Source organism: Takifugu rubripes, chromosome 3 (genome assembly GCF_901000725.2).
Source record: "Takifugu rubripes chromosome 3, fTakRub1.2, whole genome shotgun sequence".
NCBI classification, from domain to species: domain Eukaryota; kingdom Metazoa; phylum Chordata; class Actinopteri; order Tetraodontiformes; family Tetraodontidae; genus Takifugu; species Takifugu rubripes.
The window spans coordinates 1,306,361-1,377,713 of NC_042287.1; the positions used below are offsets into that span (position 1 = coordinate 1,306,361).

Genomic DNA, 71,353 nt, shown 5'->3' on the forward strand with positions numbered 1-71,353 from the left:
GAAAGAGCTGTGCCATGGAGAGAAAGAGGGGAGAGAGACAGGAGAGAGACAGAAGAGAGACAGAGGAGAGAGAGACAGAGGAGAGACATAAGAGATTGAGAGAGACAGAAGAGAGACAGAGGAGAGAGAGACAGGAGAGAGACAGAAGAGAGACAGAGGAGAGAGAGACAGAGGAGAGACATAAGAGATTGAGAGAGACAGAAGAGAGACAGAGGAGAGAGAGACAGGAGAGAGACAGAAGAGAGACAGAGGAGAGAGAGACAGAGGAGAGACATAAGAGATTGAGAGAGACAGAAGAGAGACAGAGGAGAGAGAGACAGGAGAGAGAGAGACAGAAGGGGGAGAGATGGGAGAAAAAGAGAGCAAGAGGGGGAGGAGAGACAGCGGAGAGAGAGGAGTGATGGTAGAGAGAGAGGTAGAGGTGGGGGGGCTCAGACTACTAGAAACACTTTCAGGAGCAGACGGAGGACAGGAGACCTGCTGGAGGGACGCTGGACGCTTCCTCTCATCTCATCCAGTCTGGTTCAGTTCAAGACTGAAACCTGTTCAGGATCCTCCTGACCTCAGAGGCACGTTCCTTCATCTCTTGTGTGTGTGTGTGTGGGTGTGTGTGTGTGGGTGTGGGAGTGTATGTGTAGGTCCTGCTTCTGTCTGTAGGTCCTGTGTGTGTGTGTGTGTGTCCGTAGGTCCTGCTTCTGTGTGTGTGTGTGTGTGTGTGTGTGTGTGTGGGAGTGTGTGTGTAGGTCCTGCTTCTGTCTGTAGGTCCTGTGTGTGTGTGTGTGTGTCCGTAGGTCCTGCTTCTGTGTGTGTGTGTGTGTGTGTGTGTGTGTGTGGGAGTGTGTGTGTAGGTCCTGCTTCTGTCTGTAGGTCCTGTGTGTGTGTGTGTGTGTCCGTAGGTCCTGCTTCTGTGTGTGTGTCCTCTGTGTGTCTATGTGTGTGAGTATGTGTGTGTGTGTGCATCCTTTGTGTGTGTGTGTCCATCCTGTGTCCATCTGTCTGTAGGTCCTGTGTGTGTGTGTGTAGAGGTCCTGCTTCTGTGTGTGTGTGTGTGTGTGTGTGTGTGTGTGTGTGTAGGTCCTGTGTGTGTGTGCGTGTGTGTGTAGGTCCTGCTTCTGTGTGTGTGTGTGTGTGTGTACATTCTGTGTGCGGGTGTGTGTGTGTGTGTAGGTCCTGTGTCTGCGTGTGTGTGTGTGTGTGTCCTCTGTGTGTCTATGTGTGTGAGTGTGTGTGTGTGTGCATCCTTTGTGTGTGTCCATCCCGTGTCTGTGTGTGTGTGTGTGTGTGTGTAGGTCCTGTGTGTGTGTGTGTGTGTGTGTCCTGTGTGTATGTGTGTGTGTGTGCATCCTGTGTGTGTGTGAGAGTTAATAACATTAATGAGGACCACCTCTCTGTCATCCAGGACGTCTCCTGAGACAGTCCAGGCAGGACAGACCACAGAGGGACCAGCAGCAGGAGGAGGATGGAGCCGGATCGGATCGGATGATTAGTGACTCGCTCACATCTGCAGGCGGGAGGAGAAGATCGGATCCCAGAAGCTTCATCTGTGGATCCGTCGATCACACATTCAGGAAGGATACTCTGACTTTCGAGTCCTGTCTTCATCCCAACCCGCGTCAACAGGAAGTCCATGTCTGCCATCAGCACGAAATCGTCTGATCTGATGACGTCCCAACCCGAACTCTTAGCCTAGACGTGTAACTTGAAGAAAGAGCAGCATGGAGAACGTGTCCACGGCCGGCGGCGCCGCCCCGCTGCTGGTCTGCAACGACTCCGTGGACTATTACGCCCTGACCTCGGGCAACGGCAGCGGTCTGAACTGCACGCCGCCCTCCGACTTTTACTTCTACGCGGACCTTTACGTCATCCTGCCGGTCATCTACTCAATCATCTGCGCCGTGGGGCTGACAGGCAACACGGCTGTCATCTACATGATCCTCAAGGCCCCCAAGATGAAGACAGTGACCAACATGTTCATCCTGAACTTGGCCATCGCCGACGACCTCTTCACGCTGGTGCTGCCCATCAACATCGCCGAACACTTGCTGCACTACTGGCCGTTCGGCGAGGTGCTCTGCAAGGTGATCCTCAGCATAGACCACTACAACATCTTCTCCAGCATCTACTTCCTCACCGTCATGAGCATCGACCGCTACCTGGTTGTTCTGGCCACGGTGCGGTCCAAACGCATGCCTTACCGCACCTACCGGGCAGCCAAAATCATCTCCTTGTGCGTCTGGGTCCTCGTCATCCTCATCGTCATGCCGTTTACGGTGTTCGCTAGCGTCTACATCAGCCCTAGCGACGGGAGGAAGAGCTGCTTGCTCAGTTTTCCAAACCCAGAGAGTTTGTGGTTCAAAGCCAGCCGGATCTACACCCTCATCCTGGGTTTCGCCATCCCGGTCTCCACCATTTGCATCCTGTACACCATGATGCTCTACCGGCTGAGGAACATGCGTCTCAACAGCAACGCCAAGGCGCTAGACAAGGCCAAGAAGAAGGTCACCATCATGGTGGTCATCGTCCTGGCTGTGTGCTTGTTCTGCTGGACACCTTTTCATCTCAGCACCATCGTTGCTCTGACCACAGACCTGAAGACCACGCCCTTGCTGATCGGGATCTCCTACTTCATCACCAGCCTGAGCTACGCCAACTCCTGCCTCAACCCCTTCCTCTACCCCTTCCTGGATGACAGCTTCAGGAAGGCCTTCAAAAAGATGTTGGAGTGTCGGTCGACCTGAGTGGACGCTCGGCGGAGGCGGAGTCTCAGTAGAGACTGATGTCAACGAGGGTTTGAACCTGAACTCTTTGATTAGATTTGATTGTTTAATTGTTTGTTTGTTTGTTAGAGCTGCACTTGAAACATTTGCACACAGTAGCTGAACATTGGCTGAACATTAGCTGCCTTTCTTTAGCTTTGCTAACACCTGCCTGTGTCCTGTGTTCTGTCTGTATATTGCAGCAACCCCGTTAAATGTGATGGAAATGATTAATAAATAAAACCACCTGTCGTTGTTGACAGTAAAGATGATGAAGAGCTCCTGTTGAACATCTGTGCACAGGTGAACTGATCACACAATTCCCAAAATGCAACACTCCCACAGATGTGTTTGCAGGTGGCTGCAGATGGCAGGATGATGTCGCGCCTCTTTAAATAGATTTTAATCTTTCAGCACCCCCTGTTGATCACACACACACACACGCAAATACACACAAACACACAATCACACATTAGCACACACTAACACTCACACACACTCACACACACACACACACTCACAATCACAGTCTCACACACACACACACTAACAATCACACACACACATGCCATAACACACCGTAACACACACACAAACAATAACACACACTAACACAACATCTGCGCACTTACAAAAATGTGCACACATAGACACACATACAGAGACACACACACACACACAATCATGCACCATAACACACACACACACACACACACACAATAACACACCGTAACGGACATACACACAAACTCACAGTAATACATATGCACACACAATAACACACTGTAACACACACGCACAAACTCACACAAACACACACACACTTACACGCAATAACACACCGTAACACACATACACACACAGACACACACTAGATCACACGTCTGCTGTTTTGTCATGGATGAACTAATAACAATAACAATAACAACAACAACAACAATCATCATCATCACTATTATTATTATTATTATTATTATTATTATTACTCTTGGGCAGACAGGGTTAGGACAAGTGGCGGCTGACGAGGACAAGTGGAGGCTTAGGTGTGTGTGTGGGGGGGGGAGGGGGGGCGGGACTGGCAATTGGTCCAGGGATGAGCCAGGAATGTGGCTGGGTTATTGGAGACAAAGTGAAGTGCGCCTCACTTCCCTTTGAAACTTCACCCGCCCCTGAAGCTGAACGTGATTTTCTGGCACACCATCGCTAACGTAGGTGTTTCCCTGACACTCTAGCCAGGAGGGTCTGGCCCTGGGGAGGACTGGGAGGGTTCTCAAACGGCCGGTCTGTCTGGACCAGAAACAGAAGCATAACGAAGCAGCTATGCTAACGAGGAGGAGCAGCATGGCCCCGGCTCAGCTTCTTGTTCTCAGCAGAATGGTTTCCCAGGGTTATAGAACAAAATAGTGCCTTCCATATGCACCAGGTTAGGGTTTTCACCACCAATCTGACCCTGATCACCGTGGATTGGGCTGAAAGGGGTTGGTGACCACAGCTGGTGTTACCTTCATGGCTAATAAATGTCTTCTGAACACACCTGCTGTCTCTTTTCATGCTGCGCAGGACTGAATCCTCCCACCCTCGTCTCTGAACACCTCCATTAACTTCCTGCTTAACTTGCTGGTGACGTCATCATTTTAAGGGAATTAGTCAAAAACTGACTAAATTGACGAGCTGGTGTATTTGACTGAGTTGACCAATCTTCAATCTATCGAGGTGATCAAACACACTTAGATCCAATTATTTAATAATCAATAATGATCTTTGATTATTATTCATTACTTCTGATGGACAAATTCAAATTTAATAGCCTCAGCAGGCAAAAAGCAAATTAAATCAACTTTATTTCCAGAGCGTCTGTCAAAATTGTCTCTCTGAGCTTCAGAGAATCCCAGAGTCCTGTCCTGTCCTGTCCTGTCCTGTCCTGTCCTGTCCTGTCCTCTCCTCTCCTCTCCTCTCCTCTCCTCTCCTCTCCTCTCCTCTCCTCTCCTCTCCTCTCCTCTCCTCTCCTCTCCTCTCCTCTCCTCCCCCTTCTCCTCTCTCTCTGCCCAGCCGGCCATCAGCAGGAGGGTCCCCCTACATGAGCCTGGTCCTGCTCAAGGTTTCTTCCTGTTAAAGGGGAGTTTTTCCTTGCCACTGTTGCTTGTCTGGGGTCAGGCCCTGGGATTCTGGAAAGCGCCTTGAAACAATTTTGATTGTATAAGACGCTATATAAATAAAGACTGATTTGATTTGATTTGATTTGATTTGATTTGATTTGATTTGATCTGGAGAGATGCTAACAGAGGTCATTTGACTAGTTCGTCTAATTTATGGCTCCAGTGATCAGGCTGGAGAAAGAGTGATCAAGAGAAAGAGTGACTCCTGAAAAACTCCTGCAAATTTCTCCGCGTGCTCTTATGTCTTAAACTCCTGACAACAGAGGACAATAAGAACAGCACTGGTGCTGCTAGCTGAGAGCAAGAGACGCTCAGGAGGTTTAGCCAGTCCTGGGTGGCCATAGCTTCATTAGCAAAGTTGCTAATAAAGCCACTCAGTGTGTCCCAGGCTGCTAATATCAGTGTCAATAGCACAGAAGCTAAAATCTGCTGCTGAGTCTCTTCCCCACAGAGCAGATGGTGGATCTGTTGATCTGTCCGTTGGCTGCCATGAACCATAAAAAAAAAACCTTCCTGTTAAAGGGGAGTTTGATTTAAACAGTGATTGATTGAGGGATTGATTGATTGATTGATTGATTGATTGATTGATTGATTGCTGTTGTTGGTGGATATTGGTGGTGATTTGCATTATTAAGGGGTCTGCTGATTTCTCCATAAGGTGAAATCAATCACTGTGTCAGTCAGAACATCTCTACGTGTTCTCCGTGGAACAGGGATGTGGCTGGAATGTGCCACTGTGTTGCCATGGAAACACAGACAATGTGTATAATGCCTGTAAACATCTGTGTTGGAAGAGTAACGGGCTTCCAGAGCTCAGTGATGTTTACATTTTCATCTTCATCATCATTATCATTATCATCACAGAAGCTAATGGAATCATTCCATTTAGCATTAGCTGACAGTTGAACTCCTGCCCTCCATGTCATTGGTGGCACACCTGCCATCTTTGTCCAACCAGAGCAGCTCAGAAGCTCTCAGAAGCTCCTCAGTCCTGACACATCTGCATGTCCAGGTTTCAGCTGTGAAATGTTTAATCAGTTCAGTCAGGAAGACTTTAGCACACATCTTGTATGCAACATCAAATTTAGCATTTTTTCTGAATTCATCTTTAAAAGTAGGGTATGTACATATATTACCTGTTATGTTAAAAAAACAAAACTCAGTCTTGCAGAGCTTTCCCTGCTGTGCTCAGGGTTCTCTGAACTACAGGTTAATGACAATGCTAGCTCGGGCTGCTCGCTCCATTTCGTAGCAACGACAGCGAGCAAAGATCAGATCTCTCCTACTTTAAATGTTGCTGGATCTCTGCCTTCTGTTCTGGGTGTTCGTTCTTTTCCATGTCTGAAGGAAAAATCACCCTGAAGGTGACACCGAGTTAATCCTCGAAAGGTCTCCGAGGTTCTCTCATCACAAGAATTTTACTCCGAAGGGATTTGATCTGTCACACTGTGGCAGGTCTTTAGCCATTAACCTTCCTGCTCCTCATGCGCCGCTCACATCCAGACGGATTTTCTCCAAACCCCACAGGTTAATCACATCCATATCAAACACAGAGGGCTGATGGAGGTCATTCAGGTGTTGCCGTCGCTGTGAGACAGCAGGATATTTGATCCAAGGTGGTGAAATGGAACAAACAAAATGTTTTTCACACTTTACTGCCTGTATCATAAAATAAACGGCACAGAATGGCAGTAAAATAATAATAACACCTGATGACATGACGTCTTTCCAGTCTGAAAGACACTTGTTTCGTGTGTGAATCCTCTTGACATCATCTGTGTCTGTATTAGTGTGATAATGGTAGCTTCTTCTGCCACCGTGGTGTGACACCTTTCTCTCATTTTACAAGATCATCCTTCCCTCCTTCCCATGCTGGTCACAGCTGACTGGGAAGGAGGTATAACCAGTATGTGCCCTGGCTGCATATACTTGGAGGACCCTTGTTCCAACACAAGGGTCCTCCAAGAACTTAGCCACAAGCCCAGTGGATCATAAAGGCTGATCACTGTGGATAGTAACCACGGTGAGGCACTGGCTGCTCTCATGGACACGTGTGCTACGACTGGATCAAAAACACAAGTGGGACCCAAAATGCAGACAGGAGACAGATAGCGACCTCAGGAGGCCTCGGTTACCACGAGCAAAGACGAAATGATCCAACGCTAGTAGCTGCTTAAAAGGGCTGCCAATCATCCCGACCATCTGCAGGTGTGGTGGTCCCCAGCGCAACTGTGGGTCAACCAGGCCCACTAGAGAAAGAGCAGAGCAAACACAAGATAGCGGTCCCGATAAAAATCCCTCTGCCACCCCTCAACCAGGATGTGGCGCCGAGGAATGTATGAACGTCCACACCAACTGGGTGGTTTCAGAGGTGATTCCGGGACTAATGTCCAACAGGACATCCCTAGAGTGAGGTGCACATTAGAGATAAACACATGAACCATGAACTCATCCAGGTCTTTGTGGTTACGTGAGGGGATGTGAACGTGTGTTTGAAATGGTGCCGAAAACACTGTCAACAACTAAGGCAGTGTTGGTGCTATTAGAAGATGTTGCTAACGGAGCAGAGAATGAGCAGGATTGGCTCATCAGCTGCTTTAGGGGCCCAAAGAACGTCCTCCTGGCACTGTGGAGCTGGGGCCACACTTGGAGTGTGACAGGGCCAGGAGCCAGGCCCTACCAGTGCCCGTACAGGACCACACTGGGCTTCCCAGACAGGGGCTGATTTCAGATCTGAGCCAGTCGAGACTGAGCCGATCCACGTTGTGCTATGAGGGGTGGAATTACCCAACGGTCAGCCAGGTATGTCAGAGTCCCTTATACTTAAGCAAGACTTAAGCAAGACGCGGTTTTCCTAATGTAATCAGACGCGTGGCTACAATGGCAAATGTTTATGTGAACAGGAAGCCAGTTGGTGTGCTGGTGGAAATTCAGAATCTGTCTCATAACCAGAGAATAAAAAGTAAACAACACAAAACAAGTATGTCCGATTCAGCTTGTGTAGGTTAAAATGAGAACTTCTGAGAAAGGCGACAACCCACCACCTCTAACCATGATTCCCTGAAACACGGGAATGCGGCGTCGCCATCTCTGCCGCCCTTTTTATTGAGTTAGATTGCTTTTATTCTTTTTAGACAAGCTCCTGGCTTGGTTTTAATATTTTAAAATTTGTTTTTAAGCAGGGCTCTGCCAGCCCAGGAATGGACAAAATGACTCTTAAGAACCAACCTCACAGTCCAGGAGGAATCAGTAACTTCCAGAACAACAAAAGGACAAATCAGGTCAACAGCCTCCGTCTGAGCCAGAAGGAAAACTGCTCCCTGGGAAGAGATCCACCACCAGCAGCCTAGAGATCAGAGCCAGATCTGATCAAACACCACTGTTACGCTCGAGAGGACTGGCGGTCAAGTGTGGCGGAACCCCAAAGAAGGCAGACAGACACGGGAATTAAAAGTAAACTCAGACGGTTTTAATGAAGCAAAAAGACAGGAGGGAAGAACTAAATGAGGAGAGAGGCCGAGACAAACTATAGGGGGCGTGATGCGGCAGACGAACCAAGTCCGAGATCCAGGGGCGAGAGTCCGTGGGGGAGTCCAAGTGTCCAGAGGCCAGGAGAAATCCGTCCGAGGAAGGGGAAGAGGAAGAGGTCAGAGGAAGAGGGGCTAGGAAGGTTGCAGAGGAGCCGGGGGAGACGCTGGAGAAGGCTGGGAGTCGCAGGGAGTCGCTGGAAGACACAGGAAGACACAGGGAGACACAGGGAGACACAGGGAGACACAGGGAGGCGCTGGGGGTCGCTGGGGGTCGCTGGGGAGCCTGGAGAGATGCTGGGTCGACGGGAAGTGTTGCCAAAACATCAGTTAGATCAAGCACTGGCCTGAGTGCAGAGGGGCCTTTTATGGGTGCAGAGTCGTTTGGGCGGATTGGGTGCAGCTGAAGGAGAGGGCCCAGGTGGTGGTGGTTGAGCTGATTGCCCAGGAGGAGGTGGGGCCAGAGTAGGAGTCACAACAACCACACTACAAAGTAGGTCACTACACCCACTACGCCCAATTACCCACCAGACAGCTACAAGACGGACCAGGAAGAATATTTCAAATGAATCCAAGCAATAAATCACAAAGAAATCATGGGTAGCGCATCTACAGGTACACATCCAACGGGTATGTCAAGTCCAATGCACAGAGTTAATACACCTTCTACACCAGGGCTGCTCGGGTGCTCAGGCAAAATGATCAAACTATTATATTTATTTAGAAAACTATTGAGGATTCTTCCAATGTAAGTTGATGTATGTTGAGTAACCACAGATGTTGCACAACACTTTAGGGACTTTAGTTCCTTCCCCTTTAAGGCAGGAATTCGGTGTCATATTTTCCATGAACAGTCCGAAAATGCGGCTCCGCATTCCCCTTCGTTGGCACCGTGATGGCAGACTGGCAGATGAGGCAAACGTGAAATAAAGTCCTCCCATTTCATATGAAAATGATACGTTTTATTCTTCTTACTTGGTCCAGCTCCCCCACTCATTTTTATATCATTTCTTAAGTTTGAGAGAATACAACAAAAGTGAAAAACTAGTGGTAACAAACTGAGTAGCTTAGCTTTGCTGCACTGAGAGACAGAATTAGACAGTTACCCCAAAGCCAACACCTACCATTTCCTTTTGGCTTTTTTGCTAATCCCAAATAAAAATTTGTGGTTTTTGGCATTGGGGATCAACAACAAAGACCAATACCCCAGAAAAACAACAATCAAACAATTAAAATCACTATGCTCACACACCTCACACAGACACAATGAGAAACAACCTGAAACTAATAAATTATATCATGCTAACACACAATGGAAATGTCTGAAATCACCCACGATACCTTCACTATCAAAAGGGATACTGTCCACTGGACCCCCACAACCTCAAGACCCATCTTTAACAATTGGTGTCAAGAACTGAATTTATGACACCTCCCAAGACAAATTTGGTACAAGCAAAGAATCTGGCCTTGGACTCCTCCAATATCTTGAACCTTTTGACCTTCTTCAGCCCATCTGCACCCCATAGAGAAAACGCTATGGTTCATCCCTCACCCCACTAATTTTGACCGGGAGGAACTTCAAAGGGACCTTAACAACTTCCTTAGAAAAATCAAACTCATAGACTACTTCCACCACCCCCTTCCCCAAAATACCCACACCAAATTCACTCCACCATTCCACTGGGAGCCTGAAGCAACCATGTTACATCATTTAGCCAAAAAAGTAATTCAAACCATTGAGCACGCCCTAAAATGCAGCAGATTTCCCTCAGACACCCAGGACCGGAGGGCCAATAGACCATAACCCTAACATTAGTATTGAATCTGCAGACAAAGGAACAAAAACAGCCATCGTGGACCTTCAAAAACACCTCACCAAAGCCAAAAGACAGCTATAAACAAAAAGAAACAAACAGAATCCAAGCACAAACAAAACAACAAACTCCGAACCATGAGCCAAACATCATAACAGCAAAACGAAAAGACTACCTGTTTGGTCCGGACAGCCCACGCTACTTCTATATTTTACCTAAAATCTATATACCACCAGACACCTGGACCATCCCCTTTGAGGTCCACCCCAGTTGGTCGTTCAGGGTTTCTGACAGGATGGGTTCTACTGTTTCCTGTTGGACAGGATGGATTCTATGTGCTAAATCAAATATGGCTGCCTGGTAGGGTTGGACCCCTGCTGCTGCTGATGACCTGGAACTGAACTGGACTGAGGAGGCTTACCCTTCATTTATAGATGGTTTGATGTGGTATCACAATGACAGCTCAGATGAACTTCACAGGACATGAATATGTCACAGCTCTAGAGGTAGAGAGCTTTAGGAAGATCCTCTGGACGTGACCATGGCTGGGCAGATGGCTGCAGTCCCCATCATGTCCACCACCACCTGCTGGGATGGAAGTTGGATCTGAGATTATTTATTTCCATTCTGGATGAATCTGCTGCATCGCCGCTGGTGCCAGAACCTCCATCCTGAGAGGTCCCGTCTGGACATCCGCTCCCAGGACAATGATGGACGGGATGTCATGATGTTCAGGGATGGGGGCAAAGGCATCCGGGCTGATATGTGGTTGTGCAGGCAGACAGGCAGTATTTTCCTCACTCTTCACTTTATTTAGTTGTGTTATTCTCTTTTCTGTTCTGATCATTTCACTGTGTGTGTGTGTGGGTGGGTGGGCTGGAGCTGACAGGAAGTGTGGAGAAGACACCTCCTGCACGCTCTGGCCTTTCATGCAACCTTTTCAAAATATATTGTCTTTTCTTCATTGAGACATGAGTCAGTGGGAGAGGTCACACACACACACACACACACACACACACACACACACACACTGGGGAAAGACAAGGAGGAAGTGAAGAAGCGTGTTCAGGCCGTTGTATCGAAGGAGGACTGACAGCAGCTCTGGTGTTTGGGTCAGTTCAGTGAGGAAGACTGCTGTGATTGGCTTCGTTAGCCCAGGAAAACCTCCGGCCTCATTAGCAACACTCGACACCTTTGTAATGGGACAGTGATTCTAGACCTAATGTGCTGAACCAGAGCAGATAGAGCTTCTCTCGGGTTGTGTTCTGCCCTCACAAAGTGCCAAAGTCTGGAGGATTTCTTCCACAATGTCCTAGTTGCTGATGAATGTGGCGTAAACTGAAAGATCCTTGAGCAAGAATTAGCGGATGCTTCACTTCCTCGGGCACTGGTGCTTTGCTCAGACTTCCTCCTGCTCTCAGGAGCCACGTGTTCCTCTTTTCATCAGTGAACTTGACGGCTCTTTCTGCTGAATCAATAACAGTAATCAGTGTTAGACTTTCTGAAAAGTGGGATTTTTCTACCGCTAACCCGGAACTTCGTAATGAGAACCACGCGAACGTAATCTCACAAATTCTGAACAAATCACTGAGGAAGGTCGGCATTCCAACTCTTTCAATTGACAAAGAATCACAATTTTACTGACTTCACCTGCGACGTTTCAACCGTGCCATGTTGAAAAGTGTCCCTTCGGTGCATTAAAAGCCTTTTGTTCTCCGGTTTTAGCTTATTCTACACGACATGCACATTAAATACAAGAAAGGCTGTGAAACATTAACGTCAACCATGAGAGGTGACAAGACGTGAAGTTCAAGAAGACGGACAGATGAGGGACCTCCGTTGCTGGAGAGACACGTGTAGTATGTCCACCATGGAAGGTGGGAAAGGTGGCGCAGTTCAACCATTAACGATGCGTCCGAGATCTTGAGCTTACTCTTGGATGTGAAGACAGCTCAGAAAGGGAGATTTAATTTAGCTGTTAAACCCCAAATTACTGCTAAATTATTTTTATTAAGTAAGCAGAAGAAATTGACAATCTTAACTAGGGCTGAATTTTATTGGATATTTGTATTTACAGTGCATGTGACTAGCTGATTAGCTATTGATGCTAACAAGCAGTTGAACAGGAGGAGCCAATAAAGTGCTGAGACTGTAAAGACTGTATTTGAATTTGTTTACACAGAACAGGCGTAGAGAACCAGTGCTTAGTGGCTGCATGAGTTCATCCTGTGTTGCTAACGCAAACGTTAACGGGTCCCATCCACACAATCTTACGCTTGCTGTCAAATGCTAACATAATTTCTGCTGTTAGCACAGCAGCTTGTCTGTACCGTATCAAAACGTGAAATAGCTGCATTGGACCACAGTAAAAAACTTTAAAATTAGGACCTGAAAATAATCTGTTCTTTTATTGATCCATTCATTTGCCTGCCGAAAACATAATTGTTTGTAGCAGACGTCAAATTAAAATAGTGGCGTTCCTTTCATCATCAGTGGAAAATGTTGCCTTCACAATAGTTTATACTGTTAGCAAGAAAGAGTTGCCAATATTCATTCAGTTCTTGTCTAAGATCTGGTTTGTTCCAGATTAGTATTGTTCCATTCTCTGCTGTTGCTATGTTGGTTGCTAAGGATGCTGGCCCACATGCTGTGTTTGATATTGTCTTACATTGTCTAGTTATTAGAGCTATTAAAACATTCATGCATCTGATTAGGTCGTTTAATAAAGAAACACCATAAAAGGGATTTAGGAGGTTCTAAATGAAGATTACAGTCTCTGTCCAACTCTCCAAGGTGGATCTACTGTATTGTGAGATTATTTGATTTAATATAAATTTACAAAGAATTGCCCAACAAAAAATCATCTCGTGTCTTTTGGTGTATACTCATGCCAACAGGTCCGTCTTCAGTTGTTGGGTTCAACAGCTGTTTCACACACGTTCTCTCTGGTGTCACTGGTGAACATGCTCAGGTTTTCTGGGGTTGGGACCTGCTGACTGGTCTATGCTAATGTCATGCTAATGTGTCCACACAGGGAAGAAATGTCTCAGAGGTCTCCAGGGGGTCCAGAGAAGTCCACATTAACTTGTTTTTATGACTGGTACTGCAGCGCCTCCACTTTAAGATCTCACACCTCGATTGGACTGCAACAGCATTGTGGTTCATTTTAGTTGTCTGGTGTACCAGCACGGTAGCTGAGGACCGGCTAGGTGCCAGACCTGGTTCTGTCCAGGCAGTGGTGTCAATGTCTCGCTCAAGCCTAGGGAACAGCTTGATGGAGAATGGTCACCCCATTTCAAAGCCAGCAGGTCTTGGTGACTCCTGTGTAACGGTCAGCAGCATGATCCATGTTGGGTTTAGAGGTGGTTCTCCAGCACCTCTGGAGTTCTGTATGATCTCCTTTGGCTTGTCATCAATCCAGGTGCACGGACTGGCCTTACTGGCTCAGCTGTCTTCAGTGACTTTTCTGTCCAGAAGTGCAGGTAGAACCTCATTTTTCCTGCTGTCTTCTTGCTCTCCCTGCAGTCTCGAACTACAGTTTCAAGACCACACCCAGAAACAGAGACTCACACAGGCAGGCTGGAGGTCCTCCCAGGTGGGGGCTGGCTGAGTGCGGCTCCACCAACAATCCGGAGGTTTGAGCTATCAGAGCTCGTTGGTATCTGCGTTTGACAGTTGAGGAGGAGTCTTGTGCTACTGGTCTGCAGCAGAACAGTCTCTCAGATCCATTATCAAAATATACGTAACTCTATATTTGACTTTGTTATGTGAGGAAACGACCCGTGAAGCTGCGAGGCCTCCTTCCTGGTTCCTGGGTTCAGGTGTTCCTATTGCTAGTGATGTTGGTTCCAGTTTTCTGGGTTCATAGTGTTCCTCGTGTTCTTGGTTCAGGTATTCCTGGTCCTGGTGTTCTTGGTTCTTGGTGGTCCTGGCCCTGGTGTTCTTGGTTCTTGGTGGTCCTGGTCCTCGTGTTCTTGGTTCAGGTATTCCTGGTCCTGGTTTTCTTGGTTCTTGGTGGTCCTGGCCCTGGTGTTCTTGGTTCTTGGAAGGTCCTGGTCCTTGTGTTCTTGGTTCAGGTATTCTTGGTCCTGGTGTTCTTGGTGTTCCTGACAGAACAGGAAGGCTTTCACTGACATGAATCTCTGGAGTTGAGAGAGTTCCTCTGCTTTCACATGATGGAGGCTGGAGGGTCCACAGGAGATGGAGCGTAACCGTTGATAACGTCGGGCGTTGCGCCACAGGAGTGGACCTGATTCATGTTCTGGGAGGTTTGTGTTTGAGTTAATGTTCTCTGTGATTGGTGCTGACAGAAACCAGCCGGCGGCTCATTAGTGCTGCTGCTCTGAGAGGACTTTAATTATTCAATGCAACCTCATTAACTCCTCACTCTTGTGTTTCTGTGGTTCTGACAGGACGCTGCTGCCTGTTTACTGGCTGCAGGTAACATCAACGTGTACTTCCTTAAAATGCCTGATGGTCCTTCAGGAGGATTCATGAGATCATCTGCTGTTTGCAGGTAAACAGCCTCAACACTGACAGGCGATGTCGGCCTGAGTGGAACCTTCAACCTTCTGACTCGTTCCTCACAATTTCAACCTTAAACTGGAATATTATAGCTTTTGTATTGCTGTAGCTGCGCTGTTGTTGTATCGCTGTAGCTGTGCCAGTGTTGTATCAATGTAGCTGCGCCGCTGTTGTATCACTGTAGCTGCATCACTGTTGTATCACTGTAACTGTGTCACTGTTGTATCACGGTGGCTGCCGCACTGTTGTATCACTGAAGCTGTGCCACTGTTGTATCACGGTAGCTCCGCCGCTGTTGTATCGCTGTAGCTGTGCCATTGTTGTATCACTGTAGCCGTGTCACTGTTGTATCACGGTGGCTGCCACACTGTTGTATCACTGTAGCTTTGCCACTGTTGTATCACTGTAGCTGCATCACTGTTGTATCACTGCAGCTGTGCCACTGTTGTATCGCAGTGGCTGCCGCACTGTTGTATCACTGTAGCTGTGCCATTGTTGTATCACTGTAGCTGTGTCACTGTTGTATCGCAGTGGCTGCGTCACTGTTGTATCACTGTAGCTGTGTCACTGTTGTATCGCAGTGGCTGCGTCACTGTTGTATCGCAGTGGCTGTGTCACTGTTGTATCGCAGTGGCTGCCGCACTGTTGTATCACTGTAGCTGTGTCAATGTTGTATCACGGTGGCTGCCGCACTGTTGTATCACTGTAGCTGTGTCACTGTTGTATCACAGCAGGCGCAGCGCTACTGTATTGCTGTAGCTGCGGTGCTGTTATATCTCTGTAGCTGAAGTGCAGTTCTATTGCAGTAGCTGCAACGCTGTTGTATTGCTGTAGCTGTGCCACTGTTGTATCACTGTAGCTGTGTCACTGTTGTATCACAGTAGCTGTGTCACTGTTGTATCGCTGTAGCTTCGCCACAGGTGTATCACTGTAGCTGAAGTGCAGTTCTATCGCTGTAGCTTCACCGCTGTCATATCGATGTGCCACGGTTGGGCTACTGTTGTGCAGCTGTTGTGTTTCAGTTGTGTTGCTGGTAGCAGTGCTTCATGCTTCGGAATAAACATAACATTTGTCCAGAAACTCAACAAAGGTCAACCAGAACTCAAACAGAACCAGTCAAACAGAACAAACAAAGTGAGGCGGTAACATGAAAGTGTTCTGGAGTCCAAATCAGATGCACATCAGCCTCGGCTTGTTTTCATCCTGCAGAATGTGGCTCAGTCCCCTGAGATCCTCCTCAGATTCCCTCACTCGTCAGCCTCCAATCAGTGACTCCAATCAGACGTCCTTCTGCTGAATTCATCAGGCTGCTTCCTTCATCATGTGCAGCAGCTCTGCTGACCTCTTGCACTTCTCTCTAGGTTCAGCTCAGCTTCCTTCCTGTCAGGTTTAGTCTGTCTTCTTTACCGTACTTTGATGCTCCTCACCTGCCTGATGCTCTAATGTGTTCCACCTGTGTCTCATTGTGTCTCCAGCAATCAGTGACTTAAATTATTCATTAAAAAACAAACCAGAGCACATGTATCATGTCCTCGCTGGACCTCACTAGAGAAAGGCAGGACACACCATCATCTCCACCTCCATCCTCATCATATATGAACCATCATCTCCTCCTCCTCTTCACACATCAGGGATGTTGCAGTAGTAGTTGCAGTAGAACCTAGAAAGAGCTTTTAAAAAAGTAGGCCTGACTAAGATCATCATCGTTGTCATTATCATCATCATCATTACCACCACCATCATCACCACCACCACCACCACCACCATCATCATCATCATCATCATCACTATCACCATCATCAATCAATCAATCTTTATTTATATAGCATCTGTTACAATCAAAATTGTTTCTAGGTGCTTTACAGGATCCCAGGGCCCGACCATCATCATCATCATAATCACCACCACCACCACCACCACCATCATCATCATCACCATCATCATCACCACCACATCATCACCACCACAATCATCATCATCATCATCACCATCATCATCACCACCACATCATCACCATCATAATCATCATCATCACCACCATCATCATCATCATCATCATCATCATCATCATCACAAATAATTTTGTGCTCCTCACAAACACAAATGGTTCATCATTGTGTTGGAAACAGACCAACAAAAATATGAAATCAGTGATTAAATATCAGTAAAGATGGACGCTCATGGAAAAGTGTGTGTGTGTGTGTGTGTGTGCGTGTGTGTGTGTGCGTGTGTGTGTGTACGTGTGTGTGTGTGTGTGTGATCTGGGACCTGCAACCTGGGGCTCCTGGGACCCTCTTGGTACACCAAAGCTAGATCACGTGACCTCAAAGAGAAATCAAAAGTGTTCGAGCACCAGGTGGAAAGACAGGAAACTGGACACATGCTTTTCAACTGCACATGACACCACAACCGCTACTGAACTGTAGGTCAGAATCTCAAGTGTCTGGACCCCAACGGTTCGGACCCAGGACGGAGTTTGTGAGAGAACTGAAGCTTCAACCCACAGTGTTCCATTTCTCTTTAATATGTTTAGAATTGCTTTAACTTTGTATGTTTTTCTCCCATTCATCTTCATTTAATAAGCTTTTATTTAATAGCTTTGTTGCCTTCACAAAATGTGTTTATGGGGGTGATTAGACATCTTCCAGAACATATTTATTTCTGCTGTGTCTGAGCAGGAAACTATGCAGGTGCCTGGCAGCCAAATGTAGCTACTGTTGCTAATCTGTGATCTTCATCTTCCCAGCAGGACATCTATGTACGATTAGAGCGTCCTCTCAAACGTGCAGCAGTGAAAGGATCCAGCTGCTGTGGTGTTGTGACGTAAGTGTTCATTTAGTGTATCTGTCTCACACACGCACACTTGCTGGTAGCTCTGTGACAGGCTGATAGAGTCCATCTGACTGTGGCTCCTGCTGAGCCACAGTTGCTCCACTACTTGGAAGGTTGCTAGTTTGGGTCTTCAGTTTTAAGTTTACATTTATTGTATTTACATCCCAAAATCACAACCATTGTTGCCTCCTAGGGCTTTATAAGCTGCACAGTTGTTACATCTTCTGTCCTTGGACCCTCAAAGCAGGTCAGGAAAACCTTCAAACCCTGTTAGAGAAAAAGACAAAAGCTGCAGGAGATCCACAGATGAGGGACCCGTCTCCCTGGGACGGACAGACGGGCAGTAGACGCCAACTACAGAGAACTTCAACAGTAGCATAAGTGTATGCAGCAGCAGAACAGAGCAGTGATCACTGGGTCTGCCTCCTGGATCCAGACTGGGAGCTAGTTCCAGAGGACTGGGACTTGGTAGCTGAAGGCTCTGCCCCCTATACTGCATCCCTTTGGGACAGGAACTTCCTAATTTTAGCACTGTCTTGTTGATAGAAGGTGATCTTGAGACTTAATATGGGCAGCCAAAGACAAATCCTGATTCAACAAATCACCAAGGCTACTTCCAGTGGTACTGGGAGGCAGGTTAATGCTACATCACTAGAGAACATGTTCCTCAGGTGTTTGCGGCCTAGTGTGATAACTTTAATTTTAACAAAGTTAACTGTATGAAATTTCTGGTTTGGCTGATGTCTTTGAGGCAGGCCTGGAGGTCCAGGAGGAAATCGGTTTGGTCTGGCTCCATTAATAGACATTATTGGATGTCATCAGCATAGCAATGGAAATTTACTGAATGCTTATACTGTTAAGAGGGAGCGAATATAAGATAAATAGGATTGGACCAAGTACCGAATCTTGTGGAACTCCCTGCTAGACATAGGATTGGACCAAGTACCGAATCTTGTGGAACTCCCTGCTAGACTTCAGTAGGGGCAGAGAAATCTACACTCTGCACAAATCTACACTGTCAGGTTTATTGTACATGAGTCTAAAGTTCAGTTAGATAGTGGGGAATTAGAGGTCAGAGGTCAGACCCTGGTGGATCGGGGTGGATTCCATTTCTCCTAATCAGACCACATCTTCCATAAAAAGCTGTACCCCATAATGTTTGCTGGACATCACCTCATTAACCAGCGGTGGAATGAAGCCAGAAGCCGGCTATACATTTACGATTTTATCCAGTCGCTTCAGGTTGGACTCCATATCCCCCACTCAGGCTTCAGGGATGCATGACGGAGCTGCCAATGACCAGAACTGGTTGTTCAGGAAGTGCGTGACGGCGGTGAGCAGAAATCTATTTGATCTATTAAGTGCTTGTTGGTGAACTATTGGGACACCTTTTGAGCTGTGCTTACTTCCAACAGTTGTCCAGCTGAGCTGCTGAGCTGGCTCTGTTGGTGGGGTAACTAGCTGCTGGTTATTTGCTATGTTAGCATGTGTGCTAACACTTCTTCCGAGCAGTTTCATTGGCTCTGTCGGCCTTGTTACAAACACCGCTAGCGCAAAAAGAGTCAAAGGAGTAAGTAAACATTTGACACATTCAGTAACAAACAGGAGAATAAAAGGAAGAAGCTAAGCTAACAAGAGATAGCAGGAGGGCTAACAAAGCAGTGGAATCCATTAAAATGCCAGTTCCAGATATTGGAAAATATCTGTGTTGGTTATTTACCAACGTCAGACTTGATTAGGTGGGAAAATTTATTACAGCTGTGCAAGATTTCGAGAAGATTTCTGGAAATCACGCTAGAAATACCAAGGATTATCAACGCAGCAACAGGAAATGACAGGATACACCCACCGTAGTCCGTCAGCACATCAGCAAACACAGTGGCCTTACATCAGGAGAGCTAGTGTGGAAGGAAGCCCCCCGGGTCTAGGGTGATCCCTGATCTCTCAGGCTTCAGTCAGACCAGCATCACAATGATGTTGCTCAAAAAGAGATTTGCTTGAACACAAACATCTCTGCTGAATGACAGATTCAAAATGATGCAGTAAAAAGTAACAAAAATGCTACTTTTTAAAAATATTTTAAATGTCATTTAAAGAATCGGACTGCAGGTGTTAAAAATCCATTAAATCCCATGCAAACAGTATGTTTGTGTTCTTCACACAAGGAGGGAAGAGTGGGACGTCCGTGAAAAGAGAACAAGAACAGAACACACATGGACCATTCTGAACTTGAAACACCCCATTTCGAGTCTGGCTCAAACTCTGCTGGTCCAGGGTTTCAAAGACCACCATCAGGTCACATAACACAATTGGGAACTGTGTTTGATCCGTACGACTGACAACAGTCAGGGAAATGGCAGAGTTGAGGAGCAGCAGGAAGTCCTGCATGGACCCGAAGCTGAACCCTGCTCCCCATCAAAGCTTTCTTCCCCCAACACTGTTCCCTAACCCTGCTCCCTAACCCTGCTCCCTAACACTACTCCCTGACCCTGCTCCCTTATACTACTCCCTGGCCCTGTTCCCTGACATTGCTCCCTAACACTACTCCCTGACCTTGATCCCAAACTGTAACACTGCTCCCTAACATGACTCCCTAACCCTGTTCCCTAACCCTGCTCCCTAACCCTGCTCTTTAACCCTGCTCCCTAACACTCCTCCCTAACCCTGCTCCCAAACTGTAACTCTGCTCCCTAACATTACTCCCTAACCGTGTTCCCTAACCCTGCTCCCTAACCCTGCTCCTTAACCCAGTTACCAAATACTTAATAGTTAAATACTTAATACCCAAACAGTCAATCAATCAATCAATCAATCTTTCTTAGTGTCTGTTACAGTCAAAATATTTTCTAGGCACTTTACAGAATCCCAGGGGACAGGTCCTGAGCTAGAGACAGCTGTTACCAGTGGTCCAAAGGTTAGTCTGACAGAAGGGACAGTTCAGAGTGTCTTAGTCTTAATCAGAGATCCAACCAGGTGCATCTCCATCCCTGAACCTGCAGCCCCCGAAGGCAGGTTGGTTTCCTAGATTTAGTTGAGTTTGATTGAGTTAATTATCAGTTTATAATGGAAAAAGGACAGAAAAAGACAGTGAAAACAGACCTTTACACCGAATAAGAGTTTAGTCTTTACTCATAGTTCTGATGGTAGATGTTTAAAATGTCTGCAGAATATTTAGCGTCCCGTTCAAGCTCAGGACATTCAGGACAGTCAGGATAGTCGTAGCAGTCAGGATGCTCGAGAAGTTTAGGAGTCAGGAAAAACTGGACATTCAGGACCATCAGGACATTCAGGACACTCGGGAAGATTAGGACAGTCAGGAAAAACTGGACACTCAGGACAGTCGTGACAGTGAGGACACTCAGGATGATTAGGACAGCCAGGAAAAACTGGACACTCAGGACATTCAGGACAATCAAGACAGTCAGGATGCTTGGGAAGATTAGGACAGTCAGGAAGAATTGGACACTCAGGACAGTCAGGACAGTTGAGACAGTCAGGACATTCAGGAAGATTAGGACAGTCAGGACTCTTGGGAAGATTAAGACAGTCAGAAAAAACTGGACACTCAGGACAGTCGTGAGTCAGGACGCTTGGGAAGATTAGGAAAGTCAGGAAAAACTGGACAGTCATGACAGTCAGGACTCTTGGGAAGATCAGGACAGTCAGGACACTCGGGAAGATTAGGACAGTCAGGAAAAACTGGACATTCGGGACCATCAGGACAGTCAGGACACCCGGGAAGGTTAGGACAGTCAGGAAAAACTGGACATTCAGGACCGTCAGGACACTCGGGAAGATTAGGACAGTCAGGAAAAACTGGACACTCAGGACAGTCAGGACAGTTGAGACAGTCAGGACGATTAGGACAGTTGGATCGGGAGGATCATCTGGACAGTCTGCTGTGGCCTCCAGGAAGCAATTTCTTCTCCTTGGATCTCTGGTGTTAGATCTCTTCTCATTTCATCTGGCGCTCCCTTTGAAGCTTGCCTCTGTGTGTGTGTGTGTGTGTGTGTGTGTGCGTGCGTGTGTGCGTGCGTGCGTGTGTGTGTGTGTGTGCGCACCTAGAGAAAGTCTCTTTCTTTGATTGCCACTGTGCCACATTTCCATATCTCCACCTCAGTACTTGAACTTCTCTTCCAGATGATCCCACATGGGTGTTCATGTCTTCTGCTCACACTCCCCCTGATTGTTGAGCTTAAATGTTCCCTGAATTACCGTCTAATACTCACATGTCCATAAAGGTGCTTTCTGTGGCGCCGTTGAGCTGGGGTCAAATCAAATCAATCTTTATTTATATAGCGTCTTTAACAAGGTCATCATGCAGCTCCGAAGGCGGCGATACCTGTAAATGAATACAGAAGGGGGGGTGGGGGGGTGGGGGGGAGCAGAAAAACTACACAAGAATCAGCATAACTAGTCTGCTTGATGAGGAGGAGGAGAGGAGAGGAGAGGAGAGGAGAGGAGAGGAAACCATGACCCAGTGGGGTCAGCCTCGGCCTATAACAGCACAGCTAAGATGTGACCTAACGATTAGACGATCCCCTAAGTATGGTAATTTGTCTGTCTATGATAGTAACTGGAACTACAGAATTAGTAACAATAAGCTTTTTCAAAGAGGAAGGTTTTAAGCCTAATCTTAAAAGTAGAGATGGAGTCAGCATCCCGTACCTGGACAGGGAGCTGGTTCACTAGCTCCTCCAGGTAGGATGGAGCTAGGCCTCTGAGGACCTTGTAGGTCAAAAGAAGGGATTTAAAAATTATTCTAAATTTAACGGGCAGCCAATGAAGCGACGCCATTACAGGAGTTATGTGATCTCTTTTGTCAATACCTGTCAGAACTCTGGCTGCAGCATTTTGGATCAACTGGAGGCTTCTTAAAGAGTTGTTTGGACACCCTGATAATAAAGAATTACAATAGTCCAGCCTGGAAGTAACAAAAGCATGAATTAACTTTTCAGCATCATGCCGCGTCAGTAGCTTCCTGATCTTTGTGATTTTCCTCAGGTGAAAAAAGGCACTTCTGGAGATTTAATGTGTGAGTTGAAGGAGAGATTTTGGTCAAAAGTTCCTCCTAGATTCCTCACAGAGAGACTAGATGTTAATGAGATACCATCTAGAGTGATCATGTGATCTAATCTATCCCTGAGAGGTTCAGGACCAAAGACCATGACCTCAGTTTTTCCTGAGTTAAGGAGGAGGAAATTTGAAGACATCCTGGACTTTATGTCTTTAAGACAGGTCTGGAGCTTCACTAACTTCTGTCTCCTCTGGTTTCATGGATAAATAAAGCTGAGTGTCATCAGCATAACAATGAAAATTTATCCCATGCTGCCGAATAATGTTCCGTAAGGGAAGCATGTACAAGGTGAAGAGGATTGGTCCAAGTACAGAACCTTGAGGAACTCCATGGCTAACCCTACTGTATGAGGAGGGAACACCATGGACATAAGCAAACTGGTATCTATCAGATAAATATGATCTAAACCAGTCTAGTGCTGTCCCTTTAATCCCAATCACATGTTTGATTGGGATTAAACATGCTGTTTCTGTGCTGTGGTGAGCTCTAAAGCCTGACTGAAACATCTCAAACAGGCTGTTCCTCTGCAGGTGCTCCAGTAACTGAGTCACCACCACCTTCTCAAGAACTTTAGAGATAAAAGGAAGGTTGGATATCGGCCTATAGTTTGCTAAGACATCAGGATCCAGTGATGGTTTTTTAAGCAACGGCTTAATCACTGCCACCTTGTAGGACCAGGGTACATAACCTGTCACTAAAGAACCATTGATCTGGTCCAGGATAGAGCTGCCTATCAATGGTAAAACATCCTTCAACAGGTGTGTTGGGATGGGATCTAAAAGACACGTGGTGGTCTTGGATTTCTGAATTAGTGATGACGCCTCAGAAAAATATATAGGGGTGAAAGAGTTTAAGGGCTCGTTGGAGACCATGTATGTTCCCACAGTCGGCACATCTGGTGTTGGTCCAGTTGTTGGGATGGCCTGGTTAGCTTTCTCTCTGATAGCTAGAACTTTATCAGTGAAGAAGCTCATGAAGTCTTCACCACTAAGAGAAGAAGGGATACGTGGATCTAAAACACTGTGACTCTTAGTTAATTTGGCCACAGTGCTGAAAAGGAACCTGGGGTTGTTCTTATTTTCCTCAATCAAAGAAGAAAAATAAGCTGTTCTAGCCTTGCAAAGGGCCTTTTTGTAAACTAATAGACAGTCTTTCCAGGCTACATGATAGCTGTCTATTTTACAAGAATGCCACTTCCTTTCCAGTCTTCGCACTTTCTGCTTGAGGGTCCTGATATGTGAATTATACCAGGGGGCACACCTCTGATTTACTATTTTCTTTTTCAGGGGGGCAACAGAATCAAGCGTGATTCTCAGTGAGGTTGCTGCACCTTCAGCAATAGAGTCAACCTCAGCAGGGCTAAGATTATAATGATTGATCCTTGGAGAAGCACACGGTGGTCCTGGGATCAGCACAGGGATCACTTCCTTAAAAGCTACAGCATTATCTGAAAGACATTTGCTATAGTAAGACTGTGCTCTGAGCATAGAAGAATCCTTAATCATAAATGTGAAAGTGATCAAAGAATGGTCTGACAGGACTGGGTTCTGAGGGAACACTGACACATGTTCTACCTCAACACCATAAGTCAGAACTAGATCTAGGGTGTGGTTGAAGCTATGAGTTGGTTGGTTTATCTGCTGGAGGAAACCAACTGACTCAAGCAGTGAAAGGAAATCATTCCTAAAACTGATACGTTTATACCTAGCACTGACCCACACACGCATGCACACACACATACACACACACACATTCATAAGGGGACTTCTGCTCATTGCTTGATGACACAGTTTTGATAATTCGGTCATGTTCCAGCTTGATTAGCTGAAGTTGAAAACTTTCTTCTCTGTATTTTCATGGGGGTTTTTTTGGACTATAGATGTTTTTTTTAATGATCGAGGCTGTTTGTGTCCTTCACTTTGAGTTTCTTCATTCGATGTGAACTTGTGGCCCTTTGATATGTTGTCGCCCCTCTGTGAGCTGCCCTTCAACATCTGACGGAATATCAGAAAAACACGGTGGATCTGAAAATGGAGCCGGAAACTGAGAGCTGAAAAGAGATGAACAAAGAAAGTTTGGATGTGAAGAGAGCAGCAAGCGAATTCTGGGTGGTGAAATATTCAGAGAAAAACAGAACAAACAGCCTTCACCATGAATGAGATCACCCTGAAATGCTCCTGCTGCTCAAGGTCAAAGTGTCAAAAACACAAGCTTCTTTTCTAATCATTCCAACCCATAAACATTGGAAATGAAACCATCCAAAAATCAACTATCAGTTTCGCATTCCATTAGCTTTGTGGCTTGCTTTTTGTAGCTAAATGGGTCTACTGGTCGAGCGTTTGGCCGTTTTAAAGGGAATTCAGGATGTTGAAGAAATCAATCAAACTTTCACATGAAATGCAACAGACCAAGAGTCTTTTTACAAACTTTATTTTAAAATTGGGGATGCACAAGATAACTGCATCAAAAGTATTGAAACAGGGATGAACAGTCCGTAGTTTGTCCTCAGATCGCGCGACAGTGGCGAAATCGTGCAGCTGAAAACTAGTGCTTTATTGACGGCGTCACTCATGTTTTATTATGGGGAAACCAAACACGTCTTCTAAACAGAGCTGACGGAGATCTATCCTGGAAACCAGTGGCAGATTTGAGGACATTTTGATGTTGATTGATAAAAAACTGTCCGGCCTCAACTCCTGACTCTCCCCAGTAGAAATTGAGAGGAAAGAATTCCGGGCCCTGTGAGAGTCCCTGGAGTTCTGCCAGTCCCAAGTGGAGACGCTGACGGCGGAGTGGAGTCGAAGACTGCATTATGTATGTAGGTGAATGGCTCTACCCCCAGGCTGAGGCAATGAGACATGGGGGCTGAATCGAGGGCCTGCCACCTATTGCCTCATCCATGAGAGGGAACTATTTCCACTTGTCAGCAGTGACTTCACCAGATTCAGTGCCAGATCCTGTTGGTGGTCTCTGAAGCTACAAATAGGGAATAAGCGAATAATTCAAACAGTAATGCAACATTTGCTATAATTATTAGTCTGTCACATTTAGACCTGTGAGGGTGAAGTTTGTCACCCGCGCTGTTCTTTACTCTTATATTAAGACTCAGACAAACCACGCAAACAACTGGAGTCCTTGCAAGGGAGAGCTGAGCCGCAGTTCAAGCTTCCTCTGTCAACTCCGCTCGTCTGCTGCTCGCTCGCCTCTTTTATTTGGTGCACACAAGATTTATGTCAAACAGGACCTCACAATTCCTTGTCTTCTATCTACTTTTCCCATCTTTACAACTTCCTTTATCCTTACAACTCCTCTTATCTTTAAGGAACAGGAGACATCCGAGTGCTGGTTTTGGTTGTAAGCAACATTTTTGTAAAACATTCACATGTTCCTCTCTTCCAACAACATTCCTCAGACACTTCAAATCTACTTGTCAAAGCATTTAAACGATAATAGTAACAATAACAATAATTCTTCTCACAGACCAAATTTAAAACAATTATTACAAACCTTGTAGGGTTTTTTTAAGGTTGTCCCACTTTTTTGCTGCTCGTGCTGGAGTCAGCCTTCCAGTGAGGCCAATTTCCTTCAACACAACTCTATAAGTTGGAACAAGGACATAAACAATTTGCAGAAGTTTTTCTGCCCCCCCTTCTGTATTCATTTACAGGTATTGCCGCCTTCAGAGCTGCATAATGACCTCCAACCCCGCTGACCCACTCAACCGTCAGCTTATTCAATATAATGTATTTTTGTATGTTCTGTATGTTATTTCTATGCTCTATGCCTCTCCTCTCCTCTCCTCTCCTCTCCTCCCCTCTCCCCCTCTCCTCTCCTGTCCTCCCCTCTCCAACCTATTCTATCCTCTACCTGTCCTCCCCCTTCTCCTCTCTCTCTACCCAGCCGGCCATCAGCAGGAGGGTCCCCCTACATGAGCCTGGTCCTGCTCAAGGTTTCTTCCTGTTAAAGGGGAGTTTTTCCTTGCCACTGTTGCTTGTCTGGGGTCAGGCCCTGGGATTCTGGAAAGCATCTTGAAACAATTTTGATTGTAAAAGACGCTATATAAATAAAGATTGATTTGATTTGATTTGAGAAGTCCATCAGTGTAGTTTCTGATGATAGTGTAATTTTTGATTGTGATCACACCAGATTCCAAGCTACAGCAATAAAATACAGTCCTTAATAACATTTTGCCACCACCCACTCCCATCCTGCTGTCGAAGAAAACCTCTTCCCGGAGAAGAGGTGGTCCTTCTCCATCCGGCATCAGATCAACTTGCTAATGTCATCGTCACTCCCTTACGAAATCAATTTAAGCCATCAGTGTGCGTTATATTAATATCACCCCTACAGTACCTTAAATTTGCACTTGAAATGCACCAACTCTAGCAAGGTAGAATTAAAGCGGTTCGTAATCTAATACGATGCTTATAATTGCGCATAAATAAATAAAGGCAAAAACATATTTAATATGGAGGCAGCAATGTTCCACTAAAGTGAAAGAATGTTACGCTTTAGAAAGATCTATGAAACAAATAAATAGCAGACAATACTTACATGTGTACCTCGTCTCTCCTCGTGTACCCGCCATTGACAGATCGTCACGTGAGACCGCAATCACTAATGGGATACATTTCCGAGTTAGGGTGCATCGGTTGTACACTACTTTACGCAGGGCATAGTGGGATACATTGGGCCGGATTCACCAATACCGGTATGTTCTTAAGAATCTTCTTAGATTCTTTCTTAAGTTGTTCTTAAGAAGTTTCTTAAGAAAACCCTACGTCAGATTCATCAACACGTTCGTAAGCCCCAGAATTGTTTGCAGCTGTGTTCTTAGATTGATGAATGCCATCTGTCCGTAAGTTGAAAGCGCGTGCCAGGTGAGTCTAATTAACATGCGATTAGCATAAGTCACCGCCCACTAATGCCCATAAAAGGAACTGCAGCAGGACCCTGTAGACAGAGCAAAAAGCAGCAAAATGTTTTTCAACCACTGTGCCGTGGCACACCAGTGTGCCGTGAGATATTATCAGGTGTGCTGTGGGAAATTATCAAATTTTTGTGCCTGTGCGGCCTAGCGCCTGGCAGAGTACCCATGTAGTACTCTTTCATACCAGTAGGTGGTGGTAGGTGGGTAGCTAATTGTTAATTGCATTGTGCTTGGAGACAAGCGAATTAGTGACGCATTGATGCCGCGGCAGGTGACGTTTACGGTGGCGTTGTGGATAGCGGGACAGCGGTGAGAGTGATGGATAAGTTTTTGAAGAGAAAAAATTCTGGCTCTGAACTGGACCCTGGACAAAATCCGGACCCAGATGAAGGCCCTAGCATGAGTGGAGGTCAAAAGAAAGCAAAGACGGTGGCGTCGAGCAAAGTTTCTGGTGCGAGGCAATACAACGAAAGCTATCTTTAATTTGGATTTACTTTTACCGGAGATGCAACGGCGCTGACTCCGTTGTGTTTGGTATGTGGTGAAAAGCTCGCCAACAGTGCTATGGTCCCAAGTAAGCTTAAACGCCATCTCCAAACGAAACACCCTTCACTTCAAAATAAAAATGTTGAGTATTTTGTTCGCCTGTGTGAACACACAGAGAAACAGGCAGATTTCATGAGAAAAACTACTAAGGTAAACGAGAGAGCCCTTAAAGCTAGCTACCACGTCGCTGAACTTGTGGCTAAATCAAAAAAGTCCCACACTGTGGCAGAGAAATTAATACTTCCCGCCTGCAAAGCCATTGTAAACGAGATGCTCGGACCCGTAGCGGCTAAGGAAATAGCCAAAGTCCCTCTCTCAGATAACACGATTTCCAGACGTATTGATGAGATGTCTGCAGACATCGAAAGTGTGGTTTTGGACAAGATCCGTATCAGTAAGAAATTTGCGTTGCAACTTGATGAGTCAACTGATATAAGTGGACATGCTCAACTCTTGGCTAATGTGCGTTTTGTGGATGGAGACAAAATCATAGAAAACTTTCTATTTTGCAAGGCTTTGCCAGGAAAAACAACAGGAGAGGAAATTTTTCGGGTTACATCAGAATATCTGGAAAAAGGAGGACTTAAGTGGGAAAACTGCACGCGTGTCTGCACTGATGGAGCTGCAGCTTATATTAACCCTTATATTGTTAATATAAGCTTTTTTTCCCCACGTTTTCAGCTGGTGGTGTGCCGCGGGATCTGTTTAATGAAAGAAATGTGCCTTGGCTCGAAAAAGGTTGAAAAACACTGCTGTAGACAGAGCAGAAATCAGCAAAATGCCCAAAGCTTGCCTCTCCACGCCTGATTTCTAACGCCGTGTTGAACAATCAAGAAAGGATGGCTAACACGCTTGATAAAATTGCCTCAACCCTGATGACTATAGCCAACACGCTTAAAGAAATCAACGAGAATGTAAAAAATAAAAATGTAAAAAAATAAACGTGTAAAAGCTGTGCTCTGAAACCGGTGAATCAAGACCGTTAGACTGAAATTGTGACAATAATGCATTTTATTCACAAACGGGCAATTAATCGCGCTCGAACGTGAACCGCGTGCCTGCAGTCTGGCCCCATCATTGCGTCAGGACGCACATCCTCACGGGGTTGTGGCTCTGTGTCCAAACACATCCAGCGCCCCTTTAACATGCCGATGGTGCGTTCAATGGTGGAGCGACTGCGCGCATGCATCTGATTGAATACAATTTCCTGTGGAGTCTGAGGGTTGGTCAGTGGTGTCAACAACCAGGGAGCCAGGGCATATCCTCGATCCCCTAATAAAATAAATCAAGATAAAATCAAATAAAAAGACAGTTTTGGCATGGTTTCCAATTTGGTTGATTAATGTTAAGTCATTGGCACATTTACATCATTTTAAAATTCTCCGTAAATCACCAAAAATAGGAAATAAATAAATATGACATAATTATCATTGTAATATTGAATTTTATTGAACTGCACAAGAGAAGAAAACACAACCATGCCAACATGTCGGCACTGAAATGTGCGTAAGAGTACTCCTGAGTGTTCGTAGGATTTGTTCTTACCTACGCATAAATCCAGGATAAGAAGAAATTGGTGAATGCCACAATCTTCGTAAAATGTTCGTAAATGGGACTTAAGAACAAATTTGTTTGTAAGAACGTTTCGTGAATCCGGCCCATTGAGTGCACTACATAGAGTACAGCGATGCTCACTAAAAATTCGGACACTCCGACAGAACCCCTTCTTGAGGATCAGCTTCTTTTTTTTTGGCTGTTCCCTAAGGATTCCCCATTGTCTTCATCCAACTCTTTCTTCAGCATCCTCCTCACTACATCTAACTTCACGTCTTTAACTTCATCCATAAATCTCCTTTGTCATTTTCAAATGAAGGGTGTTATTGTTAGGATCCATCTGCACATGCTCCCGATGCTCTGGGAGGAAAAGAACCACCTGGAGAGTCTCTGGAAAACCTGGACCAAAATGTTCGGCCTTCTAGTGACCACGATTTTTTGGCTTTCCAGCTTTTGCTTCAAGGTCTGCACCTGTTTTTGCAGCTCTTCCTCCTTTGTTTGAAAACTTACTCTGTCCTGATGAAGTTTCATCTCAGCCTCAATCAGATCATCCATCAACTTTGTAATAATCTGCCTCTGATTGTTCAGCGTCTTTGTGAGTGTTTCAAAAGCAGCTTTTTGCATGGTCGGGACTCCGGCCGTCTTCGTCCTGATGTTAACAGAAGTTTCCAACCTGTGAGAGTGCAACTCCTTCATGCTTTGAATCGTATGATGGCTGGCGCTCAGTTTCGCCTCAGCCTCGCGCAGATCCTCCCTTAAACTGTGGATGATCTTCTCCTGGTCGCCCAGTGTGGCTGCAAGAGTTTGATAAGCAGCTTGTTGCATGGACGGTACGCTGGTTGTCTTGATTTTGCCACCTTTGGCAGCAAGAGAATTGTCCAACCTTTGCCTGTCCAACTCCTTCATTCTTTGAATTTTGCGAAGGAGGACCTCTTTTTCTCTCAGGGTGTCATTTGTCAATTTAAATTGCCGGTTGAGCTCGATTTCCAGGTCATTGTTTAGGCGTTTATGAAGTGCATAACTTGCCCCTGTCTTCTCGTAATCACTTTTCATCTGTTGCAGCTGCGTCTTTAGCGTTTCCATCTCTTCTCTCAGGTTGGTACTTTTCACAGGCGTCTTTCCCTGCAGGAGATTCAGCACGTCATTCAGCGTTTTTGCCTTCTCTTTTAAAAAGGGCCGCTCTTCCCGGCTACAGCGTAAGAGTGCAGTTTTGGTGACTAATAGCTGATTCTTAACTTCATTTTCCCAGTCCTGAGTAAACGCTTTCACATTTGGAGAAAGCTTGGTTTGCTTTTGTCCTAACATTGCTGCGGTGAATGTTGAGAACATTTTGAGATCTTTTAATCTGCCCTCGAGTAAATAAATGTAATATATAATCACTCCTCAATTCTATTAATTTCGAAATGATAATATAACTATATAACATTTATATACTTTATATATATATACTTTAGCCCTTTATACTTTATTGGCTTTGTGGCTTTGATGCTCTGAAATCCCTTTGAGGTAATTATGCCCAAAGTCTTTGATATTTATTTGGACAAAATTGTCCACCATAAGTCACTGCAGTAAGAGTGCGGAGGACACTAGCATTTTCACTGAGGTGCGTTTGCATTGCGAGAGTATTGGGTAACTACTGGGGGCAAGAACTTTACAGGAACTCTTTCATCTCACTGGGCCCTCTCATTGGTCCCTTCTCCACTGAGGTAGCGCCCCTTGGTGTTTCAATTGTGTGACAGTATCGCTGAGTAACCCACAACTCCCACCCAGGATTTCTTCTAGCCAAGTTCCTTTAAATAGCTGGTTGGAGGAGGTTCCTGCAGCGAGCTTTGCACCATCAGCTCCAGCCCATAAAATTACCCCAAGTTTCCCATGATGGAAACACTTACTTTTGGCCTTGAAAAAAGACACTATCAAATTGTATAAGACGATGTTTAATTTAGACTAACTCGGGTTCTATATCACTAACGCTGTGTCCGAAACCACACACTCGTCTCCTATTCACTACTCACTACATGGGGGATATGGATTGAGTGAACTACATAGTGCACTGAATTTAAAGTTAGCGTTCAGACACTACGGCACACGCAAAATGACGTCATCGTGTCGCATAATAATTACAAACCAGTCGCCGGTAAAAGTGGCCAGGTCCATTTAATTATTTTAACCCATTCAAAACATACCCAAACACATTCAGCAGTCATTTCTTTAAAAATGCAATATTTTACCCTATTATTATCTTTATATTATAATAATATAAATTATAATATAATTTATTATAATAATAATAATAATAATAATAATAATAATAATAATAATAATAATATATTTATAATATTAATTAATAAATATTAATGTCAATAATAATAAAATAACAATTCCTTATTACCTAAATCAATTAGTGTCCAGTGACATTTTCAAGCCAAGACGTGATGGCACATTCTCAAGTCATATTCCGCTGCAGGGGAAACATTTAATAAAGCAATTTTTCATCAAAAAATGGATCCCGAGCTACTTTTCATCTTTGTAAATATTATTTTATTGAGATCCTGTCGCCTGGTGAGGAACAGACGATTCTGAAGAACAATTTTAAGTGAGGGAGGGGGGCAGTGAAGGTTGATTAAATTTTTTTCTTCACATTTATATTGTAATATTTTAGGATGATAATATTGGACCCCTACTGAAATCAATTGTAAATTACACCTTGATTTCTTATTTCCCAAAAATCTCATATATCAAACAGCACAGTGGAAATTACGTTTAAAAAAAAGTATCCCATCAGCCTTTATGGTGTCACGTAATACTGTAAAGGCTGATGGGATACATTTCCGAGTTAGGGTGCATCAGTTGTACACTACTTTCCGCAGTGCATTGTGGGATACATTGAGTGCACTACAGCGAGGCTCACTAGGAATTCAGACACTATTTCAAAATGGCGTCCACACTATTGAGTGCACTATGTAGGGTATAGGGGGTGGTTTCGGACACAGCACCAGTACAGCAGGGACCCAGTATAGCAGGGACACATTACAGTAGGGACCCAGTACAGCAGGGACACATTACAACGGGGACACATTACAGTAGGGACCCAGTACAGCAGGAACACAGTACAGCAGGGACCCAGTACAGCAGGGACACATTACAGCAGTGACACATTACAGAAGGGACACAGTACAGCAGGGACACCTTAAAGAAGGGACACAGTACAGCGGGGACACATTACAGTAGGGACCCAGTACAGCAGGGACACATTACAAAGGGGACACAGTACAGCAGGGCCACCTTACAGAAGGGACCCAGTACAGCAGGGACAACTTACAGAAGGGACACAGTACAGCAGGGACACATTACAAAGGGGACACATTACAGCAGGGACACAGTACAGCAGATACAGCAGGGACACCTTACAGCAGGGACACATTACAAAGGGGACACATTACAGCAGGGACACAGTACAGCAGATACAGCAGGGACACCTTACAGAAGGGACACAGTACAGCGGGGACACATTGTGAAATGCAGCGTAGTTTAGAACAGTTAGCAGTAGCACTTGAATGCACCATTTAATCTTAACCTGTCACTTTTGGGAATCAATATTTAATTTCTTTTTTTACAGAATGTGCTTCAGTGAAAATTCATCCAAACATTCAGGAGCCACCACGGTCCTCCATGTGTTGCTGATTAATGCCTGATTGGAATATTGTCTCTACAGGAGGGAGATTCCCCAGATGTGATGGTGAACTCGAGCTTCAGAAGGTTCCTGGTGCTGCGCCACATTTCACAAGGGCCTCGTTCTAGTCTGGCCCAGCTTTTACTGCTGAATTGTGGTTACAACACTGACAGTCTCATTTTACAAAAAAAAAATCTAACTTTGACTTACTTTAGTGGCTTGTTTTTGATAAATCTGTGCTAAGAAAATATTCATTCAGTTCAAAACAGCTCAGTTGAAATAAGTAACACATCCAAAATAAAATTACATTAACTTATTTACCTCATACACATAAATGAAAGATATGTAATATTAACTTATCACAAGGATCAGGAAACTACTGACACGGCAAGATGCTGAAAAGTTTTTTGGCAGGTGGTCATTTGTTACTTCCAGGCTGGAGTTCTTTATTATCAGGGTGTCCAAAGAACTCTTTAAGAAGCCTTCAGTTGATCCAAAATGCTGCAGCCAGAGTTCTGACAGGTATTGACAAAAGAGATCACATAACTCCTGTAATGGCGTCGCCTTATTGGCTGCCCATTAAATTTAGAATAATTTTTAAAACCCTTCTTTTGACCTACAAGGTCCTCAGAGGCCTAGCTCCATCCTACCTGGAGGAGCTAGTGACACCTTACCAGCCCAATAGACCGCTCCGCTCTCAGAATGCTGGTCTACTTGTGGTTCCCAGAGTCTCTAGGAGTAGAATGGGGGGCCGAGCATTTAGCTACCAGTCCCCCCTGCTATGGAACCAGCTCCCTGTCCAGGTACGGACAGGGAGCTTTTAAGATCAGACTTTTAAGATCAGACTTAAAACCTTCCTCTTTGAAAAAGCTTATTGTTACTAATTCTGTAGTTCCAGTTACTATCATAGACAGACAAATTATCATACTTAGGGGGTCGTCTAATCATTAGGTCACATCTTAGCTATGCTGCTATAGGCCAAGGCTGTCGGGGTCCAGAAACATGATCACCTGACAGGCCTCTGTCACCCCACTGGGTCATGGTTTCCTCTCCTCTCCTCTCCTCTCCTCTCCTCTCCTCTCCTCTCCTCTCCTCTCCTCTCCTCTCCTCTCCTCTCCTCTCCTCATCACATAGACTAGTGATGCTATTTCTTGTGTAGTTTTTTCTGCCCCCCTTCTGTATTCATCTACAGGTATTGCCGCCTTCAGAGCTGCATACTGACCTCCAACCCCGCTGACCCACTCAACTTGACTCTACTGGCAGCATAATTTACTTAATATAATGTATTTCTGAACATATTCTCTATGATCTAGGCCTATTCTCTCCTCTCCTCTCCTCTCCTCTCCCTTCTCCTCTCCCTTCTCTCTACCCAGCCGGCCATCAGCAGGAGGGTCCCCCTACATGAGCCTGGTTCTGCTCAAGGTTTCTTCCTGTTAAAGGGGAGTTTTTCCTTGCCATTGTAGCTTGTCTAGGGTCAGCGTCTAGAAACAATTTTGATTGTAAAAGATGCTATATAAATAAATATTGATTGATTGAACTTAACATTTGTAATAATCTTATTCATTTTTCCATCCATGAAAAAAGATAGTTGACTTTGCATAATTTGTTTAAATAAATGGATCTGGATCAGAGTCCTCCCAGATTCGTCTCTGCAGGGTTAAATTGAAGATGTTCAGAGATGACTCTTCCGTGTGAGCAGAGATGCTGCTGAGATGGAGTGTGGGCACTCTTCAGACTGCAGCTGTCTGACACGAACACAGAGATGATGATGGAGGACATGAACGTGATATCGTCCTCATTGTCTAATGAACTATCAGCTCTGGTTCCTGTTGTTTGATCCTCTGATAAAGCTCATTGTTCCTGTACTTGCTATTATTCAGTGGCTTTGTCCACTGAAAGCTTCATCCCCACATGAAGAGCATTAATTCTAATGTTGGCAGCTGTCAGATGAGGAGCTGGAACCAAACCCTTGGGTAGTTGGGAGGAGGATCTTTAGCATTTGTAGCCTTTTAAAGCTCAGAGTTTCAAGATGAACTCTTCCTCTAACTTTAGTCATGTATTTTCAAAGCAGTCACAGTAAAGACAAAGTGCAGCATCAGCATCAGCATCCTCTCCTCTCCTCTCCTCTCCAGCAGACTAGTTATGCTGATTCTTGTATTGTTTTTCTGCTTCTCCCCCCCTTCTGTATTCATTTACAGGTATCGCCGCCTTCAGAGCTGCGTGATGACCTCCAGCCCCGCTGACCCACTCGGCTGGCGGCTTGCATGAATAGTGTATATTTGTATGTGTTTCTGTGCTCTGTGCCTCTCCTCTCCTACCTATTCTCTCATCTACCTGTCCTCCCCCCTCTCCTCTCTCTCTACCCAGCCGGCCATCAGCAGGAGGGTCCCCTTACATGGAACCAGAATCACCCTAAGCCTTAATGTGACAGGGTCAAATTTGCTTTATTATATTTTAATTATTGCATTGCTGTGATGGGTATTTTTATTTTTTATTTATTTATTGCTGCCTTATTGTGAGTCCAGACTATTTTGTGGTGGTAACAGGCTTGGTAACGTACTTGTCCCATGTCTTTTTTCGGCAGGGACCGACAGGGTGAGGAAGCCTCACAGAGCTGAGCAATGAGGATGTTTGAACAGACACAGGCACACAGAGAGGAGTAGTGGACTGGATTGGAACGGGACTCAGTTTAAAGCACTGCGAAGCAGCTGTGATTTCAAAATTGTTTGTGTTTTCACTACCTTGGCTAAGTTAGGTTTCTGTGGTTAGTTTTGGGTGCTTTTAACTCGGTTCACCTGATTTCACAGAACCTCTGAGCCTTTTTTTAGAGTCCTTTGGCTCTCTACTTATCCCTGATTGGCATTGTTGGTTTAGCATATTTCTTATTATCAGTGCTTTTAGAGAGCGCCCGGCCACATTGACACCTTATGTCTAACATATATTTAAGGTAAATGACTTCTTTTGTCTATTGCATCGTATAAGTTGTCACCGTTACAGCGTTGGGTCGTGCTACATGATGGTAAACAGGATGTTGTTGACAATGGGTGGAATATCTGACATGGGTGGAATATTCATCTGCCTGCTAGCACAGTCTGCTGCTTGGAGATCTAAAGGACAGACATGTCGTGATAGAACAAGTGGCCGCAGCCATGAGGAAGAGGAGGCTGAGAGCTCGGCTGTCAGATGATGAACTCACTGACTGAATGACAGCAGATCTGGAGATTTTAATCACGCTCTCGTTATTAACGTGGCTCATTGTCACAGATGATGAGTGGCAGAGTCACAAGAAGGCGAACAGTCAGAGCTAGGAGAGGGGCCCCTATTCTTGTCATGCTGATCTTCAGATACTCTTGTTTGTGGTTCACAGGAGATAAAGAGAGTGAATCCTGGAAACTGTGATATGGCCATGTGGCTATTGCTACCTTAGGACTAGCTCCATCCAGAGAAATGGATATCTGAATGATCATTTGTCCAGCGTAATGTTATTGAAAATGACCCAAATGGAGGATCCACCAGGAGGAGGTTCACGGCTAAGTGAGGAGAACACGCACAAGAGTTTCTTCAGCCTGTCTCTGCAGATGGAAGGAGGGGGGCGGAGGGCAGGGAGCGAGGAGTACAGATGAGGTGAAAGGAGGAGAAGAGTGATGCACTGAGCGTCAGTAAACTGAAGAGAAGTCATCCTGGTTAGACGCTATCCTCTGTCCCCCTGCATGGTGCCACTCTGGCCTCCAGCAGCGGAGGGCTCAAGTCTGAGTTTAGGAGCAGGAACGTGCAGATTTTTGTGGCTTTTATCCCTTCAATAAATGTTTGGAGTTGATGATCATTTGATCTGGAGTAATACAACTAGGTAACATCTGGACAGCAATGGACATTTGCTCCTTACTAATGTGGCCTAAAGGGAGCATGTTGGCTGTTACTCAAAACACTGCGGAACTGAAGGTACAGGGAGTCGAGGTGGACCGAGTTTCTTGATCCAGACGTCTCCCCGAAAGGCAGTTGAGCTGCCTCTATAAGATGCCTGCTGAAAGGCAGATCGCTGACCTCCAGTGGAGGGTCATACATGGGGCAATAGCCACAACCTTGATCCGGAACTGGGGGAGGAGTATGTTTTTCGTTCACGGGTGGAATTTTTAGATCATCATTTTTAGTTGAATGTAGGCTACTCACTGCACTGTTTGAACTTTTAAAAGGATGGTTTGAGGGTTGAGGGAAGGTTTTTTTCTTTCATTCTCTTCATCTTCAGTCCAAAATATAGTTTAAAACTGATTCCACAAGTTAATGACAACTTGATGTTTTTTTTGTTAGTGCAAATAAATGGGATTTGAAAACCAAACCATTCTCTCCTCTCCTCCTCTACATGGAGTCCCGGAATCCCAAAATTGTCCTTTTCTTATCAGCAGATGTCCTGGTGCTCACTGATGTTCAGAATCTGTCACCGCTGCACCCCCAGTCCTTGGCCTCTTTTGATCACCAATTCAGGTGGAGGTCTTTCAGTCAGGAGACCTGGACTTCTCCATGCAGAGATTCAGGTTCCACAGTCTGTGATGGAGGGGCTGTTGAACTCCAGGGTGATGGACCAAGGATCAAGTCTGTCAGGTGAATTCTCTGCTAACAATGATTCACTGGAATCCTCTGATCACAAAAAGCAGACAAAGTTGACTCTCCTGCAGGAATACACAACTCACATGTGCACACTGGCACATCCAGAGTTGTCTGAGGGTGAAGCAGAGCTGAACTCTTTACTCTGTTCTATGCCAGGAACCTAACCCTAATGTAGCAGATGACCTTGGACTGATGATTAAAATGTTTTATCTCAACATTCTGGGACGGTCCATAGTTACTCAAGCAGTTCACAGCAAACATGTATCTCTTCAGCTGTCTAGCAGAGCCTGTTATCTTCCACCAAACAAGAGTTCGGCATCAACCACTCCTTTTGTTCATCATACTGCAGAATTCTTTTACATGTTGAAAGGCATCAAACATTGAATTTTTCCAACTAGTTTATGCATATTACATGCAAAAAGCATTTAAAGGAATCACTCAATAAAGTTAATTTATAATAAATTATATAGTTATTATAATATTATACGTACATATTATTTAAGTGCCACAAACAGTTTGGTGTTTTTTCTATCTAAAGAAACCAAAAATCAAACATATCTGTCAGGAACCAGATAAGAACCCAAATGCGACACACGAGTTTGGCTGAACACCGCTTTATTGTCGGACACAGACAACAGACAGGATTTTCCGGGGAGCAAGCAGAACAGAATAGTCGGGGACAGGCAAGGTCGAGATCGGGCAGAAGGCAGACAGAGTTTACAGGGGAGCAGGCTAAACAGAATGGTCAGGAACAGGCAAGGTCGGAACCAGGCAGGCAAACAGGAATAAGCTGGAAAGTCATCGGGAACGAATAACGATCTGGCAGAGAGCAGGTGTGCCTCCGGGGTTTAAGACGAGCGCTCATTAGAGTCCTGATGCGCAACAGGTGTGCGGGGCGAGGCGGCTCACGGGCATGATTGCCCGCAGCTGTGACAATATCTACGTTATGTGTAAGGTCACAGCCAGGAACCAAAACCACACCTTCCGATGACCACTTGATTATTCAAGCACTTAAATCAAAATGTCCGACGCCCCACCTGTTTATCACGAGACTGTTCCTGCCGACTCCAAAAAAGAGGTGAATTTATCACACTTCATTGAAGGCAGGATGGAGCTGATATAATCTGTAATTTTGCCCTTGTTACAATGAAATATTTTGGCGTGAGAAACCCTTGTGCATAATTGAGCATAATTTAGCCCAGTATTGGCAGTTGTGTTGAATTGGGATCAGTCAGATTGAGAATTTGACATTTTCTGTCACCAGCAGGAGGCGCTGAAGTGGAATATTAACATAATTCTTGGTTCAGGGCTAGAGAAACTAATAAATCCACCCTCAAAGCTGTATTCAATCAGGATTGGTCTTTACGCTGAGCATGTTGAGCTTGTCTCAAGGACCACCTTCTATCACCTATGGAACATGGCTAAAGTTAGAAACATCCTGTCTCAAAGTGATGTGTTTATTTCCTCCAGGTTGGATTATTGTAATCCACTTATATTGGTTTGCCCAAAGTAGTTAAATGTCCAGGACATTTTGGGTCCCAAAAAAGTAAAGATTGTAAAAGAAACTATCTCCCGCCAGGACACGATGTGGGAAAGATCAAGCATGTCTACTGAACTCTGCTGTGACTGGTTGCACTAACCACTCCTCTTGTTGGTGAGACAGACTCCAAGGAGAAACTGAGACCACCTGCCAATGGGAGATGACCAACAGAGCAAAGAGTAGTGGATTGTGATTGAAACAACTGCCATTGACTTCTTGGCTTCCCTTAACCATAACCATCCCCACCAGCAGAACCTATTGCTGTCAACATACTCCCAGTAAACATGGATACTGCTGACCTTAGGGCAGGCCCCAGTGCAGTTGTGACATGCCAGGGAGACACTCAAACCCATATAATCACCATGTGAGGGGAGGGAGGATGCAACTTCTTGAGTACCTGGGTCTGGTAAGATGATTAATGCTTTTCTTGGGGATATTCTAGGGCAAGGGTGGGCAAACCTTTTGAATTGTGGGCCACGATGGATTATTTGACCCCCCTGTCAGTGATTACCAACTGGTTGGATCCCTTCCTGGGAATGATCCTGTCTATTCAAGGCATGCTTTTTGTCTGCCTGTTAAAGATATTTCTAGCACATGCTTTTAGTTCTTTCCTTGCATGTGTACAGTGTCGTCGAAATCTTCAGAAGTGTACTCAGACAGGCGCACGACCCAAGTTCACCACAAATTGAGACCAGAAGCCAACGTTGCTTTTCAACCTTGTACAAGGGGGGCTCCGCTCCGTCCCAGACACGTCTGCTGATCGCGCTGTCCCGGAGAGAGTCTCTCTCCCCCACCCAAGTTGGTTCTTTTATTAAACTCAGCACAAGACACAGTAAAAGACGTTTCCATGGTTACATAGTTTACATCAGCTCAGTCACGTTGCACATATTTTGGCACATATTTTGGCTATATCGAAGCGGCCCTCAGCACAGCCTTGAGAGCCCTAACCCAAACAGATATCACACATTGTTATTCTGTTCTCTTCACAAACAAGCTCACATAAAGTTTCCCAGTTTACCCCAGTTGACCCTTCTCACATTTATCCATGAAACTACTCTACTTTAATTAAAATAGATATAGCATAAAAGTCGGCCACCTCTGCTAATGCAGAGTCCTTTAGTATGAAACCTCAAGACTGGATGACAGAGAGACTCAGAGCCACATAGTGTATGTGCATTCAGTTTATTCATGTAGCACATGTTGTACATGTGACCAGCACAAACAGTGCGCTTCACAAGACAGAACAAAGCACATCATATAAGCAATACAGGATGGGGGTCGACTCCTTCTCCTCCCAACATGTTCAGTTTCTTCTTTGCCGCCAACCCCCTTTAAAACAATGTGATAAACATTTAGGATCAATAATCAATTCTCCCAAAATTCACACATGAATATATTTAAAATGACATAACTGATTTAATATCTCAACCACCAGTATGCTGGAATAACAGGTAAAGTCTGAAAGTGGAGGGGAAAATGTCCTCCTCCTCCTTCATGTGGCCCCATTTCCTATTGATCTATTGCACCAATAGGCGAAATCACTGAAATCAGGCTGCAGACCAGCATTTCAAAGGAGGGGAAGATAGATAATCGTGCCACTTTCTTTACCTCGTATGCAACATGTGGAGAAAATCGATTTGCCATCACATTATCTGTGTATCTTGGTCAGACACGAAGAGCACCGGTATCTCTTGGACTAACCCATTTACAGGCACTTCACTTGTCCAGTTACGGTTGGATTGAGGCAATAATTCCTTTTTCAAGTGTCATGTAAACATAGCGGGTGATAAGCCAGCTGCATTCTGTGGGATCAGACAGATCATTGGCTCGGTCTGGGGGTGGTGCAGCACTGCAGACTGAAGCACCTCTCTGAGGGAGGAGCGAAGCTGCCACACACCTCACTTCCTGTCAACATCAGAGGGTGGAGACACAGGCATCAGGAGAGGGCAACATGTGCTTACATCACTGCTGGAGAAGCTATGCAGCGATACACACATACACACACGAGATGCTATTTGAACACATTAGAAAGTCGCTGAAATGATAGTTAACTTGAAGTGAACATTCTCACCCATAACTCCTACAGTTTTCCACCAGGTCTTTGTCTTTCTTTCTGTAAAATAGTTCCACTTCCTCAGAACCCTGCTTGTGTCACAGGATTTTTAAAAGGTTTACAGTTTGTCATCCAGATCCTAGATGGTCCGGATGTGCCTGTTTCCGTATACGTCGTGGAAGTGAAGTTGCTGCAAAATAGACTTGGAGCTGATGTCTGACACAGCGGAGAGCCGCGGTGCTTGTGGGATGCTGCAGAGGTGTGGTGCAGTCCTCCCTGTGGAGCCAAAGCTATTCATTGGAACAGGAGCTTTATTGGAAGTGTTCCACCGAGTCTTTCAACTCTCGCAACTTTCTCTCCTATTTTTTCATCCACTTGCCCAACAGTAAAAGTCCTTTTCTGATGGCAGCAGCATGGCAGCTACAGGATTGCACGTTTGATCTTCTAGTTCCACCATGATCCATCTCATCATTGGTTTTGCCATTTTCCTCTAAAGCAATTCTGATGGCTGGTGTCCTGGAGGCTAAACACGTCTGCATTAAACATTCAGAAACTCCTGATTACATTACAGGAAATATAAACGAATAATCATCTTTTTTTAATCATTTTTAGCATCATCCCCTCCAGGCTGAATAATTTAAGACAGATTTATGTCCCTCTGTGTCTTTTCTGCTAAGACTGCTCTAGCACGGGTCCAGGTGCTGTCAGTGTTCCACTTCCCCTCCGCTAAATTTACCTGTTCCATCATTATATCTTTACTACCTCCCCCAAAAAGCCAGACCAGGCTTCAACAGCAACATTATCAGTGTTTGCAGTAACTGTTAAGGTTTGATGATAGATCATAAAGCAAATCAAAAGTTCTGCGCATTGCTATCTCAACACCTGCCACTACACACTGACAACCATGAGGATAAAAAGGCCTCTCTAGAGTAAAGCGTCTTCTCTTCCTCCACATCAAGAGCCTGACTGCACCATTGAGCAGCTCTCAGGGGATCCCATGATGGAAGAATATATTAAGAACTTACTCCAAGCAGGTATCATCCATCCTTCCTCCTCTCCAGCTGGAGCTGGGTCTTGGTGGCCTGAGGCTCTCCATTGCATGTGTGGCGGGGTGGAGAGAGGTGTAACGGTTGACGACAACGCCACCTGGGGAATTTCACCCCAGGAATTAACCAGAGAACAGGCACGCGCAGATAAGTTCTATTCCAGAGGCAGAGACTGGATCGAGGGTTATGCACTACAATTTTATTTAATCCAATACTCAACAAAATATAACTCGGCTGTATAAAAGTTAAATTAACAAAAGGGGTGGACAGGGCTGGGGCCCCACCAGCAGGTAAAACTCAATTAGGGGAGATAAACAAACTAAAAACACCAGTGCTACTGCAAACAAAACCACACACGAGGGGTGATGAAAACGCCCTCCACCAGGGGTTGGGTCCCCGCCATGGCCCGCAGCACCTGTCCACAAAGAAAAGGAACAATTAAACTTTCAGTGATAAACAATTTGACGTGACGAGCACACACGCACACCTCACAGACAGGCAAATAAATTGTGACCAGATCATCTAAAAGAACACAACGTCAACTAAGAAACGAAAAGAAACAAAAACCTAAAAAGAGTAAATATAGGTTGATGATACAATTTACACGCTGTTAAGAGTCTAAAAGGAAGGGAATAACTCCGTGGTCGCCTCGGCGGTACCACTGCGTCTCAGCGCCGTTTCTCCGAGCGCGGGGAGAAAGCGAGAGAGAGAGAGAGCGAGAGCGAACAGGAGAGAGTCCCGAACTAAAGGACGGAGCCAAAGCAGCAGTGGGTCCAGTAAGCGGGGTAGTCCGTGCCGACTGGTGGCGCCACCACTCCGTGAGGGGTTCCCGCTGGGGCAACGCGACCCACCGACACCAGCCGGCAGCCAACTGCCCAGTGCAAACTAGCGCGCGGGCCCTTACGGCAAAGCGCCCTAGACGGAAGGATGGCGGGAGGAAGCACCAACCTTCTTGGCGCTGCCAGACAGCATGCTCGTTCTGTGAAACAGTTTCTGTTGATCGAACCGCCCAGATAAGCCGCAACCCCGCCGTACCGTCGAAGGGGGAAAAAACTAAAGCCAGCTGGAGGCAGTGCCTTATATAAACCTTTTCTCCCCACCCACCAATTAAGGCACTACCTCCATATGGCACCTGTTCGGAGGGCAGGCCACGCCCTGCCACATCTGCTCAACAAAAGCCCTCAACTGCCCCTCCAGCTGGATTTCCCCAGCATCTATCAGCACCCGAGCCATTGTCAGCCACAGGCTAGGCAGGGCTCTTTTCCGGTTCACTCCCATCATAACATCTACACACCTGTGACTCGGTCAACACGGTTGTTACAGGCCCAGTACTAACATGGCTAAGGCAGTGTCAGACTAAACTCAGCAGTTCTTCCCTGTTCCGCCCTTCAGCCCACCACTCCCGCTCTCAGCACAGCAGGACGACACCAAATTCCATGTCTTTGATCCAGAGCCATCCTATGGGGGGCTGGACAAGTGTCCTGGCTTCTCGCTTCAATAACAGTTAGTGTTCCAACGGAAGGCACATGCTGTCCCCATTTTCCTATCTAGCCAGTCTGCTACGAGCCAAGGCATTGGCCTGGGTGGAGGCGGTCAGTTCCCCAATCGCCAGGAAGCGATGCCTTACAAGGAGCTAGGGGGAAATCTGAAGAAAATGTGTTTTTGATCACCCGGATCAATCCGGAATTGCCTCCACCCACCTGCTGACTCCCCGCCAGGGAAAACACCCTGTGGCTGAGTAATTGGTTGACTTCTGGGACGAAACCCAATATTGCGCTGAGACCAAGATGCCAGGAAACGAGTATCCCGCACACCGGTACTCCCCGTTTCTCCAATTTCTCCCTTGTCCTTACTAGCACAGACTAGCCCATTCCAGGCTAGCCTCACTTTGTTATCAAACACCCCACGTGCGGCTCAACAGTCAATGCAGTGGGGGCATGTAAGACTAACCCCATGAACACTGCAGGATTCATGCAAGTGTTGTGTATTGGACATTTCATTTCTGGTTGTCCGGGGCAACCAAAATACCAGGCTCAAGAAAAAAAAAAGCAGAAGGGCTACTGAGGAGCCAGGGTCCCACTTCAGAGAAATCCCTAGCTTAGAGCAATTTGGCAAGGAGAAGGTCCTCTCCAGAGAGGGAGGCAGTGGAATGTCAAAGGAATTATCTGTCCTTCCTCCTCACCTCTCAGGGCAGGCTTCTTCTTCACGGAAAAGAAGATCGAGACACCATGCATGACCATGCATCGACTACCAGGGGCTGAACAGCATGGTCTGGCTTTCCACCCACAATATCCTGTTGGCCAGCAAGTCATGGAAGGTCTCTCCCCGCTTCATTCATCCCTTCCCCATCAGGAAAATGATCAGTGCTTCTGCCATCCGGTTGACCCTACCCGAGTCCATGAATATCCAACCTTCCATGTTTCCCTAAAGCGTGTTTCCACTAGCCCTCTGTCCCCTCCTTCCAAGCCCCCACCTTCCCTGGCTCATTGATGATCATCCTGCCTATAAAATGCAGCAGTTGGTGAATGCTTGACAGGGATGTTGTCTCCAATACCTAATTGTTTCGGCGATATGGGCCTGAGGAACACTTCTAGGTGCCCTGTTCCTTTATCCTGGACCCGGATACTGGGTACAATGGACAGGTCTAGTGGGTCGCCTTGAGGTGCCTGTTGAGGGGACTGCTGTCAGGAGTTCTGCCTAGTGTTTCCCCTCTCCCCCTCCCAACTGATTCTTGTCAGTCTTTTCCTAGTTTCTTTTTCCAGCCTGGACAGGGCTGCTTTCCAGTTCACTCCCATAATACACTCTACACACCTGATACTAATCTATGCAAAATCATCTACACCTGCATCCCATTTTAAAAGACTGGTCCACACTTCTGTCTTCGCTAATTCGTTGTTCTTCCCTCAGTTCGGCTCAAGCAACTCTTTGTGACTCATGTGTTTGGTTATTTCTGTTCTCGTGTCTCGAACTTACAGTGCCGGGTCTTTGTTTGCAGCTCTCCAACTAGCCTGATCCTGCCTGTCCAGCCTGTTTCAACCTCACCATGACTTGGATTTCCAGTGTGTTAAAGCCTTTGAGTACTGTGCCTGATGTCAATTTGGACAAAATCGTCCGCTAAATGATGAAAGTAAAAAATTGCTTTCAGGAGAAAATGGCCATTTTTGGTGCCAGAGAGATAATTGGTGTTGGTCCCCTGTCACAACATTGGGCCTGAGCAAAACATGTCCAGCGTGATAGCATACATGTTAGCATATATGTATGTGACTGTTTCTGTCCCCTTTCCATCCTTTTTCTGTCCTCACTCTCACTCTTCTAAGGGGAGAAACAGCAAAATGTTCAAATCTCACTTGTTCTTCTGTTTTCTCACATCCTCTCTAAGAGATTGTGATGCTGCTTTTGTGTTGTTTTTTTGGCTTTTATATTTTTTTCTTTGAATCATCTTGCAGTTTTGATGTTTAATGGTAAAAGCTAAGCGGTTTAATGAGAAGCTGGAGTGAATGACAGAGACAAGACCACAGGGAGCTCAGCAGGATCTGCTGGTAAAAATATCTGTGCTTCTGATTCTGTCACACTCTGAATCATGTGTGCCGACAGCCAGGCTGGAGCACCTGCTGCACGGCGGCAGGAGGTCGTGTCCACTCATCTCAGCACATCCAAACACTAAAGCAATAAAAGCTGTTAATCTGGTATTATGGGATATTTCAGCAGACCTTTTCTCTGATCTGGGTGCTGTTCTAACTACCATATAAAATAGAACACAACAGGAAAATCCTGTGGTGTAAACAGAAATCAATCAATCAATCTTTATTTATATAGCGTCTGTTACAATCAAAATTGTTTCTAGGCGCTTAACAGAATCCCATGATGGTAGAGAGAGAGGAGAAGAGGGAGTACAGGTAAAGGAGAGGAGAGGAGAGGAGAGGAGAGGAGAGGAGAGGAGAGGAGAGGAGAGGAGAGGAGAGGAGAGGAGAGGAGAGGAGAGGACAGGACATGTCAATGAAACATCGAAACTTCACTCAAACGACTCAGTTTGAGATATTGTTTTACCTTTTTTAACACCATGACAGGCCGGTGGTAGCTTAGTCTGTTGGGAACTGGGCCTGAGTCAGCCTGATATAGTGGTGGTAGATAAACATCAGAAGACAGTGGTGGTGGTGATGTAGTCATTCCAAGTGATAGCAACATCAGAAAGAAGGAACATGAGAAGCTGGAGAAATTCCAGGGGCTGAAAGAGGAGCTAGAGAAAATGTGGGGTATGAAGGCAACAGCGCTAACAGTAGTGATTGTGACACCAGGGGCAGTAATGTCCAAGCTGAGTAGATGGCTCCAACAGATACCAGGAACCAAACCACATCAAAGATCTCTGTTCAGAAGAGCACAGTATTAGGAACAGCTAAGATCCTTCGAAGAACCCTCAGACTCCCAGGCCTCTGGTAGAGGACCCGAGTCTGAAGGAAGGAGGCACTGCCCAGGAGGGTGAGGAAGAGATTTATGTGTGTGTGTAGGGGGAGGGGGACATACAGGGTCTCCAACAAACCCTTAAACTCCTTCAGCCCTATATAGGCGTCTCCGTTAATTCAGAAATCCAAGCCTATCATGTGTCTCTTAGATCCCATCCCAACACACATGTTTTACCACTGAGAGGCAGTTCTATCGTGGACCAGATCAATTGTTCTTTAGTGACAGGTTATTATATAGGATATTATAGGCCTATATCCAACTTTCCTTTAATCTAAAATTCTTGAGAAGGTGGTGGTGACTCAGTTACCCGAGCACATGCAGAGGAACAGCCTGTTTGAGATGTTTCAGTCAGGTTTTAGAGCTCACTACAGCACAGAAACAAAACTGGTTAAGGCAACTGTGACTGGTTTCTATGCTGGTTTCCTCTTTATTCAATAGGTTGGTCAAGGAGTTCCACAAGGTTCTGAAACCTGAGGAGACAGAGCAGTTAGTGAAGCTCCAGACTCCAGACATAACATTTTGGATGCTGGAGTTTCCAGCTCATCGCATGGTTCTATGTGAGCGTTTGGGGGTTTGGATCCTTGCTCAATGTACCTCTGTGCGGGTCTGAAGGTGTCCTAGCATATATTTTTACTACCAGAACACCTTCCATGTTTTTGTTCAAACCAAACCAATAAACTGATAATAGATAATAGATTTGACCTTGTCAAAGGCCGGTTTCAGCATCTGAAGATAAGAGACCCTTATCTGACAGGGACTCTTCTAAGATTTTTAAACTCTTGGCGGCCAAAGATTAATCCATTTTGAGCTCTATGTATTACACTGGGTAATGTAACTTGTAGCCACTTTGCTAATATTTTATATAAGGGCAAAATGGACACTGGTGTTATGCTAACAAGGGAAATCTGTAAGCTCATAAGCAACTCTCTGGAGACTATTAATGGAAATTAGAATGCTCAACTCAAAAAAGAAAGAGTAAGAGAAATGCTAAACAGAAAGGACCATGGTTCTGTCTTTTACCATATCAAAACTAAAACTAGAAGCAGCTCTCTGGCTCAACCAGTACCCATAGCAGTCGAGTAGATGAAGAGCAGAGCTTGCTGCTGAGCTTGAGTACTCAAAGGCCAAATGAAACAAATCAAGGTGGAAATGCAACAACGGTTGGAGCAAAAGAAAGCAAAAGTGCAGCAGTTAAAAGTGGCAAAAGAGCGGTTTTAAAGTTTTTGAATACACAACAAAGGCATTAATGACAGAACTAGCTCTTCTTGCTACAGAATGCGAACTGTACCTCAGTTGAATCTGGACGCTGCGTCATTCCAACCTTGTGAAGTAGCTCCTGGAATGACAATGTCCCAGGAGTCTGTCAGTCTAGCTCAAGCAATCAGCAGATCATTAAGCATGAATTGTGTGCCAGTCCCTGGACCAACCAGGTTTAGTGGTGACCTTTTAATATTTACAGATTGGAAAATGTTTTTTATGACTCTCGTTGGCATGAACTCCCTCCCAGCAACTGAGAAGATGTTTATCTCGAGGCACGCAAAGCGGTTGAAAGTTTCTTTTATCGAGATCAGAGAACAGTTATAATGAAGCATGGAATGTTGTACATTTATTTACATTTATCCATCATACAGAAAGCTTACAATAAGCCCATGAAATAGCCAAAGATCAACACAAATGATCCACTAGCTCTATGAGAGTTTGCTGACTTCCTCCAAAGCTGCACTGAAGCAAATGTCAGAGGAATAGCCATACTTAAAGAACTATGAGGAAAACCACAAACTGCTCAAAAAAGCCAAGCTCAAGCACACGTGGAGTAGAATACTTCTGGATGAAGTACACATAGCTTGCTACACTATTACTACCCCATTACTTCTCCACTGTTGATAAATTTCAAATTTGTGGATGATAGAAACCCCCAAGACAGCCAAAGCTTTCAACACAAACACACAACCAAAGAGTTCCACTCAGGATGAACAAAAAACAGACGGCAGTAAATATCAAGCAAGAGTTTTCATGGTCTACAGGTTTGAGGACTCTTTTCTGAGGGCAACAGCCATTTACAGCAAGCCTACAGCCAGTGGACAAGTCTGGAGGTCGTCCCCTCCAAAGCAACCATGGCTCCGGCTCTTCCTACTACCTACACTTGATTCTTCAGAACCAATGCAACTAACTCCCACAGAATGTCGCCATCGGATGAGTCTCCATCTTTCCACCTACTGCAGTCAGGTCTTCCTTGCATCATGTCCTCTTCGGCCAAAAGGGGAGGGTTACCAGTGAAGAGAAATATTTTATCTTGTTAGCATCTTTTATCCTATTAGCATGTGTTATACTATATGTTTTGTTTTATGTTACAGTTAGTTTAGAAGTTAAGAATACTATATACTCTTTAGTAGGAATACACAAAAGCAAGTCAGTTGACCCTTCCTTGACCTGAAGACTGGTCAGACAGTTGGAGCCAGCCAGACAGGAAAGGGTAGATCCCCATCGTAAAACATGACAACGTAGTTTACTGGTGTTGATAAGTTCCTTGGCAGGAATATGACTTCGGACCTGGCCATCTGGAGAAGATAATGGACAAGAAGGACCACACCAACACCAAAGGAGGCTGGAAGAAGAAGATGGGGTCATCCAAGAAGAAGGACTGGATTGGACTGAATTAGCATCAATAATTTACATATATCTTTCTATATAAGACTGGGTCAAGGGATAGTTAGGTCGTCAGACTTCATGCCCTGACAATTGACTTTGTTGTTGCTAGGGTTATGAACTGGCCCAGAGCTCTGTAATATTTGTATCTTGAATTGATTCTGTTTGCTAAATACATCTGTTTGCTAAATACATCTGTTTGCTAAATACATCTGTTTGCTAAATACATTTTAAAATTGACATTTGTTTACTTGAAGTCTTCATTTAAAGAACACGCGGATTGGCAGTGACACACGAGAGGTACTGCAATCCAACACCAGTAAATAGAGGAACCCTGGTAAGCTGAACCTCTACCTATGAACAAGATTCTCCTCTGAGGCTCTTTAAGGTATTCCCTAAATGTGTTACCCCAAAATCAATTATACGAAAAATAATTGACTTGAAAACAAATCAAAATCAAACTACCGTACCCACATCAGATTATACATCTGGCCCCATGGACCCACAAAGGTGTATTCAGCCTTTTTATACTACCTTTATACATTTGCATATATGAGTGGCCGACCAGGGCTTGACTGGAGTGTGGTGCATTCTATTCTACTGCGCAAGCTGTAGCGAGCGGTAACCAAATCCTTTCTGTTATTGCACTTTTAGAGTTTCAGCAGAATTACCCACCGTCAAGCTGGACAGTCAAGCTGGGTAACCTGATAACCCTGTTATATAAACATTATCATTTTACATTTAACATTGGTCAGTAGATAGTGGCAGCAGAAGGTACGATTAATGTCGCTGGTGTTTTTTTTTTTAATGGTCACGTCAACATCACTCAGTGCAAACAATTTTGACACAAAAAAGCTGAGTCGTCTTTTTAAATATAGTCATAAAGCTAATTTAGTGATACATAACCAAGCTAGACATGTTTACTAACATATACGCTAATGTGACTCACCACTCCAGAGGCATTTTCAGGTGGCTGATATAATTTTATGTTACTAGCATCCTTAATTTGACATCATATTTAAAATTCTTAAGTAGAGCAGCAGCTGCAGGGGTGGTCATCATAGCGTCACTGTCATTTGAGGAACTACTGTGTGAGGCGTGTGCCCCTGTAATATGGTTACAGTGAAAAAAAGCTCTTAATATGTTTCAAAGTATCCTTGATGTTAATACACCAAAAGCAGACACAATAATTACTGTTCATGACCCACAAAAGGGGAGCTGTGACTGGCTCATCAGATGTCGCCTCTGTGGCTTTAGTATTGTTTTGTAACTTGTTGCTGGGTGATCTAAATTCTTTCATTATCAGTTTACAGTAAATAAAGGTGTTTTCTGACTGCTTTTTCCACAAACGATGTATTGTTGAGCTGTTTGCTAATCGAACATTTTGTAGCTAAATCCAAAATGGCTGTCAATAAAAGTAATGAATGTTGCCCCTCTTCACTTCTAAATTCTGATTCCAACTTCAGGAAGTTGCAGAGAATCATCACTTCACTAGAGCCCAACCCCTGGTCACCCCCCCAGCTGATGTAAGACATGTGGCTTTGATCAAAGGTCTGGCTTTGGTCAAAGACTTGTGGTTTTGATGCAATTTCCTATTATAAGTCTGTAAATCTGGATCACATTAATAAATGTCTGCGTTGAATCTGGCAGATTGCATCTTTGAGGTAAAGTAGTTTTGTTGCTCAGAGTAATTTTTCTATAGGTGCTTCACAGCAACTCATAGACAAGAATCAGAAGATTCAGAAGCAGGTTTATTGCCATTGTTCATGTAATACACAGTATTACACAAACTAGGAATGTGTCATGGTGTGACGCTGCGACAATCAACATAAAGAAGACCACACTAGAATAAGTTAAATAAAGTAAAATAAGACATATATACATTATATACATAAATAGTAGGTGGTAAGAGGTATGTGGTAAGAAATAGTGCAGGTCCAAGCAGGAGTAATGTATTGTTCGTGAGTCCGACTGGCTGCTGTACATGGTGCTTAAGTGATAAGTCACTTGGTGTTCAGCAGCCTGATGGCAGAGGGGAAGAAGCTGTTCGTGTAGCGGGAGGTTTTGGTCCGAATGGACCGTAGTCTCCTGCCTGAGGGGAGGGGGGAAAACAGTCCGTGACCAGGGTGGGAAGGGTCGGCCGTGATCCGACCTGCACGCCTCCGGGTCCTGGAGATATACAGGTCCTGGATGGATGGGAGCCTGCAGCCGATCACCTTCTCGGCAGCGCGCACGATGCGCTGCAGCCTCAGTCTGTCCCTGACGGTGGAACCAGCGAACCACACGGTGATGGAGGAGGTGAGGATGGACTCGATGATGGCCGTATAGAACTGCGCCAACATCCTGGGAGGCTGTTTGAGCCCCAAGAGATGAGGAGAGAAGACAGAAATGTAGAGGTCACAGTTTGTTATCCTCTAGATGTATGAGAGAGGGGGTCATTGGGGTCAGAGGTCAATGCACAACTCTTCAAGTAAGCAATAAATAAATAAAGACAAATATATTTAAATCTCTAAAAACTTTCTTGAAGATCCTTCATCATAAAATGGCTCAACACAAAACTACGAGGCTGCTGCTCTTCGTGATCCTCCTCTTCCTCTTCCACCCTATAAGCCCAGCGGAGGTAGAACCTGAAGTGGAGGTCATTGTAGGGAGTTCCCACTGCAGCACCACCTGTGGGCTTGGACTCAGGAATCAAACATTGTGCCTCCTAAAGGACAGCCAGGCAGCGTTAGACGAAGGTGATGCTGAGGTAGGAAAGCTCAACAAAAAGAACCATGTGGGGTAACAAACTCCTGATGACTCCGAAATAATTTCCTGTAGGTGTCAGAGAAGTGCCGCGTCCGCACAGTAAAGTGTCTGGAGTCGTGGCAGTGTGGACTTCAGACCATGACCATGACATCTGGGCAAAGGGTGGAGCTGGACTGTCTGGGGGAAGTCATGAAAGCCATGGGAAGGTTCTCCTGGAGGTAAGGATGGCAGCACCAGTACTCCTCTGCTTGTTAAAACTGGAACATTCTTCATGGTCCAGGGTGGCGTGGCGATACGCTCGAGGAATAATCACCTCAGATGACTCTCTCTTTGCCCAGTGGAAGGCTCTACAGTTGGACCAAGTGGTTCTGGACCCCATCAGGGAGGAGAATTCAGGTACAACTTGAGGATTCACTAACACTCATAACAAAAGAGGTTTTCTTGGACAGTTAGGGGGTCAGTGGGTCAAAAACTACAAGAAACTGAAAGCTGTTGCTCTGAGCAGGTTATTATAGAATAGAAATAACTCACAACCACCAGATCAGATTAAGCTCGATAACCTACCAGAGTTGTTACCGCTAGAAACCCTGCGATGGAGTCCCTCCCCAGGCCTTCTCATGGGGCTTCCGACCACAAGGGTGGTTTTAATGCCTGTCTTCAGGCTGTGGTTGAGGACAGTCTCCCACCTGTCCAGGCCCAGCAGCTGTTTGATGAGCTTTGTCACAACTCTATTATTCCAACAACAACCCAAACAGGGTCAACGACAGAGCTTTTAGCAACAAAGAAGAGCACCTTCCTCGTGGCCACTCTTCTTGAGAAATGGCCTCTCCAGAAAAGTGAGGAGTGAAATAGTAAAAGCTAAAGTGAACTCTGAAATCAACATTGAAAATCAATATGGAGGTGTTGAGAGCAAAGAGCTCTGCAAGGACAGAAATCAACAGCCTGTAATTACGAACAGGAAGTCAGCCTGTGAGTGTGTGTGTGTGTGTGTGTGTGTAGAAAGTCCTTTACGGAGAGCATCACTCTCCCTTGTCTGTAAAAGACACAAACGGCCTTTGCAGGACTGTAAAAATCTGCTCTAAAATCTGCCTGAAGGAGGGTCCTGATGGACCACCTGTCTCTCCCACAAAGACCTCAACCCTCTTTGCCATGTTTGAGCCTGTGATACAGGCAGGTGGTCCATCCCTCAGGCCGCTGCTTCATATTACTTCATTGTACTAAAATAGATGTGAATTTTAGTGAGATTATGTTAAAGGATGTTGGAGGAAAATTAGTTTAAATTGTAGCAGACACAAAATGAGTGGCGTCACGCAAAGCCTGAGAGCTCGTTAGCTGAACAGGTCTGTGAGAGGCAGAAACTGCCCAGGAGAAGGTTGACCACTTACCAACCAGAAGACTTTCAAATATATACGTGAGAAATGGCATTAAATTAGCTTAACGGATGTCGGAGTAACACGAGTTCAGAACAAAGCTTTTTTCAGTTTGAACGGTTTCTCCCACAGGCTTCTGGGAGTTAATGAGAGACTTGAGGATCTATCGGCACAGCAGCTGGTTTTACGGGGGGAGGATTAATTAAGCAAATAAGAAAGTGATGTTTGTGAGAGAGCAGAGGCTTGTGGCTAATAAAGGATGATTTTTTTTATGTTTTTTGTACCTTCTGGGGAAGAGTTATGACAATTTGTTCGAAAAAGTTTTAAAGCGGTTTTTCAGCCTGCTCCTGGTCCAGCCCCCCCACCTGGTCACGTGGTCCCCCACTCACGTCTCTCCTACAGACACCATGTTAAATGAGTCAGGAGGGAAAATCCAGGCCTTAAACTAATGCCCCCACAGGAGACATGGGATACTGAAGGGTCGCAAGTGAATCTGGACCACTTTGGCTATATTTTAACATTTTTATGGTAATACAGGGTGACAGTATAGCAGAGCTGTGGACCTTCAAACGGGGTCAAAAGGCGTGACCTTTTCGAGCCCACTCCTATTATTCTTATTACAACGGTTTGTTGAGGGGTGTTACTCTCGAATAACTATACGAATACGAATACCTACCCCACTCCGGTACGGCAAACCTTGCGGGAGGTGGCGTACTCCAAAGCTTAAGAAAAGAAAGCCGTGTTAGCATAGTATTTTGAAATCACACATGAAAATCCTCCTCATCGAGCTGCACGTTTTGGTGCATATTTGATTAGTGTGCGATTCACTGTGCACAAGTTTGGCCGAGTTCCTACGGTTGGACCCAGTGGTCCTACAAGGCCCAAGGACAAGACTGAAATAGTTTGTAAGAAGATCCTAGTGTGACTTGCTGGTCGCTTTAGAACAGAGCTCACTCAGCAGATACAGGTGGAAAGGAGAGCTGGAGGGGAACATCACTCTCTGACCTGCATGATGTGAAACAGCTCTGAAAAGCTGACCTGAAGGACTCCCTGTCTCCTCAGGTACCTATCGCTGTGATGTGCAGGATACCTCTCACCGCAGGGTGAAACGGATCTACTGGGGAATCCGTGTTTTGCCCGTGGGAATTCTGAATCTGGACTACGATAGCTCTGCGGAACAGTGGAACGCCACTGAAAGCCAGCAGGAACAGAGGTCAGACGGATACGGCCGGCACGTTCTTCTTTACACAGTAAGGCTTGAGTTCACCTTGTGGGCTCCTCTCATTTGTGACATGTCTGTAATGGTGGGTCTGTTCACCCCACAGCTACTGACTGGTCTCAGCATCAGTGTCGTCGGAGCTGGACTCATCCTGCTGGGCATCTACTTTTTACAGAAAAGGAAAGGTTGCCTTCAGAATTAGGGGGGTAGACTGGTAGACTCAGCCCAGCTGACTCAATTCACACAGCTGCGAGTGTCCACCACTCCAACATGTGTCTGCTACTGTTACATTAACCCTAATATGCTAATATGCTAACGCAGGTGTCCCTAACGACAGAACAATAACATCTTCTATAAACTGTTACTTGTACTGCTTGGGCATGTTCACATTACCAGTAGTGGGTCTGAACTCCCTGAGAGGGGGTGTGGTTGTTCCCTCTCATATGTCATCACCTCGACAACGTCATCATTCCACCTTTACCTGCGCTAGAACGCTATGAGGTAAATAATGGATGGACAGCATGGATGTCAATGAGTCTACGGTGAGTCCCATTGGCAAAGATTCCAAGCTCAGCGAAGACAATGATGTCCACATTCGTTTAGAAGAGTAGGAGGACGGAATTTATGGCTTATCTGGAGAGATGCTAACAGAGGTCATTTGACAAGTTCGTCTAAATTATGGCTCCAGTGATCAGGCTTCTAAGAGAAAGAGTGACACCTGAAAAACTCCTGCAAATTTCTCCGCGTGCTCTTATGTCTTAAACTCCTGACAACAGAGGACAATAAGAACAGCACTGGCTCAGGAGGTTTAGCCAGTCCTGGGTGGCCATAGCTTCATTAGCAAAGTTGCTAATAAAGCCACTCAGTGTGTCCCAGGCTGCTTATATCAGTGTCAATAACTGGGGGCAGCACAGAAGCTGAAATCTGCTGCTGAGTCTCTTCCCCACAGAGCAGATGGTGGATCTGTTGATCTGTCCGTTGGCTGCCATGAACCATAAAAAGCTGCGTGATATGGCTACAGCATCCCGTGGGCGGGATTCTCCCGGCAGGATGGATGAGCTTCCATTAAAGATGGAGTAGCTAAAGTTTCTGTGATGAGATCAGACTCTGTGGACAGGATGTCCAGTGGCTCAATCACAACGCAACAGACAGAAACATTGACGTCATCGGCTAGTTTAGCGGGACAACGTGGGACATCGTTAATATTGAAAGGAGACCCGCATTGCCCCACTAGTTTCCCCAGTCAGTTGCAGGGCCATTCGGCCTGGGATCCAACAAGGACCCTTTCACATTGCCAAATTGACTCACGCGGACAACGCACCTTTTTCATGTGTTATTTTTTTTAAATTCAAGATTCAAGAGTACTTTATTGATCCCTTTAGGGGGTGTCCACCAGGGAAATTAGCAATTTTCCTGCTTTAAACAACTCTCTTTGAACACTGCTTCAGCCTGAAATATGCATCTGAAATATGAATGTACATTCATTTTCATAATCTTGATAAATGTGCATTCTTGAGTAAATAAACCATCCAGATTGACGGTGGTGACTGGAATGGAAGTGATTTGCTCAGTCCCTGATCGGGATCCGTTCTTCAGCAGTTCTAGAGCGCCACCACGTGGACACATCATGTCTTCACATCGTTGGTTCACCTGACCTGTCTGCTGTTGTACCCTGACCCTGACCCTGGGAGGACCCACACAGACATGTTACCAACACACAAGTTGGTAACACACAAAGACACAGAAAAGTCCTGGTTTAAAACTGCATTAATTGGCTGGATATCAAGATCCTGCAGTCGAGCTCATGCCGGTGATCAGTGACGGGGGAACTGGAACCAAAAGAACTCCAACGCTCTCATCTTTTCTCTCGTCTTTCCATTATGGTTGTCCATCAAATCCAACATTTGATGGATTTTGAAATCAGCTGGTAGAGATGAAGCATGCTGAAGATCTCAGCATCATGATTTGGTTTCTATGGCTTCCCTCAGGGGTCTCCATAGGGAATCCTCCTCCATCTCCTCTGTCTGCACCCTCTTCTCTCACGCCTGTTACCTTCATGTCCACTTTAACTACGTCCATAAATGTCCCCTAAGGTCTTCCTCTCGACCGCCTTCCTGGCATTCCCAACCTCAGCAGCCTTTAGCCAGCAGGGGGCAGTGTTGACTGAGAGAAGGTTGGGAGTCACAGCGCGGCCACAGAGGAAGAGATGCTTTCAATCTTCCAGAAACACGTGGCTTCATCTCTCATTTGTCAAATCAGTTGATGTTCATGACTGCACCTGCTTATCTTCTCTCTGAAGCCTGAGATTAGACTTCAAACCTTCCTGTTTGAGAAAGCTGATAGTTAGTAATTCTGTAGTTCCAGTTATTATTCTAATCAGACTAATTATCATACTTAGAGGGTTGTCTAATCATTAGGTTAACATCTTAGTTCTGCTGCTAGAGGCCGAGGCTGCAGGGGTCCAGAAACATGATCACCTGATCACCAGGATGCTGGAACCCTGCTGGGTCATGGCTGCCTCTCCTCTCCTCTCCTCTCCTCTCCTCTCCTCTCCTCTCCTCTCCTCTCCTCTCCTCTCCTCTCCTCACCTCCCCCCTCCTCTCCTCTCCCCTCCTCTCCTGTCCTCTCCTCACCTCTCCCCTCCTCTCTTCTTTCTCCCCTCTTCTCCTCTCCTCTCCTCACCTCTCCCCTCCTCTGCTCTCCTCTCCTCCCATCACCTCCCCTCCCCTGGAAGGACTGGAGGCCAGTGGCCCTCCTCTGTACCAACTATAGAGGTTTTTCCAGAGCTCTATCCAACATTTTTAATAAGACACAATTGATGCTTGTAGATATTTTAATGTAAACAGGGCTGAGCGCAGATCCCAGCGGCACCAGAGCCACATCCTTGGTCCTCCTTGTAGTGGCTCCCTTTGGTCTTGACAAAACAGCCCGCAAAAATAAATAAAGGTTCTTTCTGAATGTATTTTTTATTATATGTTATTATCATTTGTTTATTTTGTTCCACAGTTATCTTGGATTTTGAGTTAATACCATCTCATTTAAAAAAAGAATTTTTTTAGTTTTATGTCAACTAGAATAAAGGTCACATCACTTTTAATAGTCCTCGCCTGCAATAACCATGAAAAATCCCAAAAAAGAAGTCTTAGAAGAAAAGAGAGTTTAATTCAGTGTAAGTATGCTGCTAAAGAATGTGCTTGATATGTGGCTAGAAATTAACAAACAATAAAAAAGGAACGTTGAAAGACATTTTCAAAATGAGCAGCATTCGCTGAAAAACAAGAAGCGAACGAGAGCAGCTATCTCCAGAAGTGGCTCGGCTCCCAGTCAACTACAGCTGGTAGTTTAGTTGTTAGCTCAGGAGATCTTAAAGAGGGGGAAGCCATTCACAGACAGTGAACACATAAAAGAGTCATTCATAAAAATATCAGATATAGATCAGCTCTATTCCCTGACTTTAAAAACAAATGAGAAATTGTTCATAAAAAGATTAAAAGTTCATACGTTCTATTATTTTTTGCAGGTCTAGACTATTTTTACTTGGCAAAAGAAGGAGGGAAAATGGCTCTTTTGATAATAAAGGTTGCAGACCACTTCGGCACAGAGGGATATGAGAGGAAAAGGTGTGAGGGAGGGAAGAAGAAAGTGTGTGCCAGGCAACTTCAGTGGAGATTGTTGCTGCATCAGTTGCCATATAGGGGAATAGTTCTGGTCATCTCAACACTTTGGCACAGGCTCATGCCAGGATAGATCTTTGAATTTCTATCCTGGATTTCTTTTGGTCTGGCTGGCACGGGGTAAGGGCTGCTGTCCTCTACCTGCCTGCGGAGGAAGGAGGTCAGGGGCTAGTTGATATGGGATGATGGGACATGCCTGCAACACCTCCCTAAGGACACATCCAGGTGACATCTGAAACAGGTCAGCAGAAGCCACCTCAGCTGACTTCTCTCGATGTGATGGAGCAGCGGTTCTACTCCAAGCTCCTCTTAAGTGACTGAGCTTCCATCCTATCTCTAAAGGAGCGCCCAGACAACCTGTGGAGGAAATTCCTTTTGGCCCTTTGTCCTTATAGTCACTACCCAAAGATCATGACCATAGCTGAGAGTAGGAGCAAAGGCTGACGGTAAATCAAGCTCTTTCTTAACCATAACAGCCCAGTAGACTGACCGCATCACTGCAGAGGCTGCACCAATCTGCCTGTCAGTCTTTCCCTCACTGATGAGCCCCGAACTCCTCCACTTGAGACAGGACCTGTTGAAAGGTGCTGATTCTCATCCCATCTGCCTTACACTTGGCTGCAAACCTGCCCCAGTACATGCTGTAGGTCCTGGCTTGATAAAGATGACAGGACATCATCCTAATCCCTAAAAAGGTTATTCTTGGGGAAATGCCTGAAGAATAGGTGACCCATCTGCTGAGTTATGTTTTTTATGTTTTATCTTCTATTAAATTTGTAGATCTGTCCATAAAAATTCTGTCAATAAAAATTATAAACAGAACCAACAACAAATGACAGCCCCGCTGAAGACCATCATGCACCAGAGACAGTTCTGACTTACTGCCGACATTGCAATCCAAGCTCATTCTCCATTCATACAGACATGGAATAGCCTTTAGCAGAGGGCCATGGACCCCATACTCGTGGCACCCCCCCCCCACAGGATACTCCGAGGTGTCAGGAACCAGATAAGAACCCAAATGCGACACACGAGTTTGGCTGAACACCGCTTTATTGTTGGACACAGACAACAGACAGGATTCTCCGGGGAGCGAGCAGAACAGAATAGTCGGGGACAGGCAAGGTCGAGATCGGGCAGAAGGCAGACAGAGTTTACAGGGGAGCAGGCTAAACAGAATGGTCAGGAACAGGCAAGGTCGGAACCGGGCAAGCAGGCAAACAGGAATATGCTGGAAAGTCATCGGGAACGAATAACGATCTGGCAGAGAGCAGGTGTGCCTCCGGGGTTTAAGAAGGGTGCTCATTAGAGTCCTGATGCACAACAGGTGTGCGGGGCGAGGCGGCTCACGGGCATGATTGCCCGCAGCTGTGACACCGAGGGACACACTCGGTGTCACAGCTGCGGGGTTTTTCCAGGTCAACTAAACATGTTGATTGGTTGGGCAAACTCCCAAGAATCCTCAAGCACCCTGTGGAGGGCAGAGAGGTAATCCAGTATTCCACAACCAAAAACCACATTGTTCCTCCTGAATCCAGGGTTGGACTATCAGTCCAATTCTCCTCTCCAGTAACCTGGTATAGATCTTCCCAGGGAAGCTGAGAAGTGTGATCCCCCTATAGTTGGAACAAATCATCCAGTCCCCCTTTTAAAACAAGGTACAATCACCCCGGTTTACCACTCAAGAGGCACTGTACACAACACCCAGAGACTTGAGGTATTCAGGGCAGATCTCATCCAGACAAAAGAGAGCACAGGTGAGTGGAAGCGTACAAGATCGCAAGTCAAATGAAACGTAAATCCAAGCTGATACTTTTAAGGTTTCTTAACAAACTACAGGGGAACTTGGCGAAGTGACCAGCTTTTAAATGGCAGGTAACTCGATGAGTTGCAATCGTGCAGGTAAGGTGACAGGAGAAACCAGGTCACTGCTCCACGCAGCCTGGATGAAAACAGACACATGTGGAGATACAAGCAAGACACACACAGGAGCAGGAGAGAGGCATGCACTAAGAAGAAGGCTGGGTATTGGAGACCTTGTCCCCGGTGTTAAACATCTACCAAGAGAGCACAGTGAAGGCAGGATGGTTATCAATTATCTGGGGGGAGGCACAGGCTTGGCAGGTGGGGACAGGGGACTGGTGGAAAAGGATTTAAGCTGTGACACATGGAAGGTGGGATGGTTTGAGTCAGACAAGGTCAACCAGACAGTGGATGAACTTACAATCCGTTCGAAGGGAAAGGGACCAATGTAGCGAGGTAACGTTTTGCCCGACTTTGTGACTAATGGAACATTGTGGGTGGATAACCAAACAGAATCACTTGGTCAATAATGGGGGCTGGACAGTGGCGGTGGTTGGCTGGAGTTCTGAGCACTAGCTGGAGTTCTGAGGGTGCTCTAGGGCTGCCTGAGTACTCCTCCAGACCTCCCATGCCCTCTGGATGAACTCTTTCACCAGAGCAAGCCTATTTCCTGCTCTTGAACACACAACAGTAATGGAGGTTGATATCCCAGGGTGGCAGGCATGGAGGGAGGAATGCCCCATTGTAAAACCTGGGATTAGACAGAGTTAGGGGCAAATATACTCTTCGGTAGCCCAGTACCTGGATCAGGGCGCAGTTGCTGAGCCTACCTGACAGTCCTCTCCATCTTCCAAGTGAGCATACCCATGACAAAACTGTGTCCACCCCTCACTAGAGGCGTCCATCTCCACCTCAAACTGCTGGGGTCAGGCTGAAAGACTGAACAGTTGCTTACAGGTAAAGAATTGCCTCAGGTGACCACATAAATCTCACATTTACTGTGGTGACTGTAGTAAAAAGTGAGGAAATCTAGCTGTAGTCTCGAACAAACTTGCAGTAGAAGGTAGCTAACCCCAGAAATCGCTGCAACTCCTCAGGTCTTGGGACAGGCCACTCCACCAACCCTCAGACTGTCTCAGGAGCAGATCCTGAGACTTCTCACTTCCACTCTGGATGATCAAACCCAGTAAAGCCACCAAATCAAAATGAAAGTCATGCTTTCAGCCTTCACAAATAGTCTGTTTTCGAACAACCTGATTTGAACGTGTGCAACATATTGGTGAGTACTACAATTCTGAAATGAAATTAAAAAACACATCTTGAAATTTGTGGTTCCTATAAATTGTTACAAAACAACCCAATTCATGCCATTAATGCCATTAATTAATCCCAAATTTTTCCCAGACACAAAAATATCCAAATCATGTGTCATTAGTATCCCTTTGAAACAATCAATCATAATTTTTAGAAATTTTCATGGAAAAGTGTGTGAAAAAGTGTGTTTTATGATCGGTCACAATTGTGACCGGTATGATACTATGTATCAACCATTGTATCAACTAATGTATCAACCATTGGACTGACTGAATATAGGTCTATTTGACCTGAGCAGTGTGTTTCTGTGTGTGTTTCTGTGTGTGTGTGTGTGTGTGTGTGTGTGTGTGTGTGTGTGTGTGTGTGTGTGTTTGTGTGTGGGTGCGTGCGTGCGTGCGTGCGTGCGCGTGTGTGCGTACGTGCATGTGTGCGTGATCTTCTTGCCTGATCTTCAACAGTAGCACTCAGTAGAGATCTCCTTCCATGGCTCAGTGGTTTCATTCCAAACCTTTGCAAAAGAGACTCTGAGACTATCCTTGAGAAGGTGAGCAGGTCGATGGTCCCTCCAATAACATCTCTGTAAAAGAGATGGCCATTTACAAGAGCACTGTTGATAGACCATGCAAAGATTGAGATATGGTATCGTGAAACCTGTAGGTCGTGAAGGTCTACACCACCCATGTGCTCATTGTATCGGCTGATGCATTTTGGTTGTTGGACGTTGTCAAAGGCACTTCGATGCCTGTTCCATCTCTTGACAGAGGACTCAGTGTATTTTTCATCCATGTTTGTTGCCACTGTGACAATGTTATTGTCTTTCCAACGGACCAGCAGCTTCTCTCCTTGGCACAGAACCTCAGAGGTTCCCCTGGGTAACTTCATGAAGGCATTCAGTGGTGTGAATGGGACATCAAACAGGCGGTTCTGCCTCATGGTTCCAGAGCTCCTATATCCTCTTTTTGTCATCTCATCCATGAGTGAAATAGTGGTAAAGAGGTTGTCATGGAAGAACTTGCAACCTTGAGGCACCTGAGCTTGCTCTGCCAAACCTATGATAATGCTGGGTCCCTGACCCAACCCTGTCTCTGGGAGGAGAGTGAGTGATCCACAGTATGGCTCCATGTGGTACATGTATCCACTGGATGAGGCGAGGCTCCATACCTTGTAACCAAAGCGAATTGGTTTGCCTTTGATGAACTGTTTTCATCCATGTCGGCCGTAGTATGGGATCATGCTCTCATCCACTGACAGCCATTCCTGAAATGGCATGATTTTGTATGAGTGATTGAGCTCAGAGAAGATGGGTCTAACCTTAAAAAATGGGTCATCAGTGATCTTGGTGTTGTCAACCACATGAACTGAGGCCATTATATCATCAAAGCGGTTTCTCCGCATTGCACCTGAAATGCTCTCATTGTGTACATCATTGTCAACTGACCAGTACATGTGTCTTCTTGGGACAGAGCTGTATCCACTTGCAATTAGGATCCCATAGAAGGTGAGGACCTCATCCATACTTAGATTCAGTTAGAGGCCCTTGGGTCTTCTAGCTGGCCTTCATTGTTATGGCAGGAGGTGGGGGAGCTGGAACAGGGGAAGGGGGAAGGAGGTTGGGGAGGGGAAGGGGGTGTGGTGAAGGGGAGGCCATCATTCCAATCATGTTCTGTTTGCATAACTTCTGCATATGTATTCAACAGCCTTGCTGGCAAATGACCTGTTTCCCCCTCATAGTCCATGTCAGACCCATCACTGTCACAATCACTGAATACAGCATCTTTTTCATTTTGAGGGATGATTGCAATGCTGCATGCCTTGTCTGGGAACTCATCTTGATCCAACAAATCAAGAACTTGATTCAAAGTAAATCTAAAAGAAAACACAGCAGAAAGTTTGGTAGTTAGCTAGCTAGTCTTCCTGGGGTCCGTGTGTGTGTGTGTGTGTGTGTGTGTGGTGTGCGTGTGTGTGCCTACCTGTAATTGCGTGTGTGTGTGCATGTGTGGAAAGTTAGGTACAATTAGTTAGCTAGCTAGTCGTGTGTGCGTGTGTGTGTGTGTGTGTGTGTGTACAATTAGGTACAAAGTTAGGTAGCAGCAGAAAGTAAGCTAGAACAGTTAGCCTATGTGTATTAGCATGTAGATACTGGGTTATCCCACCGGTCACTATTGTTGCCGGTGACATGTTTGTGAGTTCTATGACCATATTAAACAAAGTTGAGTAATTGCAAATGCATATATCAATACTAGACACCTTAAACATGATGTGTACCAAAAATCTATCTCCTATCTTTATGTTAACATATTTTACTAACCTTTTCTTTGGGAGCTTTCTTGCCGCCATCTTCTTCTCTTGGCGCAAACAGGAAGTAAACAGCTCTGGTCATGTGACAATTTACAGTAAACGTGTGACACTGCACATATTTCATTGAGACCCCTTTATTTATTCAATATCTGCTGGAAATGCATTGATAGATCATTCAGTAACATTTTTATAGCCTTAGAAATGAAACATTTTTTTACGGTCACTATTGTGACCGGTGGGATTATCAGTTCACACTGATAATTTCTTAAAACAACATTAAAACAATGTCTTGACAATAAATGTATCCTAAAATTTGAATTTGAATATCTCCCATTTGCATTTCCTGTCATGCCTGTTCTCTACGGGCTGCCTGAGGTAGATAAAAATCCTTTTTTTGAGGATTATCATTAAAATTCTTCCGTCTTACTTGAGAGACACCACAGATTTACTGAAGTGTTTAGAAGATTGTGATGTTAATCCAAAAACCCTTCTAGTCACTATGCATGTAATAAACCTATACACCTGTATTCTTCATGAGGTTAGCTTGATAGCTACTGTCAATGTATTAAAAGGTCGCGCTAATTCACACATTCCACATAACCCCTTTTCATGTGGATGACTAAATCTGGTCTGATCCAAGAATTAATTTAATGCAGTAATGACCTGCATGAATGAGACAGCTAAGAATCTGCATGCTTATGTTCATGGGATTTTTAATTTTTTTACTATTAATTTGCAAACATTTCTTAAATTCTGCGTTTGGGTTGTCCTGAGCTGCTGAGTGATAAGGAAACCAAATTTCCTAATTTTCACTTTGATATGAGGGTTAACCATAACAAATAGTGAAACATGTAAGACAGTCTTAGGGCGAGAACGAGTGTTAAAACTAAAAATAGAGGTGTGGTATTGCGGTAATAGCTGCTTTTTCCTGTTAACTGTAAATAAGCAGGTTTGATCGCCAACTGTTGGTTCAATTCAGCTACATTTATACAGCATCTGTTACCGTTTCAGAAACCAAAAGTCTGATCCCCAACAAGTCACAGTGGCAGGAATAACTGCTGTTTTCAAGAAGAAACCTTGAGCAGGACCTGGCTCATATGGATGGACGCAAACTGCCTCCAGGAAACATCAGGTTAACACTGCACCTGTGCAATGAGCTGATGATGCTGAAGGCAGGGCAACAGACCCAAACTGGAGAGTGAGAGAACCTTGACTGTTCAACAACTCTTCAGTATTATCAGCTGGAGATCAAAGTATCGCAAATTATCGCAAACCAACCGAGGCCGACTTTGATTGATGGTGGGAGAGAAAGCAGGAGGAAGAGGAAGGATGAGGGTGTGTGGTGGAAGAACGTGGTGAGGAGCGTGCTCTGATGACCCAGCAAGCCTCCTCCCACCTGATGAGTGAGTCAGACACATGGCGTCCCTGTGCCGAGTATGTGCGTGTGAGATATATGTCACACACACACACCTGTCAAGACAGACCTTTGGCAGTGACTGTACATGTTAAGAACCAAACGTGATCATTTATTTTAATTTAGCCTTATTTCTCAGGAATATTTGATGAAAATGAAGAGACAAATCTATTTGTTTTAAATCATTAAGAAACTAAATGTTCTCATATTTCAGCTCTTCAACAAGAGGATTTTTCACAGAAATTAGGAAATTAAAATGGTTTTGTTAATTTTGTTTTGTAAAAGCAGCATCCATGAGACGTTCCAGAGGACAGAGCAGCTCAGTTCTAGAGGACAGACCAGTACTCTTCCAGAGGATAGACAGTACAATTCCAGAGGACAGACCAGGACAGTTCCAGAGGATGGACTAGTACAGTTCCAGAGGACAGAGTAGCTCAGTTCTAGAGGACAGACCAGTACAGTTCCAGAGGATAGACCAGCTCAGTTCTAGAGGACAGACCAGTACAGTTCCAGAGGATAGACCAGCTCAGTTCCAGAGGATAGACCAGCTCAGTTCCAGAGTATAGACCAGCTCAGTTCCAGAGGATAGTCCAGTACAGTACCAAAGGATAGACCAGCTTAGTTCCGGAGGATGGACCAGTTCATTTCCAGAGGATAGACCAGCTTGGTTCCAGAGGGTAGACCACTACAGTACAAGAGGATAGACCAGTACAGTACCAGAGGATAGACCAGCTTAGTTCCGGAGGATAGACCAGCTTAGTTCCAGAGGATAGACCATCTTTTGATTTGTGGGGGGACAGGGGGGACTGCGGTAGGACACTCAAACAATTCCTCACTTGTGAACATGCTGCCGCTGAATTAGCAGATGGTGTGTAGAAAGCTGCAGTGGCATCAAAGGTCTCAATCAGACAGTTTTAGAAAATCTGTCATCTTTTTTGTCATCACCCTTCTGTGTTACAGTATCTTGGTCCATCGGTGGTGTTCTGCAGGTCTCTCACACCAACCGTTCTACTGTGAAAGAGAGTCCGTGTTTGGTAGAATTCTGGAGCGATTCACCTTGAGGGCCTCCATATTTGAAGGAAATGTTAAAGAAAAGCTTTGCAGAAGTTTAATCTAAACATTTGGGGAGGTGCTTAGATGAGAGGTCAGCACCTTGAATCATTCCTGTGGGTGATTGAAGTGCTTGACTGAATGGTGACAACACGTATTGAAGCCTCAATTTGGCTGGTTTTCAGATCAACAGATCCTCCACCATCTGCTGGAAGCGCTGATAAGACAGAGAAAGAGCCAATCACAGCAGAAATGGTGGAAACTGACGAAATGAATAGGTCAAATGCTCTTAGTGGAGCGAAGCTGCTCATCCATGAGAACATCCACTCACTGAAATTAGCTCAGACCTCCACAGAAAGTAGCAAAGCACAGTCTCAGTCGTCTAATGTGTTCTGATGAAACAACTGACATCATCCAGAATGTTAAAAGGCACACACACACACACACACACACACACACACACACACAGCTCAACTCAACATGGAACGGTCTGGCAGGTGACCAGGACCAAGGGGTCCGAGAGCGTTATTGTCTGGTCACCCTCTGATTGACAGTCAGTAGAGCAACAGGTTCTTGAAAACTTCCTTCTTTGGAATTCTGGCAATACAAAGAATATAAATTCACTGGACATTGCTTCTACTAAAATGTGGTGTTGATATTAATATTAGTTAGTTGTTGCTAAAGAAGTGCCTACTATCAAATGTAACCTCCATGCCGCTAACTTTCTAGCTACGAGTTAGTTTGTTAGCTATATTTATTATGATAATAACAGGCTTCAACTTACTGGAGAATGAAAAAGGAAGTTGGTAAGGTTGTTGCTGTTCCAATACATGACCGCCATAGGTTCAGAAGCCAGGTAGAGGTGTTTGAGAATCTCCCTCATGTACGTAGGTGAGGGGCGTGGCTTTGGTCAGAGACTCGAGGAGGGCATGAAGAGTCTCCATGAAGGGGACGAGTGCAGCAGACAGGTTAGAGAGTGTGAAGACTGAGCCAAGGTCCCGGGGGTCCTGAGAGCAGAGCCAGGAAGACTGTATCATCTGTAGCAGACAAGACTTTGGCTGGAAGAGGAGTAGAGAACAGAATAAACATCCCTGTCCACTGATAACCAGAGGAGGGGCGAAGGAGGCCAGAGGTGTGTGTGTGTGTGTGTGAGAGAGAGAGAGAGAGAGAGAGACATTCTACATCTGAGAGTTTGGATAAGTTGAGTTCTTGAAATAAGAGTGGAGGAATCAAAGTGCGGTGCCCTCGACTGTGACAGTGTGCATCGCCTATTTATTATTATTATTGTTAAACGCTAACCTTGAGTTTCCAGATGCTAAGGAAGAATCATTTTTAAATGTGTTGTGATGACTCAAACAGCATCACATCACCATAAGGCTGGCATCGTTGTTATATTTCTTCTGATAGAATTCATGGGGAAATAAAAACGCAGCAGCTGTGGCAACACAAAACATTGCAGTTATCTAACTGTCAATATGTTCAAATATTTAATCGTTCAGCTTTTCATGTTTCGTAAGAATCCCCAACTGCTTCAATTATTTTAGGTTCACACTGTTTATATTCAGCCCCCCTGATCAAACAGCATTTATTTCTTTAATGATGTAACATTTGCTGGGTGAAACATTTCCAGCCAGCATAAAAATATTTGTTTTGGTGTTATCTCTTCGGAGATTGTGAGACAAAGAGCATTCAACCTTTTTCTTCTGAGCTCCAGATAAGGAGCGTTCCTTCACTAATTCATTTACACTAATTCATTTAAGGATCGATCAGACCTGGCTGATCGATCAGCCGACGATGCAGAACGTTTCTCAAAGAAATGGGAGCACTTCCGCATTCCCACGCCTGTTAAACGTGACCCGCTCTGGATGCTTGACCGACCAATAGGAACGCAGAATCACGAGCACGTCAACGTTCATGTGGGGCCAGGTTCGTGCTGCATTTATGGTTATTGGAATTTAGACACACCCCACAGACTGGGGAACGTTTCTATAGAAAAACACCGAAACACCTTCACTAAGATTCCCTTCGACACTGTTGTTGTTGTTGTTGTTGTTGTAGAAAAATCACCAATAACAAGTGACAGCATAAAACTGATTTTGGATTTTCCACGTCTTAATCCCAGAAATTCGTGAACACATCCCCGGTGTTCAGTATTTGTATACACTCGTTTTAATCAAATAAATTTACTTTTTTGCTAAATTATTTCAATGTGATGCGTAAGGGGGACTTTTTTTACGATAACACGTCAACGCACCCAAATGGCAGCGTGAGTGTTTGGCGCATGCGCGATGCGGGAAAGCGTTATGAAACAAGTAGCGCAGCGGCAGTGGACAGGTAGGTGCGCGGAGGGAAGTGCGGCTCAGACTAACAACAGGCCACCGAGCTGCTAGAAGCACCGACGGAACTCAGCAACACAGCCGAGAAATGCTTCTGTGTCTGGGCCTGACATAAGCACAACCCCCGGGGCGCCAGCGACAGGTAGGGCCATTCTTCTGGCATATTTCTGTGGGGAACTGCGCGAAGTGATCCGAACAGCGCCGCCGCTTACATAAGCTGCTCTGCTGACCCCGTTTCGGATCCAGATTTGTTGTCGGCCAGCCACAAACTTTGGCTTGGTGTCATTAAATGTAGGAACCTTTTGGACCAGGTTTAGGACGTTAGTGGCCCGTGGTCAACGTCCTGGCTAGTTTAATGACGATACTGCTGCGGTTGGACACTTTTTAGGACAAGACGCTGTGACCTCATTTTGAGAACCTGAGAGGGTCTGTTGTCAGTGCGGCTCAGACAGGAGGAGCCCGGTGGCTTTTTAATGGACAAGAACACATTCATTCATCTTTACAAGAACACATTCATCCCACTCATGTCAGGTTCCGTTTTTAACCGACGGTTCCAGTGGATCACCGCTCTTCTTCATCTACCAAACTAGTCTTTCCAGGGGCTCAGATAAGTCAGGAAGTGTCCCTGTTAGACCTCATGTCCACATCACAGACAGAAAATGACAATATCATAATAACAGCTTCCAAAACTCAGGGACAATAAAGAAAATGTCACCCAAGTTAAGGTTCTGATACCCTACTAGGTGGACTGGGACGTGGTTTCTGTTCGGTACACACCTGCTACACCACTAATTGTTCACTAATAATTCCTCAGTCCTGTCTGTGGGATGTGATCCACCCTGGATCAGCCAGTCCAGGAGGGATCTGGTTGGACGTGAGAAGACTTCTCCGTGTTTGAGGTGAAAAGACAAGCATGTGGACTCCGTTGAGCTTTTTTGGATGCTTTTGGCAGCATCGTGGGCGTTTTCTCCTGCCCGGTCATCGGCGCCGGCTGCTGCACTCCTTCATACTGTTGTGGATGTCTCACTTCCGAAAAAACCATCACTGTTAACCGTGATGTGTTATTTTGGACTGTGATGTGTAATAACGGTCTGACGGAGGCTCAGAGCTGCTTCGACCCCATCACGGTTGTCATAAAGAGCGTTTATTAGATCTTTATTAGATCCCATTAGATCTGACCCTTACTGACTGTTTCACCAGCCGATGTAAATGTTAAGGAGAGAGTGTAGCGTCTGCTAGCGTCATAGCGAGTGAGGCAAGAGAGATGGAGAGAGACAGGGGTAAAGGGAGAGAGGAGAAGAGGGAAAGGGTGAGAGAGAGGGGTTGAGGTGAGGGGTAGAGGAAATGGAACAAGAGAGAGAGAGAGGAGACTTGTGGAGAGAGAGGGGGGTGAGGGGACAAAAGAGGGAGAGAGACAGAGAGAGGGGAGACTTGTGGAGAGAGAGGGGGTGAGGGGAGAAAAGAGGGAGAGAGATGGAGAGAGGGGAGACTTGTGGAGAGAGAGGGGGTGAGGGGAGAAAAGAGGGAGAGAGATGGAGAGAGGGGAGACTTGTGGAGAGAGAGGGGGTGAGGGGAAAAAAGAGGGAGAGAGATGGAGAGAGGGGAGACTTGTGGAGAGAGGGGTGAGGAGAAAAGAGAGATTGAGAGATGGAGAGAATGGGAGGCTTGTGGAGAGGGGGGGTGTTGAGGAGGGGAGAGAGAGAGGAGAGGGGGCGAGAGAGGGGTTGAGGTGAGAGGTAGAGGAAATGGAACAAGAGAGACGGAGAGAGAGGGGGTGAGGGGAGAAAAGAGGGAAAGAGATGGAGAGAGATTGAGAGAAGGTGAGGCTCGTGGAGAGAGAGGGGGTGTTGAGGAGAGGAGGAGGGGAGAGAAAGGAGAGGGAAAGGGGGTGTTGAGGAGGGGAGAGAGAGGACGGGGGCAAGAGATGGAGAGAAGAGGAGGCTCGTGGAAAAAGAGAGGGAGGGGGTGAGAGAGAGATGAAGAAAAGGGGAGGCTCGTGAAGAGAGGGGGTTGAGGAGAGGAGGAGGAGGAGAGAGGCGTGGTAGAGAGGAGAGGATAGGGAAAGGGTTAGAGAGGGGTTGAGGAGAGGAAAAGAGAGACGGGGGAGAGGAGGAGAGGGAGTGTTGAGGAGGGGAGAGAGAGGGAAAGAGGATAGGGAGTGTAGAGGAGGAAAAGAGAGGGGGGGTTGAGGAACAGACCAAGCTCCATCCCTTGTGGAGAGGCAGGAAGATCGTCCCAGTGTTGACCACAGTGAAGGTGTCTGATGTTGTGGAGGCTGAGCTATTGCCTTGACTGCTTGGTTTGAACCATCTGTTTCCTGGGGTGTCCTGGTCCGAATTAGGAATTATGGGTTCTCCTTATTCTGCCGGAATGTCAATGCTCTCAAGTTT

The 71,353-nt window shown here is 45.5% G+C and overlaps 3 protein-coding genes and 2 long non-coding RNA genes across 8 annotated transcripts in view; 4 read left to right on the forward strand and 1 right to left on the reverse strand.

Moving 5' to 3' along the window:
- The first annotated feature begins 1,403 nt into the window (after positions 1-1,403).
- On the forward strand, positions 1,404-3,023 carry npbwr2b (neuropeptides B/W receptor 2b). The gene has a single exon (XM_003977558.2). It carries the CDS (start codon positions 1,716-1,718, stop codon positions 2,736-2,738), a length of 1,023 nt encoding a protein of 340 aa, XP_003977607.1. The 5' UTR covers positions 1,404-1,715; the 3' UTR covers positions 2,739-3,023.
- Positions 3,024-31,293: 28,270 nt separating this feature from the next.
- On the forward strand, positions 31,294-38,157 carry LOC115249273 (uncharacterized). The gene is made up of 4 exons (XR_003887973.1): positions 31,294-31,322; positions 35,974-35,984; positions 37,790-37,985; positions 38,060-38,157. It is a non-coding gene; the product is annotated as an uncharacterized lncRNA (long non-coding RNA).
- A 2,540-nt stretch (positions 38,158-40,697) lies between these two features.
- Positions 40,698-41,859, reverse strand: LOC115249267 (uncharacterized). The gene is made up of 3 exons (XR_003887966.1): positions 41,603-41,859; positions 41,140-41,436; positions 40,698-40,860 (listed from the first exon to the last, which is right to left on the reverse strand). It is a non-coding gene; the product is annotated as an uncharacterized lncRNA (long non-coding RNA).
- A 9,491-nt stretch (positions 41,860-51,350) lies between these two features.
- On the forward strand, positions 51,351-55,384 carry tmem81 (transmembrane protein 81). Of its 3 annotated transcripts, none has more exons than XM_003977559.2 (6): positions 51,351-51,401; positions 52,265-52,486; positions 52,558-52,703; positions 52,766-52,881; positions 54,918-55,105; positions 55,181-55,384. In XM_003977559.2, exons 1-6 carry the CDS (start codon positions 51,366-51,368, stop codon positions 55,274-55,276), a joined length of 804 nt encoding a protein of 267 aa, XP_003977608.2. In that variant the 5' UTR covers positions 51,351-51,365; the 3' UTR covers positions 55,277-55,384. The 3 variants fall into 3 exon arrangements, with proteins under 3 accessions (XP_003977608.2, XP_029690317.1, XP_029690316.1); XM_029834457.1 differs by having other exon boundaries at positions 54,918-55,068; positions 55,181-55,338; XM_029834456.1 differs by lacking the exon at positions 51,351-51,401 and adding an exon at positions 52,012-52,035.
- A 13,552-nt stretch (positions 55,385-68,936) lies between these two features.
- The window catches only part of LOC101079934 (cryptochrome-1-like), a 20,340-nt gene continuing 17,923 nt past the window's right edge, over positions 68,937-71,353 (forward strand). The window contains exons 1-2 of one of the 2 annotated variants that reach the window (XM_029834394.1): positions 68,937-69,105; positions 69,778-69,862. The gene's annotated coding sequence lies outside the window, so the exon portion shown is untranslated. The remainder of the gene's footprint in view (positions 69,106-69,777; positions 69,863-71,353) is intronic. The other variant, XM_011618748.2, reaches the window with a different exon arrangement.

Excerpts from the sequence above, each read along its gene's own strand:
- npbwr2b (XM_003977558.2), top strand. The coding sequence starts at position 1,716 with ATGGAGAACGTGTCCACGGCCGGCGGCGCCGCCCCGCTGCTGGTCTGC.
- tmem81 (XM_003977559.2), top strand. The coding sequence starts at position 51,366 with ATGTCTGCGTTGAATCTGGCAGATTGCATCTTTGAG. Across the intron at positions 52,487-52,557 it reads TAGACGAAGGTGATGCTGAG|GTGTCAGAGAAGTGCCGCGT; the intron begins GTAGGAAAGCTC and ends AATTTCCTGTAG. Across the intron at positions 52,882-54,917 it reads CATCAGGGAGGAGAATTCAG|GTACCTATCGCTGTGATGTG; the intron begins GTACAACTTGAG and ends CTGTCTCCTCAG.